The following is a 69,029-nucleotide window of genomic DNA, read 5'->3' on the forward strand; positions in this document are numbered from 1 at the left end:
CACTTGTTCTTTCGATGGAACAGGAAAGTGACAGCCGCAGCGACATTAAACCATCCAACATTTGGGCCGAGATCCACAAAGGGATTTAGGCTCCTAATGTCTACTGAAATCTTTTGTGGCCCTGTGCCTTCATTCCTCAAGAGGTCACAGGGAGAAGTGTTTCCCATGCTCCCTCATGGGATTTCCTATGAGCTGATGACCAATCTCGGAGGGAATCTCCCTGGCCTGCAATCACTCCATTACAGGGAGGGCAGGTGATGAGGGTAATTGTCATCATCATCATCATCCTTAATAACTACGGCTCTTTTCAATACTGTCAGGCCTTCCATTACAGACTTTCAGACCTTTATGAAGACACTTTCCCCACACAGCTTTAAGGCAACGTCTAGACTAGGAGCTAGAGATGGAATTCCCCTGCTCCCATACACATATTGTGGTAGCTCGATGACGCTCGCATGACCATCCTTCTTCCTTAAATGCTGTTCTCAGACAGAGAGGGACCTGTGTCCACATTCAAACCTGTGTTCGGGCCCTGTGCTGCACCCCTGTACTTCCCACAGAGGCACAAACACACAGAGATATTTCCTTACCTTCATACAGGCGGAAGATGCCATCTTCATTCACTGTTTCAGACAACAAATCACAGTAATGGTGGATAGTATTTCCTAGACATACAATGAATACAATGGATCTCATTACTTTTCAAATCCTTCGCTGAAAACTGCTGAAGATGCAGCCATTTCCCCAAGACAGCCCTTCGGAAAATTAAATACATTCCTTACATCTGTTCACAAAGCACATTAGATAAAGCATCAGATGCCCAGCAGGTACTGAGAAGCTGATTTCTAAAGGAGACTGAATTCACATCAAACCAGCATGATGTGAATTCAATCTCCCCTAGGTGCAGCCAAAGAGCTGTTGTGGGCAGGGGAAGTTGGTGCAGTCAATACAGCTAAGTTGCTCCCTTCATCTTGGAATACATGTTAATTCTCTCTCTCTCTCTCACACACACACACCCCCCGTTTTAGGATTCTGGTGCTGTCGGAGGGAACAGAGCAGCTGTCTAGAAAAGGGCTTTGAAGGAAACATTTAAGAAAGCTGAAGTGAATTTGCTCTGCTTACCAATGAACAAGGCTGCAGAGTGTCGTATTGTTGTCTGTGAGCTTTCCAGGTAGTCTAGGGCCTGGAACAGGAATTTGGGGATGTGGCTCTCGTTGTTCTGCATCTGGAAAGAAAGAAGGAAGAAATGCACAATATACAAATGGCATATTCTCCCCACAGCGAATAGTCCAGGAAAGCCAAAGCATATAGCCAGGGCATGGCAACCGCCAATACGAACCCATACACCAGAGCAGCACCTCTCTGAAGTCACTGTTGTGTTCTCCAGAACCTCCGCTTTCATTTGAAAAGACAAAAGTTTGGAGGTCTGACAGTTGTGGAGGAAACTGTCAACAATGGGAACGGATTGTAACTCCTGCAGAAATGAACCAGCAGAGAGCCTGGAACAGAGTCTTGCAACCCGACCGAAGCGGATGGGTCCTCAGGCTGTGGGGTTAGAAAGGTCTCTCTCAAGTCCCCATTCACCCCTCTCAAGGCACAAGGAATTCACCTACCAGGCACTTCCCGACACTCTTCAAGAGCTGTGAGGAGCCATCCCAGGCCATGCTGCGGAACAGCGTCTTCAAATGAGCCCAGCCGAGAAACACTGCGCAGCGGAAGAGCGTCAGTTTACATCGCTGCAAGAGAAGGGGAGACCAAGAGGCTTCTCACTGAGAGAGGGATAGTGTGGGGGACACTGGACCTTCTCCACCCCTTGTGCTGTGTGCTGTGAGGATGGATGAGGCACGAGGCTCCAGCAGGGAGTGAAGCCGGGAGAAGACTCTGCTTGGGCAAGGGGCTCTGGTGATGACTGGAGTGGGGGCCCCAGGGGATTCTGGCTCTTTGCTCTGAAGGAAATAATGTCCGTGGCACTTACCAGTGTCACACTCTCCTCCTGGTCTGCAAGATGCAGCAGCAGCGGGAGCAAGCAGTGGATGATTTCCTGCTGCACGAGGGCTTTGTCCGGGTCCTGCACCCTGCTCACCACGTTGCCAAGCAGTGAAATGGCAGCTGAGCGCACACTGCCCCTCTCCTGGCAATGACACACGGGGGGTGGGGACGCCCGGTTAAAGCCAGGCAGTATCAGAGCAGAACGCGACAGAGTCATAATCCGCCCGCTGCTCCGGTTCCCCCGTGTGAACTGACTTGGGTGGGGGGAGCAGGGCGGACACCAGGCCAGCGCCATAGACATCTTGTGCAGGGCCTGAGACCCTGGGCAGGACAGCGCAGCCCCAGGGTGTCCCAGAGGCAGTTTCTGTCTGGAGAGCCTAGAATCCTAGATAGGGAATTGGTTAAAGGGGAGACTACAACGGGTCGTACTGAAAGGTGAACTGTCAAGTTGGAGGGAGATTACCAGTGGAGTTCCTCAAGGATCAGTTTTGGGACCAATCTTATTTAATCTTTTTATTACTGACCTGGGCACAAAAAGTGGGAGTGTGCTAATAAAGTTTGCAGATGATACAAAGCTGGGAGGTATTGCTAATTTAGAGAAGGACAGGGATACCCTACAGGAGGATCTGGATGACCTTGTAAACTGGAGTAATAGGAATAGGATGAAATTTAATAGTGAGAAGTGTAAGGTCATGCATTTAGGGATTAATAACAAGAATTTTAGTTATAAGCTAGGGACGCATCAACTAGAAGTAACGGAGGAGGAAAAGGACCTTGGAGTATTGGTTGATCATAGGATGACTATGAGCTGCCAATGTGATATGGCTGTGAAAAAAGCTAATGTGGTCTTGGGATGCATCAGGAGAGGTATTTCCAGTAGGGATAAGGAGGTTTTAGTACCGTTATATAAGGCACTGGTGAGACCTCACCTGGAATACTGTGTGCAGTTCTGGTCTCCCATGTTTAAGAAGGATGAATTCAAACTGGAACAGGTACAGAGAAGGGCTACTAGGATGATCCGAGGAATGGAAAACTTGTCTTATGAAAGGAGACTCAGGGAGCTTGGCTTGTTTAGCCTAACTAAAAGAAGGTTGAGGGGAGATATGATTGCTCTCTATAAATATATCAGAGGGATAAATACCAGAGAGGGAGAGGAATTATTTAAACTCAGTACCAATGTGGACACAAGAACAAATGGATATAAACTGGCCACTAGGAAATTTAGATTAGAAATTAGACGAAGGTTTCTAACCATCAGAGGAGTGAAGTTTTGGAATAGCCTTCCGAGGGAAGTAGTGGGGGCAAAAGATCTATCTTGCTTTAAGATTAAACTCGATAAGTTTATGGAGGAGATGGTATGATGGGATAACATGGTTTTGGTAATTAAATATTCATGGTAAATAGGCCCAATGGCCTGTGATGGGTTTTTAGATGGGGTAAGATCCAAGTTACCCGGGAAAGAATTTTCTGTAGTATCTGGCTGATGAATCTTGCCCATATGCTCAGGGTTTAGCTGATCGCCATATTTGGGGTCGGGAAGGAATTTTCCTCCAGGGCAGATTGGAAGGCCCTGGAGGTTTTTCGCCTTCCTCTGTAGCATGGGGCACAGGTCACTTGCTGGAGGATTCTCTGCTCCTTGAGGTCTTCAAACTACAATTTGAGGACTTCAATAGCACAGATATAGGTGTGAGGTCTTTTTTAGGAGTGGTGGGTGAAATTCTGTGGCCTGCATTGTGCAGGAGGTCAGACTAGATGATCAAAATGGTCCCTTCTGACCTAAATATCTATGAATCTATGAATCCCAGAACCCGAGAAGATTTGGGGAGAGGGAGGGAAGTCTGCTGGAGACTGGTCTGGGGAAGGGGAGAAGCCGCTGCTGGAGCCTTGCAGGGATTCGCTGCTACAAAACACAGCATTTCTTTTGCTCTTCGGTGCCCCCGAGAGCTGGGCCATTCCCGACCCACCTCTTTCCTGCTGAGAATCTCCACCTCTTTGGGGGCCTGTGTTCTCCAGACAGCTGGGTATCTGCCCAGGGCCAGGCCCCCTCTCCCCCAGGCCAGGCTGCAGCAGGGGCTGGGAGCATGGCGCTGAGACTGAGCTTTGGCGAGAAGAGCTCTGACAGAGAGGTGGCTAAGCAGGACATTCCCCACCCATGGCGGGGGAGCTCCTTGGAGGCTCCATGGCAGGCCTGAGGGGCGGGAGCCAAGGAGATGGGGAGAGAGAGACAAGGGCATCAGAGACAGCTGGAGGGGGGGAACGGGCTTCTCCTGGGGTTCCAAGCCTTACGTCATCAATGAAGGGGCGAAGGCTGACTGCAATGTCCTGGGAGATGGAGCCAAGCCCCTCCCTCTTGAGGAGGTAGATGATGTCTTGAGCTTTGTGCATGGCCTCCTTGACACACCCTCCATCCCGGTCACAAAACCTGGCAACGGTTCCTGGCAGCTGGGCCTGTAACCATCTCACCTGCAGGAATGAAGAAGGCAACTCATTACTTTCCGGGGTGACAGCCTGGAGCACGTGCTGCACCACTCCCGCCTAGGAGAAACCACGGATGGCAGAGCCCCCCAACGGGGCAGAAAGTCGTTCTCCTGTCACTCTGTGCCAGCTGCTCACTGTAACCTTTGTCGTTGCTCACCCCACCTCCCCCATTGCATCCCATCTGCAATCAGGGCTCCACTCATGGGAGCAGGGAGCACGTCATGCCTTGATTTGCTCAGGAAAGCACCTCCACCATTTGAGGGCTGTGTGTTAAACAACAAGGTTTATGTGGGGATCTGGCTCTCGTTTCCGAGCTATTTGAGAGACATCGGCGTCCTTGGTCCCCTGGGCAATCCACGCCTCTTACCTTTTCTGGCTGGAACACAATACTGCCAAGGCCTCGCAGACTGAGCTTACATATGACGGGATTTGTGTCCTTGGTCCATTCCATGAGCTGCGCCCGGAGCTCTGATTTTGTCAGCACTGTGTCAATGGAAGGACTCTGGAGAAACTGGAAAGAGGCAAATCAACATCAGGTTGAGGAACAGAGGTCTTCCTGTGGGGTCTCTTCCCTGGACAGTCGTCTTTACCAAAGGGCCACTTACTCCCACCCAAAGTCTCTGGTGCGTAGGGAGCCAGTTGCTGCTGTTTCAGTTGGTTCATTCCCAAAAGTTGGACCCATGCACAGCTCACAAATCAGCCCCCAGGGAAAGGGGCATCTCCAGGCCTCATTGAGCGCCATGCAGAGACCCCTGGGACAGAAGAAAAGCAGAACCTCAGGAAAAGGTGAGGAGAGAAGCATGGTCTTGGGGCACTGGAGAAACCTCTCCTCTTGTCCCATAATCCCATCGAGGCACATCCAGCCAGGAGCAATCTCACCCTGTCTCTCCCTCCCTCTCTTTGCCATGCCCCACAACCATCCTTGTGCAGAGAGGAGCTAGCTGGCGGTAAGGCTGCTGAGCTGCTGACAATGTGCCCCAGAGCTTACTGGCCTGAGCTCCTCTCCAGAAAGCCCCCTTGTGCCTATCAACTAATGTATCTCACCTCAATACAGAAAGCCATGGCAATTGTTCTCTGCTTCTCCTCCCTCTCACTCTGGACGATGGTGATTGCCTCTCTGAAAACTGCAGGGAGCTGAGGGTTCTCACACTCGATCATGGCTCTGGAACATGGAACAGAAAGTCCCTTGTGATTTTCAAGGGGGAGAGAGAGTTCCTCTCCAGTTGCTGGGCTGAGCTGGCAGCCTGGAACAGAGAAATATTTCACACGGAAATCCCATTCCCAAGAGAGACCCAGTGAGGAGGAAACTTTGGGCTCCTACCTTGCAATCAGGCCAACACCCTGTGAGTAGTAATATCGGGAGGCTATCGTGTCCCAACCCTGCTGAAACTGGATGATGGCAAATTCCTTCCAGTAGCCGGGCATGGAGAAAAGAGTCTTCACAGCCTCCACTGACGTGCTAAAGAGAAAAACCAGTCTCAGGCAACGAGATCAGCCCCAGGCATGGAAAATCTGCACAAGCCCTGGGAAACACAGCATGGTCAGCAGTAGCTAGCCTCCCCGAGGATAGATCCAGTGTGATATCATGGTGCTTCCCTGCCCAATGGGCCCTGTCTACACTGCAGTTTCGTTGAGTTTCTAACCAATTAGTGACAATGTAGCTTCTTAAGATGATTGGTGTCATCACTCCCTATGGCTGAATACTTGACTCTTTACTGTGACAGGTAACAGGACTCAAGCTGGCATGTGGGGTCGGGTCCTCAGTTGGTGTAAGCGAGCAAAGCGATGTCAGTTTACACCACCTGAGGTGTCTTCCGGCGCTCTGGTTTTCCCGTGTAGATGGAAGCCCCTCACTGTGCCCACAGAACCAGATGAACTGGTCCCTCTTCCTCCTGCCTGCCTGTGAGGCTGAGATCCTGCAGGGTCTGGCCCCATGTGCTGACGGTGTGGCTCTGTCTGCGTTCGGGGACGGAGGCCCCCAGATTTGCTCAGCAGACAGTGATGAAAGCACTGACCCTTTGGCGGGTGGCACAGGTGGATGGATGCACAAACATGGCTGCTGCCTGAGTGTGTGGGGAAAGCAGCTGGCCTGTGGACGGCGTCAGATGAGCGAGTGTGACTCACAAGAACACACGGCTCTCAACCCTTTTCCTCAAGAGAGAGCTGCACCCAACTGAGCCTGGGCCAACGACAGCACCCGAACCACCGATGGCCATGAACGGACCCCAGGTGTTTAGCAGAACAAATCTGTTCTTCCTTTTCCTTTCAGTCATTACCTTAGGAGACTGAGGCAGCTGGATCCCTCCTCGGGGCTGGATGTCTCGCTGGCCATGTAGGTCCCTGGCAAGCGCAGATCCATCACAAACTGCACTTGCCTGACACAGAGGATGAGCAGCTGGGGATACATTTCCAGGATGGCTTCTCGGTATCCCCAAAGGAAAAGGACCTCGTAAATGGTCTTCATGGCCTGGAGGGGGGAAAGAATTTCACTCAACTATCCCAATCTGCCCCCTGCCCCCATTGCCATTTGCGACTGTCCTTTTGTCATGTCTCATTTCCTCTCCAGCATGTTACAAAAGAGGATTGGCTCCTGAGAGGGGAGGAGACATTTGGAAGCTCCTAAACCTTCCCCCATTGCTGGAACGGAAGCAGGATGGAACCCTATGGAAAGATCAGAAGAGTCTGGGTGACGTTATTCCCCGTTATTTCTCTTAATGGTGCAGACCCTGCGCTTTGGCTTTCCAGCCGTGACTGGACGGGCTGAAATCATCCTGAGGAGATGCGTTCTCATAGGCCCAGTGTTTCTGGCCCAGTCAAACGTACTGGACATCTCAAGATCCCATGCTGGGAAGGTTTCTAGCCACAGTTTACAAAGCCAGAAACCTGGATACTTCCAATAGACGCCCAAACTGCACCTGCTCACTAAAGGGCCATCTAAAGCAGAAGACGACGGAGCCAGGGTACCAACAGAGAAACCACTTAAGATCTGTAACTTTTACCTGGGGGAAACTTTATTTACACCTCTTTGGTTTGATTGGAAGTGGCCAGGACACACGAAGGTCTGATCTACACGACAGAGTTAGGTCAACACAAGGCCACTTACCCAGCATCACCCTAACTATGGAATTTCCTTCCCATTGGCAGAACTGCCCCTGGGGGCCAAGTTCATAACTCCACGTCCACAAGGGGCAGAGAGTCCAAGTCAATGCAGTTCGGTCGATGCAGTGTCAGCGTGGACACCGCGTCGTTTATGTCAACTGACCCTCAGGAGCCTTCCCGCAATGCCCCACCCTGACCGAGGAATCGCGACAAGCGCTTCTGGTGAGGACGTGCGCTGCTGGCACCAGGGCTGGCTCCAGCTTTTTGGCGGCCCCAAGCGGAGAAGAGAAAGAAAAGAAAAACCCGATTGAGCTGCCCCCGAAGTGGCGCTGAAGAGGAAGAGAGGGAATGAAGGACCCGCTGCCGAATTACCGCCAAAGACCCGGACGTGCCGCCCCAACTTTCTATTGGCTGCCCCAGGTCCCTGCTTCCTTTGCTGGCACCCGGAGCCGGCCCTGGCTGACACAAGCAGCAAAGTGCAGCCCCACCCAAGGGATGGGCTTGCTGTGGCGGCTGTGAGCCGAGGGAGGTTAGGTCAGCTGAGCTGTGTAGTGGAGCTGTGGCCTGAAGCTCAGAAGGGGCGAAGCTCACACACAGACACACACAGACACACACACACACACAAAGATGCACCATCCTCCCTGCGGTGGTGCGTTCGCAAAGTGACATCTCAAATCTCACTTACAGCCAGGGACACATAGCCGCTCTTCTCCTCCCGGCGTCTCTGCTGGAGCTTGTCCAGCAGCTGCCGCAGCACCTCCCTGGTGAGCTGGGGTTCTTCACCCAAGGCCTTCCACAGCTCAAGGGCACATCTGCAGAGTCCGAAACAGAAGTCAGACCTTCCCTGCCTGGCCACCTCTCGCCCTCCCCAGGGAGAGGCTTGCAATGTAGGCAGGAAAGGCATCTCTCAGTGGAAACACCGATTGGTGTGGGGAGGCTGAGGCTGGGCAAGTCCCTTCAGAGAATGTTGTATTTATTCAACGCTGAGGCTGAGGCTCGGCAAGAAATTCAATTTCTTTCATGCTGCTCTTCAATTTGCTCTCCCATGTGACACAGATTTGTCTCTGGGCAGTGCAGAACAGCATTGCAGAAGATGCCGAGGAAAGCCGGAGTTGTGACCTCTGGCTAGGGTCCAAGTTGGGTTTCACGGCCCCTCGGGACATGGGGATTGTGTTCTCAACACCTCAGATGGATGACTCTGCAAAGTGACCAGCACTAACCAGCAGGACTCAGAGTTTACACCATATTGAGATGAAAAGAGGCACTCACCCCTCTCAGAGCTATTACTGCCGGCTGTCTGCAGACTCAGGCAGGCTGCACTGCATTTACGCTCTGGTCATGTGTGGATGATTTTTTGTCTTTTTTGCAACAATAAGCCCTGGAAATTTCTGTCTTCAGAGATTTACCTCTGCTGCACAGCTCCAGAAGAATGAGTGTATTTTTTGACCTATTCCTCAGCCATGGAATAACTAGGGATCTGACGACAGGTAACAATCCTGCCCTGGTCTGCAGAGGATAGACAGATGGGGCTCATGGGCCATTTCCATCTCTGCCTTCTCTCATGCACTAAGGAGCAGCCAGACTTCATGAGCGAGGGATGTTGAGTGAGCCCCAAAGTCATTTATTGGCCCTGTACTGGATCTGAGAGGAAGTGGGTGACCCATAGAAATCAGGACAATGCTGGAATTCTCCAGAAAACTGGCACGTCTCCATCCCGGGGAGTGCAGGAGGAGGGGTTGGCTCCTCAGCGGCTGGGTTTGGCCATCTCCTCTTTGTAAGCATGGACAGCTCTCTGCACAGCAGGAAACTCGCTCCAACTGTGTGAGCCCCACGGACCCTTCCCGGCCTGTGGCCTGTCAGTGGGAGCAGGAAGAGAAATAACAGACTGAGGTGATAACAGAGCAGCTTCCTACCTGTGCGATGACAGCGTGTGAGCCACACAGGTCAGAACCACGACCTGGGGGTGGGAGCGAGCCAGCAAGGCCGTGGCCCTCAGCGCTGCTTTTCTGGCTCTGGGATCACACACGTTGTCGAGCCAGATTAAGATCCCTCCCACGACGTCTCCAACCTGAAAGAATGCCAGGAAGTTGAGGGATGGATTAATCAAAGAGTGGCCTCCTCCCAGAGAACCCCTCCTGGCAGCCCTGCAAGCTGCCTCTGACCTCAGTTTCCCATCTTGGCTCCTCCCTAATCTGAAGAAAGAGGCTTTGACAAGTCCAGGAACCCCAGTCTTCCGCAGGTCTGGTTTAGCACCTTAAAGCTCAGAAACACACACAAAAGCCTTCCCCAAAACCTAACAGGGGGCACAGCCGAAACTCCCCTGATGTCCCAGGGCCTTCCCTGCCATGGCAAACTGCTCTCAGCCCTGCTCTCAAAGGCTTCCCTGCAGGAGCCTTTCCTCAGTCTCTGCAGCTTCCTGTTGCTCTTTCTAGCACAATCAGTTCCTCCAGACCAGGGGTCTCAACCTAGTTTCCATTGTGGGCCACATCCAATCCTACCTGTTTGGCCCTGAGGATGTCCCATGGGGCGCAGCTCTGTGCTGATTGGGCCGCAGGCTGAGAACCACTGCTCCAGACCCCAGAGCCCATCCTAGAGATGGCAGGCCGGGCTAGTTGGATGGGGCGAGCCAGCTCCAGGCCCCAGCCCTAAGGAGACCCTTTGTGCTGCGGGATTGTAAAACCTGCCGTAACAAATCTTAAAGCCGGCTCTCTACCCTCGGGCTCAGGCTCTGGCACCAAGAACAGCAGTGTAGACGTGGTGACTTGGGCTGGAGCCCAGGCTCTGAAGCTCCCCTCCTCCCTGGGCTTCAGAGATCAAGGTCCAGCCCACACCCAGAAGAGTCTGCATTCCTGTTTTGGTCCCACAGTGCCAGCCCTGGGAGCCCAAGTCCATAGGGCCAGGAGGCTTTCAGGCTCCTGCTGCAGAGTTTGCAGCACAGGCTAGACAGACCCTAAAGGGACAAGGCCCCCCCGAGGGCTCTTCCATGAGGAATTGGTCATGGCTCTTGCCTCTCTCGAACAAGGAGCAGGAGTTACAGCCCTGGGTGGAGGATTCTGGTGACCTGTTCTGCTAGCGGGGTGGGAAACGGGATCAGAGCTTGGGAGAGACAGAGAGAGACGTGCAAAGCCAAATTCTTCCTGATACTTCAGCTGGAAAACAAGGCCCTGCAGCATGTCTGAGGAAACCATGTCTGCTCCTGGAGCCTAATGTGGAGGCTCGTCAGCAGACTAGGTGAGTGCTGCCTTGCCAGGGCTGGGGCTGTCACTCACCTTCAGTGTGGCTGGGCGTCCTCAGGGAAGTGTCAGAGCTCCTTCGGGCAGAGAACACTTCAAAACCTGACGCCGCGGATCCCCGCGGCCAAGCGCTGAATGGCAAGGGGCTGAGCCAACTTTCAAAGCACCATGCCAGTGTGTCCCAGGAACGGTTTCCTAGGAGAGGCGATTCTCCCGTCCCCCACTCTGCCCAGCATCCCCCTGCCCCACTGCAGGCGTCTCTTACTCTCTCCATCTTGTCTCCGTGGAGAGATACGATGGCCCTCAGCTCTTCCTCTGCGGCTCTAAATCTCTGCAGGGTGGGTGTTGTCAGACCCTGCACGGCTGTCATCAGCAGGGCGTGGAGCGGGTCTGAGGAAGGGTGCTCCTCGAGGGTCTGCAATGAACAGGGACAAAGCCTGTGGGGACTGAGTTTTTCCCTCGGGCAGCTGCCCTGGAACAGTCTGTCCCCGGGGGAGGCTGCCAGCGCCGAGGGAGCCTGGAGACTCCGGCTGAGCCCATTTCTTAAAAAGCCTCCCCAGGTGCCAAGGTTTCCTCAGCCTTTCGTCCACACTCTGTCCCCCTCTCCTGAGAAGAGACGGGAGGTTCTCGGGCAGTGCGGGGACCCCAAGGGCCACCCCATTTCCTCCCTCTCTAGCCCCTCCTCCCAGGATGCCCAGCTTTTGCTGAGAAAGCCTCAATGTCCTGCAAAGCCCATTCGAGTTGCTCCTTGAGTGTCGCCGAGGGGTCACTGGAGAACCTGCCCCATGTCCCATCCCACCCCGAGCGCCTGAGGAGATTGGCTCAGCAACTCTGGCAGCCCACAGTGTCTGCGAGGAAAGGAGTGAGAATAGGGCCCAAAGGGAAACGCCCTCTTCCTTCCCCACCCCGCAGCGTGAGGCGCTGCCAGAAAACAGGCAGGAATCGCCGGCAGGAGAGAAAGTAGCTGAGACTGAAGGAGCGAGTCTGCCTGGCTGAGGAGAACCCCAAACCGTGGGCCTCCGGGGCCAGGCTCCTGTGGGTCAGAACTCACTGGGCACAATGTTACTCCTGGGGGCCCGGTTCCAGGGTCACCTCACCCCAGGGCCTGGGGTGCTGGAGGCCTTTGCCTGGGTGTCCCAGGGCAGCCCCTGGGGATTGCTGCGGCTGGCCTGCGTGGCGCTGGATTAGCACCGTCTGTCCTGGATGCCCGCAGCTGAGGACGCAGCAGAGCACACCGGAGTGGCCGACTCGCCTCCACACTCCAGCCCCCCGGCACCTCAGGAGCTCCCAGAATTGCAGACTTTTGTACGCGCTGCAGGGTGCTCTGTCCCTGACAGCAAGAGTCACAAGGGCGTCGAGGTGCCTTTGTGACTCGGACGGAGCCCAGATGTCAGCAGGCGGGGTCGAACCTGGGATCTCAATGCAGGAGCCCCTGCCACAGGAGCTAAAACCCATGCGGCTGTTAGCTCAGGCTGGAGAGCAGACTCATCGGTTCTGTCTCGAAGTGGTCCTGGTGCCACGAGATGGGCCAGAACCCCACAGCCAGGAGATATGCGGGTCACCCCGACAAGGGCAGGGATGGGCCTGGTCTGACTTTCAGCCGTGCCTGTGGGCCATGGGAAGTGCCTCAGAATCAGGCACCTGAGCCAGGCACGTCTGCCAATCCCACGAAGCACCCCTGGGCTTCTTGAGGTGCCTAAACCCCCTTGTCAAACTGGGCCTCCTTCGACAACCCAGAGAAACTCGTAAAGACTGGCTGGAGTTGATCACACTTCAAGAGTGTTCCTTTTCAGCCCCCTGAGCAAGGGGCAGGTCGTTCTCCTGTCAGAGATCCCAGCTCCGGGAGATATGAACACACACAGCAAGGGGTGCTTTCCATGAGCACAGCCACACAGCGTCATTACCATCGTCCTAGGGGAGATGCTCGTTAATGAGGAGACGGGAGCGTGCTCTTCTTCCTGCTCTTCTGGGCTCCCTTTTTCCCACTTCTCCTTCGTCTCCGACGGCTCCTTCTTCGTCCCTGCAGCAGAAAGAAACATTCTTAACGTTAAAAGAAAAGGAGGACTTGTGGCACCTTAGAGACTAACCAATTTATTGGTGCCACAAGTCCTCCTTTTCTTTTTGCGAATAGAGACTAACACGGCTGTTACTCTGAAACCATTCTTAACGTTTTGCTTTTCCATGTCTTCTCCCTGGTTTCCAGAGGGTGGAAGCTGGGCACAGAGCCCTGAAGCGAATTGCCCCGGCTCAGACTGAAGGTTGTTGGCAGAGCTGAGCAGAGAACTCCGATCTCATGCCTCTTAGCCGGGGGCTTTTACCAAACAAGACTTCTTCTTACCTCGGGGCCGGTTTCTTTTCTTTTCTACTCTTCCTCTCCCCTTGCCCACCTTTCCCGTCAGTGACGGGCAACAGGCCTGGTTTTGCATTTAACCCCCCAAGAAGGAATGACTCAGCTCTGGTACAGTTCCCAGCTGTGACCTGCTGAGACCACGGGAGCATTTTCCTGATGAAAGGGACCCGATCCAGTGTTAGGATATAGATATTCAGGCCTGTCTGTGAAGGCCTAGACTCTAAGAATTTAGGTGTATTCTTATCGCTTGGCTAGTTCTAGAGGTATAAAAGAAAGAAATCACTGTCTGCCGGTGTAAGGGCCTTCTCTTACTGTGACAGTTTGTGGCCCTGTGCTTAGGTTCAGGCCTTTGGCTAAGCAGCAGAGGCAGCCATAAGCTGGGAAGCGACCGGTCACATCCTCACATTCCAACCTAGTCACATTGAAATAAGGTGCTATTGGGCTGTTAGGCACTATTAGGACAGGATTGTATTCCTATCACCTCCAGAGAAAGGGAAGTGCCTAGAAAATGTAAAAGGAAACTTAGTTTGATAGCATCCTGTCTGGCAAGAACTCACTTATCAATAGCTGGGATGTGAAATCCTCACTTCTGTATTGTTTTGTCATTATAGTTCCCACTTTGCTATTGTTTGTCTGTATAATCTCTCTGGTTCTGTGATTGTTCCTGTCTGCTGTATAATTAATTTTGCTGGGTGTAAACTAATTAAGGTGGTGGGATATAATTGGTTACATAATCATGTTACAATATGTTAGGATTGGTTAGTTAAATTTCAGGAAAATGATTGGTTAAGGTATAGCGAAGCAGAACTCAAGTTTTACTATATAATCTGTAGTCAATGAGGAAGTGAGTGGGTGTGGGTGGGGGTGGGCATGTGGGTGTGTGAGATGGGAACGGGGAATGGGGGTAAGAAAATTGGAATCATGTTTTGCTAAAGGGGGAGATGGGAAAAGGGAATGGGGGTAAGAAAATTGGAATCATGTTTGGCTAAGGGTAGGAATGGGAACAGGGACACAGGTGTAAGGCTCTGTGGTGTCAGAGTTGGGAAGGAGGATACTAAGGAAGGAAACTGGAATCATGCTTGCTGGAAGTTCACCCCAATAAACATCGAATTGTTTGCACCTTTGGACTTCGGGTATTGTTGCTCTCTGTTCATGTGAGAAGGACCAGGGAAGTAAGTGGGTGAAGGAATAAGCCCCCTATCATCCAGGAGAAAAGAAATGATTTCCTACAACGTCCAGCCTCTCTGTTCCCCTTACAGCCTGGAGTAATGTTAGTACTCCCCACCCCACAGGGCCAGACCCCCAGAGGGGGGTGACGTGACATTGTCAGCTCTCCCCACCTCAGCGATGGACCTCTGCCACCCTCTCCAAGAGGATCCGGCACTAAATGGATTCCAGAGTCTGTGGTACCCATCACTGTCCCATGAGACGGCCCTGATGTGGAAGTGTAAGGGGACTATTGGCCCCTTACTCAAACTCAGTGGGGTTTTTGGTTGGCTAGGTTCCAGTCCCAAAAGGAAGGGGAAGGGTGGATGGGAAACCAGGACTCTGATACTGACAGTCCTCAGGGGCCATGGGGAGAGGCCAACGCTCCAGGTCAGCCTGATTGACAGGGCGGGCAGGCTAATGACGGAGTCAGGGGGTCAGAAAGGTCCCCGTCCTCCGCGTGAGCTGGAATTGCCTGGCTCAGGCAGCGTGGGGCCGAGCTAAGGAGAGAGCAGGGGCCCGAGCTGAGCTGGGGAGCAGAGGCGGGCCAGCCAGCGGGGCAGAGAGACAGCCCAGGGAGAGCAGACCCTGGGCTGGGAGCAGGGCTGCAGCCACAGAGCCAGCGGGGCCGGAGAAGCAGCCCCGGGGGCTGGAGGCAGAGCAGCAGCATCCGTGCTGAGGCAGGGTGGAGCCGGAGCTCGAACAGTGGGGCTGGGGCTGGATCAGTCTGGAGCTGGGTACGAAGAGCAACGGGGGCCAGCCAAGGGGGGACCCTGGCAAAGGGCCCAGCGCAGAGGGACACCCCCAGCCGAGGGTCCTTGCAGGCCAGACTGGGAGGGGGATCTGAACCCGGGGGGAAGGAGGGACCCACTCCCCAAAGCCCGGAGGGGTGTGGTCACCACCAGAGCAAGCGTCCGACCCGCAGCATCCCTGCGGCACAGCCAGGGCCGGAGAAGGGGCCTGGGACTTACAAGGAACCAACTGTGAACGGCCCTGACGTTCCAGAGACATGGTTTGTGACGTTCCCTGCCACAGAGCGGGGTGATGTGTTTTCTTTCATCTTTCCCATTTTTCCTTATTCTTTTTTAAATTAATTGCTGTTTAAATAAACTGTATTTGCTTTAAATCGTATGTAATGATCAGTGGGTCAGGGAAGCGCCCAGTGCAGAGAGAGCACCCCGGAGTCGGGACTCCCGAGCCCCTGTCCTAGGTGGCCACAGCAAGGTTGGGGGTCGAGCCCCCCAGGAATCCTGGGCCCAGCCTTGTTGGGGTTACGAGGACTCTGCCAGACAGGAGAGTGGAAGGGGAGTCCTCCAGGGCAGGGAGGCCTCTGGGGAAAGGAAGTGGGAGCGAGGACTCAGATCCTTCCTCTAGCCCATTTCACCGGAGAAGTGCAGAAGCCAGGAAAGTTCCCCACAATAGCGGGACCGTTCCCCCGCTTCCATAAGGCTTGTAGACTGACTGGTGAGAGTATTCCTCACATGCTCCTTGCTAACCATGTGATTTGTATCCTCACCTGTAAGATCCAGTTCAACTTGGTCTTGCTTCTCCTGCAGCTTCTCCTCCTCTGACGCCACCTGGTTCTTGGCTGCTTTCTTCTTCTTCTTCTTCTTCTTCTTCTTCTTCTTCTCCTTCTTCAGGGAAAAGCACGTCCACCTTCTTGGAGAGGAAACTGTTCTCTCCTCATCGCTATCTGCCATTGAGTTGTCAGACTGGCTACAGACACAGAGTCTTTTCATGCCTGATAGGATCTTCCACGAGCATTTGCTTCTCGTGGGCTTCTCTGGCAAGGCCTGTTCTTGCTGGCTGATGGCAGAGCATGCCTCCATGGCTGCCGGTTGGACGAACACCGTGTGCACATGGCTCTCTCTGTGCTCCCGAGAGGTGAGTCTTTGAAAAAAGGAACGAAGCCTGGAATAGAAAGACGGAGGAAATGGGTTTTTCTGTCCTACTCAAAAGGAAGGGAATTAGTCTGCCCAGGATTCCCAGATCCAAGAGAGTGGTCTTTTGAAGCCATCTGCTCCTCTAATAGTCAGGAGTGGTTCATACAACAAAAGAATATAAACAACAAAAGACTGGCCACACTGGGTCAAACGAAAGGTTCATCTAGCCCTGTAGCCTGTCTTTCGACAGTGGCCAGTGCCAGGTGCCCCAGAGGGAATGAACAGAGAATCATCAAGTGATCCATTCCTGTTGCTCACTCCTGGCTTCTGGCAAACAGAGGCTAGGAACACCATCCCTTCCCATCTTGGCTAACAGCGATTGGTGGACCGATCCTCCATGAATTTATCTAGTTCATTTTTGAATCCTTTGTTTCTTTGAAATTTGCTGCCCCTTATTAACAAAGGCTTCAATGGGGGCACTTCGATTTGAACCAAGGACCACTTAATGTGCAGTCAAACACTCTATCACTGAGCTCTACCCGCATGACTAGACCCAGCCCCAGGTGAAGACACTTGGGACCATGGTGAAAGAGGAATTCTTCTGGGAAAGTTCCAGGGCCCGTGTTATGCAGGAGGTCAGACTTGATGATCAGGCCTGGCCTTAGAGCCGTTGAAACTGAATTTATGAACCTAAAGTTGCCTTTAACGGCTAGGATGAAAATTGCTGCTCCTGTCCAAGAGGAGATGCACTGAGGTTTCCTTGGGGAGAGGCACCAGGATCCCCGTTCCACCTTTGTCACAGCCTTTCTTGGACACAGCACATCACAGCTTCTCCCCTTTTGCTCTATAACAAGAAACCTCCACGCACCAGATCTGTAATCCCGTCCTAGCCCAGTCACTGGCTCCAGTTCCTAGCCTGACTCTCACCCCATGGAGCTCACGCCCCCTCTGCCAATGGACAGACATGGAAACAGCCAAGGTCAATTTCTGTTTTCTTTGCTCATTGCCAGGGCCTAGTTGCAAAAATGCTTCATTATTAACCCCACTCCTTTGCACACAGAATGTTGGGACTCTGGGAACAGACAGGGCCAAGCCGAAAACCAAGACACCTCTGTTCCCAGAGAAGCCAGGAAAAGGAACAAAGGATTGTCACCTAGAAGGCTTGAGGGTCTGGGAGGATGGATTAGCAACTGCAAATATGTTGACTTATTCTCAACTATTCCAAAATCTGGACTGTATTAGCAGGGGGAAAATAACCAGTAAACTTTAAGTGAAGAATTTCCCATACGAATTATAACGTCCAATCAGAACAATAGGCCACCCAAACAATGACAAAGAAATCACAGCGAGACCCATGACAAATTTAGGCTGCAGTTTATTTAAACCCCTTTTCTGGAAAGGGATTGCAGGGGGGATTTAACACGTCTGTTTTATGTAGCCCAATGGGGGAATAGTAGAATTTGTAGAGAGTTTTGAAGTCTCTCTCCATGAGATTATTTCTGAGAGAACTACCAAGATGGCAGCCAGGGGATGGGAGTGGAGCTGGGTCACTTTCAATAGCTTCAGATTTATTTCTTCTGCATATCTGAGCTCATTTATGTGTCTTTCAATCATGTAAATTCTGAGACCGATCTTGTCTCAATACACATACATTAGACAATCATGACATGAGACAGATGGTTTCTATTCACTACTTGAAGGCAAGGAGTGCATTAGGGGCAACTCCGAGGGAAATACTATTGATGGAGCTATCAGTCTAAATTCTACACCAGTTTTTTATCTTCCCTTTAGGTTATAGCCATGGAAATTCACCCATGCTAGTCTGCTGAAAGATAAAAGCATCGATATCTGCCTCCAAAGACCGTGACAGGCTGAAGCAGACGGAGAAGGGAGAGATGCCCACATTCAAATCAAAACGGAACGCTGAGACCTGACTGTTGCAACGCTGGCCCCCACCCGTCCCTGCACCGGGGGGGGGGCCAAGCTGAGCCTGAGAAGAGCCAGAATTGACCAATGAACATTGCCAAAGAGCCCCAGTAACACGCCAGCAGCCCCCCATCCACCACCCCTTCCAGCCCCCTGCACCTCCCGCCCAGCGGCAGCCCCCCCTGTCAGCGCCTCCCCCTCCCTCCCCACTCCTCCCGCCCGCCGCAATCGGCTGTTCTGCAGTGCGCAGGAGGCTCTGGTGGGGAAGGGGCATGAGCGAGGGCATGGCAGGCTCGGGGGAAGGGGCAGGGGACTAGGGGGAAGGGGTGGAGAGGTGGCAGGACCTGGGGCAGAGCAGGGGGTTGAGCAGTGAGCACCCCACAGCGTATTGGAAAGTTGGCATCTGTATCTCCAGCCTCGGAGTCAGCGCTGTGCAAGGAGCCGCGTATTAACCTCTGATGAGCCGCGTGCGGCCCCGGAGCCCCAGGTCGGCCACCCCTGCCCGAGGGGAAGGAGGCACCAACCCATCATGTGCGATCGAAGGAGCAGGAAAAGAATCTGGGAATTACCTTCTGTAAAAACTCATCTTTTGTCGAAAACCTGTGGAAAAAGCTGATGCAAGAAGTTGTTGACAGAGGGATAGTCCGCGTTTCTCAGCAGCTCCTTGGGTCACCAGCCGTTGTCAACCAAGGCAGTTGGCAGACTGAAGGCAGGGCAAGAATGCTGAGGCCAAACAGTCTTTGCTGTTGGCATCCGTGACCTCACAATCAACTTAAGCATCAACACACACAGACCCCCCACCCAGAGAGACACACACACACAGGAGCTGGTAACATTTACAACATGGAGAGATGCACCCAAAATCTCGAGGACTTTTGATTTGGGGGAGGGCATCATCGGCGCTGACTGCATGGGTGTCCCGGGGCTGGAGCACCCATGGGGAAAAATTAGTGGGTGCTTTGCACCCACCGGCAGCCAAGCTCTGCCATCCCCCAGAGCATCTCCCGCTGACCAACTCCTCCCCCACCCTTCCAGGGCCTTCTGCCCACCACAAAACAGCTGTTTGGCTGCATTCAGGATGCTCCCATTTGGTGGGGGAGGAGCAAAGCCATAACTCACCCAGAGATGTGATTTTATTAAATGGTTCGGAGGCTCAGAAACACGTAGAAAATGTTCCAAGGCCCTGAGCTAGTGAAAGTGCCAATCACCCAGAGAGCAGTGGGAGCGGGTCCAAGATGTAGCAAAGAGGGTTTCCTGCAGGGAGAAGGGAAGCAGGGAGATTGCAGCTCTTTGGGACAGAGACTGTCTGTTTGTTCTGTATGTATGCAGCACCTGGCACAATGGGGCCTGATACCTGAGTAGGGCCTGGACACAGTGCTAATAAAGCAAGGGCATTTGTTGAATTACTGAAGTGCCCTGAGTCCCCTGAGTGGAAAGGTGGCAGGTGAAGCGGGGCAAACCCTAGACAGATGGGATCTGCCCAGCCTGGGGCAGCATGTGCGGGAAGGGGGAGGGGAAAGGCCATTGGGAGTGTTTCCACAGAAGCCAAGAAATCAGGGCACCAGCCCTAGCATGGCTGAGTGAGGCTGTTTCCTGGGATAGATCTCCACAGACAGCATTCGTGGGCAGGCTGGGAGGGATGGCCTGGATTCACTTTGGAGTGGATCCAGTGTAAATGAGACTAGACTTGTCCCAGAAGGGCCCAGATACAACAGTGACAGACAGACACTGTGGGTGGAGCCTGTGAATAAATAAATGAGGTGCATTATAAAACAGTAGGAAAATAATCCCCCTGCTCTGTGACCCCAAGTCTGACCTTGTACCTGTCAATGGGGCATCATCACTGAATGGGGGAGCTGTTAATGAGGCCCCACAGGGATTGGCTGTAGCCCCCTCACGTCTCAACTTTTTAGTTAACGATCTGGAAGGAAGTATAAAATCACTGTGGCTAACACAGCTTGGAGGAGTGGTAAATAATGCTGATGATGGGGCCGTTGTATGGAGCAGCCTGGAGAGTTTGGTAAACTGGGATTAGTAAAACAAATGCAGCCAAAAGCAAGGCCCTATAGCTGGGAATGGAGACGGGTGGCCGCACCTAGAGCCTCGGGAACGGTAGCCTGGAAAGCAGTGACTAGGAGAAGGATTTACGTGTCACAGAGGACAAAGAGCTGAAAACCAACTCCCATTGCTAATGTGATCCTGGGACGTAGAAACAGGGGAGCAGCCTTGGCTTCTTTGTGTATGTAATTAAATCACCTCTTCATTTCTTTAAGTAGCTGGTTGCTTGTTTGGGGGCTTTTCTGGGGGCGCGGCTTCTGCTTTGGTTTTGGTTTTGTTTAAATTTCCCGCCGGTGAGGGTGATTGGCTCCTGGTTGTGCAATCGACTCAAAAAAAAAGATTTCAAGGGCTGCTGGCTAGTTCCTCTGCTCAGGAAAGTGCAGCTGGACCATGGCTGCCGGGGACCTAGCTGGGAGCTTGCAGGATGAAGTGACTTGCTCCATCTGCCTGGAGTATTTCACAGACCCGGTGACCATTGAGTGTGGGCAGAACTTCTGCCGGGCCTGCCTCAGCCAGTGCTGGGGGGAGCCGGAGCCAAACTTCTCCTGCCCCCAGTGCAGAGAAAGCGCCCTGCAGAGAGACCTGCGTCCCCACGGGCAGCTGGGGAACCTGGCGGAGCTAGTGAAATGCCTGAGGCTGCAGGCGGGGCCAGAGCCCGAGGGGCAGAGAGTGGGTGACAGGCACCAGGAGGCTCTGAAACTCTCCTGCGAGGAGGATCAAACCCCCCTTTGCTTGGTGTGTGACTGATCCTGGGCGCACCGCACTCGCACGGTGGTTCCCATGGAGGAGGCTGCCCAGGAGCACAGGGTAGGGAACAGTTATCTGCATGGTTGGAGTTACAGGGGCAGCTTCTCTGCAGCTACAGAGCCCCCCCGTGTGTCTGACCAGCCCTGGGTTAGAGCCAGGGAGCTGCGTAATAATGGGATTGTTGTGCAGTGGGAATTTTTCATAATAGTTTGGATGAATATTGTGTGTGCCTCAGTGTCCCCTATGTGGTGCATGTTTAACACCCACAGACCCCCGTTGTCGTCAGCTGGGATCAAAGAGGGGGACCTGTGGAGCTTAATGGACGAGCCTCTACTGCGTGAGCTAAAAGACCTGTTCTCCTGTCCAAGACTGTAGGAGGTTCACACATCTTTAGTTGGTCTAGGTGCTGCTGAAGGGGGACAGAGTGCCACACCAAGCAGGCATGGGTTACACATGGTTAAGGCTATGAGTTTTTCACAGAGGTTGCAGAAGTCACGGAATCCGTGACTTCCAGAGACCTCTGTGACTTCAGCTCGTAGCTCCAAGCGAGCCCCCACAGCTGCCCAGCCACTGTGAGCGGTGTGGGGACCCCGCAGCTGAACTCCCCGTGGACAGGTCACGGGCTTCTGTGAATTTTTCTTTATTGCCCGTGACCTGCCGTGACTTTTACTAAAAATATCCCTGACAAAATCTTAGCCTTACCCATGGTTAAGTAGGTGAGGGGAGGGGGGAAAGGTGTTACTTGTAGAGACCCAGAGATACAGGCATTAGGGACAGCTGGCTGCCTGGGGCCCCATGCCCATGGAGTGTCCCAGAAGACAATGGCCATTCCAATTGTCTGGACATTTGGCACCAAACAATAAATGACCATGGACGGCCCACCCTCCATGGGAAGCCAGCCAAGTGTGCCCAGCTGGAGGACAAAGGACTAGGCTGGGGTTCTAAGTGTGGGCAGCTGGAGGCAGGAGAGGAGCTTGTGGGCTCGGACGACAGAGGGGACAGAGGGCTCTGGGACTGACCCAGATGGACCTTTCCCTTCTCTGTCTTCACTAAGCACTGTCTGCGTTGTGTTCCAGACATGTCAAAAAACAGGGAGAGTCAATTATTTTTTATAAAGGTCCAAATTTCTTGGTCAAGGCATAGTCAAGGTCCAGATTTCAGAGAAAATAATAAAAAATGATAACAATCTTGATCATAATAAAATAATAAAAAGATTTCAGGATCTGCTGGAAAGCAGCTGGTGGTCCAGACTTGGCCCACGGTCTGCCTGTTGACTGCCCCTGTAATAACCCCCCCTGCTTTTACAGTGCAGGTTGAGAGTCACTCCAGGGTAAGGAAGTGGGGGTACATGGCTCCCTGGGGGCCTGCAAGTCTCCCTTGGGTGTCCAACTCAGGTGGACTTGCTGATGTGAAGCAGGGGTGTTGAAGGCTCTGAGATTCAGAGTCAGGAGGCGGTGAAGCCAAGTGACTTTCCTCATTGGAAAAAGTGTGACCTTAAGGGGGTTGCCACACTAAAGAGCTCCTCCCAGGGACTGTTCAAGAGCACCAGACCTATGGCAGGGAAACAGCCTGGAGATGATGGTGCTGGGCCGGAGCGGGCCAGGCCCAGCAGCTCTGCCGGGGAGCTACCTTGGAGCTGAGGTCACTTTTTCAGAGGGTTGGAGAAGGGGGACCTGCTCCCACAGCCTCACTCTGCTCAGTGACGATGTTATCGCTGGGCCCAAACCAGTGACCCCAAACCAGCCCCCAGAGCCATTGTTTGTTTGCAGGAGCAAATCCTGACCCGCCTGCAGCATCTGTGGGAGGAGACAGAAGAGCTCCTGGGCCTGAAATCCGACTGGGACAAGGAGAGGGAGAGGCTCCTGGTAGGTGCCCTGCCCTGCCCGGCCGCTTTGCACAGGGGCGTCAGCAACAGCAGCAGGGGGTCTCTGCGCTGCTTGGGGTCTGGGTCATTCAGAAGGTTAAAGGGTTTCCAGGGTCGCTACAGGGAGACAGGTCAGGGCCATTTTAACCAGTGCAGGGCAGACTCTGCTCTCAGGTACCTGGTGTACACCAGGAGTGAGCCCACCGAAGTCAGTGGGGTCAGGTCAGACTCCTCTGGGACCCTGCTGTTAGTTCCCACTGGGGTCAATGGGTTTACACCAGGGTAGCTGGGAGCAGCCTCTGGCTCTGTCTCTCTAGCACGGGGGAGGCGGAAAGGGGGGGCGGAGGGAGAGGCCAGTAAAACACCGAATAGGCACAGATGTGGCAGGGGTCGGGCGGAGCAGGGGGAGACTTTTGCTGATCCCAGGGTTCGAGTGTCAGACGTCCCAGTGATGCCATTGGGCAGTTTGGGAAGCACCATTTGCCACGGCCTGGTCTGCACTTCACTCTGGTGCTGGGACAGTGGTGGGGACGGGCTGGGGGCTGGTGATTTTGGGTCACGTTTTTATACTAGCAAAAGCTCTCGTGTAGCCACGGTTACTCTGGCAAAGAGATTGAATGAAACGCTCTGGGGAGCCCGGACAAGGCTTTGTACCATTTCCCAAGACACCCGCTCTCCCCGGGTCCCTGCCCTGCCCCTGCGTCTCTCTGTGCACCCCAGAGGCAGACGGAAGTGGAGCGGCCGCTGGTGGTGTCCAAGTGCGAGGGGCTGCACCAGTTGCTGGCCGAACAGGAGCGCCTCCTCCTGGCCCGGCTGGGAGAGCTGGGCGAGGAGATTGGGAGGAGGAGGGAGGACAATGCCACCCACCTGGGTGAGGAGATTTCCCGGCTCAGCGCCCTGATCACGGAGCTGGAGGGGAAGCGTCAGCAGCCGGTGCTGGAATTGCTGCAGGTGAGACAGTGTCGGATGCACCCAGAGCCCAGTGCAGGGAGGGGACGGCCCCTGAGTCACTCGGGCTGACAGGGTAACTCAGTGCAGGGCGCACGGCCCGGGGCGTCTGCAGGGCCAGGGGCCCAGGGCTGCAGAGAGACAGGAGTTTGGGCTGTTGGGGAGGTGGGGGAGGCTGGTGAAAGGCTGTTCCAGCCCTGGGCTCAGCACAGAGGACCCGGCCGTCCCGTCCCTGCGGAACATCTGGTGTGAACGGGGCTCTGCTCCCTCTAGCACAGCCCTTCAGAGTCTCCACCCCACTGGGGGAGCAGCCTGTGGGGCCGGGCTGGGGGAGCAGAGTGACCCGTCTGGGGCAGGGGGCCGGCTGGGCCATGGCCACTGACTCTCTGCTCTGTCTCTCCTTCCCCTCTGGGGTGTCAGAAGTGCTGTGAGCAGATACACCCGGGCTCCGTCTGCCCCCACAGTCAGGGTATGTCTACACTATGGAATTAGGTCGAATTTATAGAAGCGGTGTTTTGGAAATCGGTTTTATATAGTCGAGTGTGTGCGTCCCCACAGAAAATGCTCTAAGGGCATTAAGTGCATTCACTCGGCGGAGTGCTTCCACAGGACCAAGGCAAGCGTCGACTTCCGGAGCGTTGCACTGTGGGTAGCTACCCCACAGTTCCCGCAGTCTCCGCTGCCCATTGGAATTCTGGGTTGAGATCCCAATGCCTGATGGGGCTAAAACATTGTCGCGGGTGGTTCTGGGCACATATCGTCAGGCCTCCGTTCCCTCTCTCCCTCCCTCCGTGAAAGGAAGGGCAGACAATGGTTTTGCGCCTTTTTTCATGAGTTACCTGTGCAGACGCCATACCACGGCAAGCCTGGAGCCGCTCAGCTCACCGTCACCCTATGTCTCCTGGGTGCTGGCAGACGTGGTACTGCATTGCTACACAGCAGCAGCAACCCATTGCCTTGTGGCAGCGGACGGTGCAATAGGACTGGTAGCCGTCATCGTCATGTCCGAGGTGCTCCTGGTGGCCTGTGTGAGGTCGATCAGGAGCGCCTGGGCAGACATGGGCGCAGGGACTAAATTTGGAGTGACTTGATCCGGTCATTCTCTTTAGTCCTGCAGTCAGTCCTATAGAACCATCTTATGGTGAGCAGGCAAGCGATACGGATTGCTAGCAGTCCTATTGCATCATCTTCTGCCGGGCAGGCAAGCGATGAGGATGGCATGCAGTCCTATTGTACCATCTTCTGCCAAACAGCCATGAGAAGTGGATGGCATGCAGTCCTTCTGCACCATCTGCTGTCAGCCAAAGATGTAAAAGATAGATGGAGTGGATCAAAACAAGAAATAAACCAGATTTGTTTTATACTCATTTGCAAACACCCCCCCCCACCCCGTCTAGGGGACTCATTCCTCTAGGTCACACTGCAGTCACTCACAGAGAAGGTGCAGCAAGGTAAATCTAGCCATGTATCAATCAGAGGCCAGACTAACCTCCTTGTTCCAATAAGAACAATAACTTAGGTGCACCATTTCTTATTGGAACCCCCCGTGAAGTCCTGCCTGAAATACTCCTTCATGTAAAGCCACCCCCTTTGTTGATTTTAGCTCCCTGAAGCCAACCCTGTAAGCCGTGTCCTCAGTCGCCCCTCCCTCCGTCAGAGCAACAGCAAACAATCATGCATCTGAGTTGAGAGTGCTGTCCAGAGCAGTCACAATGGAGCACTCTGGGATAGCTCCCGGAGGCCAATACCTCGAATTGTGTCCACAGTACCCCAAATTCAACCCAGCAAGGCTGATTTAAGCGCTAATCCACTTGTCAGGGGTGGAGTAAGGAAATCAATTTTAAGAGCCCTTTAAGTCGAAATAAAGGGCTTCATCGTGTGGACAGGTGCAGGTTTACATCGATTTAAAGCTGCTAAATTCGACCTAAAGTCCTAGTGTTGACCAGGGCTCAGAGCCCAGGAAGCAGACCCAGCATCCCGACCGTGGGACGGTCTCACCCTCTGGATCCAGCCCCCCTCCATCCCCATAGCCCTGGGGCTGCTGCCGCTGTGTCTGTGTGACCCACCCTGGGAAGGGGAGTGCCCCACAGCTCTGGGCTGGAGAACCCTCCCTGGGACCAGGCTGGCTTGGGGGATCATTAATGGGGCTGAGAGCCTGTCACCCCGAGGGCCCAGCTGGGACCTGGCCCCAGCTCTGTCATGGCCCAAAGCCTGTCCCGTGTGAGGGGGGCCCAAGGGCTTGTGGGGAAAGAGCTGAGTGTCCCAGCCCAGGCCCTCGTGGGGCAGTGTCCCGGTCCCAGAACCCCCACCCCACGGGGAGTGACCAGGCCCCTTGGAGGCTGAGAGGAGAAGCTGAGAAGAAGCTGGGCCTGGAGAATGAGCCCCTCTCTCATCCCTGGGAGAAGCCCCTCCAGGCCCTTGTAGGGAACGTGGGGCTGGGCCAGGTGTGAGGGGAGCTGGCCCTGCCTGGGCTGGGTTTTCTCTCTGGATGGAGAGAGGCCCCCAGTCTCCAGGCCGGCCCCGGCAGATCGTGCAGGCAGTAAATTCCCTGGGCAGCAGAGGTCACGGCCCCGTTAGCCCTGCCTGTGGCCCAGCTGCCACCCACTCCCCATCTGGCTCTGGGGGGCAGGAACTTAGAGCAAAGGAGGGGGAGGAATAAACACGCTCATGTCTCTGCAGGGATGAGAAGGTCATGTCTCCGCATCCGGCGCCTGAGTCCCCTGAGCTGGAAAAGAGAATCCGGGATTTCCCTCGAGAGAACAATCTCCAGGAGGCTGTGACGGGATTCCTGGGTAAGGGGCGCTGCTGGGGGTTTCTCTCATTGTATTTGAGCAGGGCAGGGGGAGGGATTTGGCCCAGCAGGTTGGGTTATTATCAGTTCCTGTGTGCCCCTATTACTCGTGGATCAGAGCTTCATTCAGAGCACTGTGACTGCCCAGCCCAGAGGGGCCCAGATCCTGGGAGAGCCCTTGGGGTCCCAGCTTCCCTGGCTGCTCAGAGCAGAGCCCAAAGGGGAAGATTTCAGGAGAGCAGATAATTCATAATCATGAATCTGTGCGCCCAGTGCTGTCTCCTGCTCTCTCCCTGGCTATCTGAGCGCAGGGGCGGGTGCTCTTGGTTAACAGGAGACGTTATCACGGATTCTCAGCCTCCCTGACTGACACCAGCTGAGCCTCAGGGTCCTAGTGTTTAAGCACTTTGGGCCACACTTTCAATGGTATTTAGGTGTCTGGTGGGAACCTCCAAAGCACCTAACTCCTATGGACTTGCCTAACCTGCTTCAGCCCTTTTGAAAATCCCATTCTCCAGGCTGTTTCCCTGCCATAGGTCTGGTGCTCTTGAACAGTCCCTGGGAGGAGCTCTTTAGTGTGGCAACCCCTTAAGGTCACACTTTTTCCAGTTTTCAGAGTAACAGCCGTGTTAGTCTGTATTCGTAAAAAGAAAAGGGGTACTTGTGGCACCTTAGAGACTAACCAATTTATTTGAGGATGAGCTTTCGTGAGCTACAGCTCACTTCATCGGATGCATACCGTGGAAACTGCAGAAGACATTATATACACAGAGATCATGAAACAATACCTCCTCCCACCCCACTGTCCTGCTCGTAATAGCTTATCTAAAGTGATCATCAAGTTGGGCCATTTCCAGCACAAATCCAGGTTCTCTCACCCCCTCCCCCCCCCTCCCAAAAACCACACACACAAACTCACTCTCCTGCTGGTAATAGCTCATCCAAACTGACCACTCTCCAAGTTTAAATCCAAGTTAAACCAGAACATCTGGGGGGGAGGGGGATAGGAAAAAACTAGGGGAAATAGGCTACCTTGCATAATGACTTAGCCACTCCCAGTCTCTATTTAAGCCTAAATTAATAGTATCCAATTTGCAAATGAATTCCAATTCAGCAGTTTATCGCTGGAGTCTGGATTTGAAGTTTTTTTGTTTTAAGATAGCGACCTTCATGTCTGTGATTGCGTGACCAGAGAGATTGAAGTGTTCTCCGACTGGTTTATGAATGTTATAATTCTTGACATCTGATTTGTGTCCATATATTCTTTTATGTAGAGGCTGTCCAGTTTGACCAATGTACATGGCAGAGGGGCCTTGCTGGCACATGATGGCATATATCACATTGGTGGATGTGCAGGTGAACGAGCCTCTGATAGTGTGGCTGATGTGATTAGGCCGTGGGATGGTGTCCCCTGAATAGATATGTGGGCACAGTTGGCAACGGGCTTTGTTGCAAGGATAGGTTCCTGGGTTAGTGGTTCTGTTGTGTGGTATGTGGTTGTTGGTGAGTATTTGCTTCAGGTTGGGGGGCTGTCTGTAGGCAAGGACTGGCCTGTCTCCCAAGATTTGTGAGAGTGTTGGGTCGTCCTTTAGGATAGGTTGTAGATCCTTAATAATGCATTGGAGGGGTTTTAGTTGGGGGCTGAAGGTGACGGCTGGTGGCGTTCTGTTATTTTCTTTGTTCGGCCTGTCCTGTAATAGGTGACTTTTGGGTGCTCTTCTGGCTCTGTCAATCTGTTTCTTCACTTCCGCAGGTGGGTATTGTAGTTGTAAGAAGGCTTGATAGAGATCTTGTTGGTGTTTGTCTCTGTCTGAGGGGTTGGAGCAAATGCGGTTGTATCGCAGAGCTTGGCTGTGGACGATGGATCGTGTGGTGTGGTCAGGGTGAAAGCTGGAGGCATGCAGGTAGGAATAGCGGTCAGTAGGTTTCCAGTATAGGGTGGTGTTTATGTGACCATCGTTTATTAGCACAGTAGTGTCCAGGAAGTGGATCTTAATCGCGTCTCTGCTAAGGCTGCGTCTACACTCCCCCTTGTGTCGGTAGAACGTATGTGGCTCAGGGGTGTGAATAAGCCACCCCCCGAGTGACACAAGTTACACGGACCTAAGCGCCGGTGTGGACAGTGCTATGGTGCTGGGAGAGCTTCTCCTGCCAACATGGCTACGGCTGCTCGTTGAGGGTGGAGAGCTCCCTCCCGTCGGCTTCCAGCCGCTCCAGTAGAGACTGCCACTGGAGGCCACGTCACTCACAGCTGTGAGGGCCGAGCGGTTAAGGCGTTGGACTCGAAATCCATTCAGGTTTCCCTGTGCAGGTTCAAATCCTGCTCACAGCGAGGCCTGTGTTTTAGCCACACTTGCTCACCAGGGCAATACATCTCCACCGGCCCTGAGACGCTCTCCATACACTCCCCACCCCAGGTAAACCCTGTTCTGCTCCTTTCATGGGGATGCCTGGGATGGTGCCTCACGCTGTGTCCCTGCGGTCTCAGCTCCCGAGGCCTCTGCCCCTCACCCAGCGCCTCCCGGCTCAGCCCCACCCCTGGGTGCTGCTCCTCTCCAGAGCGTGGAAGGAGCTGAGCATGGGCAGCCCGTATCAGAGGCCAGGGGAGCCTGAGCCTCCCCCAAAAGGCCGTCCATGCGGGGCGGAAACACTGGGGATGTGGGGCGGGTCTCCCATCCGGAGGCCCGTGGGCCCATGGTCATCTTTCGAGTGCTGGAAGCGAAGCTCCAGAGAAGTGGGGGCCCCGCCTGCACCCCGCTCCCCTCTGCCTCTTAGCCCGATGCCCTGCTCTTGCTCTGCCTCTTCCCATCCCCCCTCCGCCTCCTCCCCCAAAACCTGCACCCCACCCCCCCTCGGCCTTTTCCCCCGCGGCCCCGTCTTCTTGTGCCTCTTCCTGTCCTGCTCCACCTCCTTCCCCAAGGACCCCCCTGCCCCCCGCTCACCAGAGACAGAGAAAAGGGACGGGTGCCTGGCCCCATGGCCCCCCGGTAGCCCCCCTTCGGGGAAAGGGGCAGAGAGGAGCAAGCAGGGGGTGAGTGGAGTCCTGGGGGAAGAGGCGGAGAGGAGCGAGGGGCAGGTAGGGGGACCTCGGGGGCCAGAGGAGTGAACAGTGGGGGGGCGGGGCCTCGGGGGAAGAGGATGACCGGGGGCGGGGCCGCTGTGGCAGGGCCATGCTCTAGGCCCCGGTGGCCCCCCAACTTCTCGGGGTCATCTGAAACCCAGGATGAAGGTGACACAGGGCCTGGTTCCTCTTTGGGCTAAGATTCCATAACACCGCTCCCTTCCTGGCAGTGTGAAGGGGCTGGACAGGGGCATAAAGCCCTCCAGACACGGCCGGAGACAGGGAAAGGGCCGTCAATGCGGAAGAGAATCAGGCCCAGAGTTAGACAAGGGGTGCAGAGAATATTCTGGTTTCTGGTTATTGCACTTTGCCCTTGCTCGAAATGCTTCCTGTATTTTCTCCATTTCACTCCCTGACTCTCGATCTCTGCCCCTTTCCCCGTTTCGTCCTCAGAATTAGCACATTCAGCCAGTTAATCGCAGCAATCCCGCCATAAGACGGCAGCCTGAAATCTCAGCTCTCCCCCGCCCCTCGCACGAGACCTGCTGCCAGCTGAACTGGAGAAAAAATGGGGAACGTCTCTGGCAGAGGGTGTGAAACAGACACCCGGAAAAGGTGAGCTTTCACAGGGACTGCTGGGCACGCATGGACTGTGGCTGGGGAGGGGGCTGCCAGACCTCCCTCAGGTGACCAGACAGCAAGTGTGAAAAATCGGGACGGGGGTGGGAGGTAATCGGAGCCTATATAAGAAAAAGACCCAAAAATCGGGACTGTCCCTCTAAAATCGGGACACCTGGCCACCCTAGACCTCCCCCACAGACTGCCACTGAGTGAGTGGGGGGCAGTTGCACAGACCTGCAGGGACCACACGGATTGTGAGGTTTGCTCCCCTCCTGTCTCCAGTGGGGCTGAGGTTTCTCCCTGAGCCTGCTGAGCCCTGTGGCCCTTCCCAGCCACGCCCGTGGGAGCAGAAAACACCGAGAGACCAGGCCGGGGAGGTCATATGGTTTATTGGACCCGGTTCTGTTGGGGAGAGTGTAGCCAGACAGCCAGCCCCCCCCTGCTCAGACCAGCATTGCTGGAAACACAGGAGGAAGCCGGAACAGGGCACTTAACATATATTCCAGCACAGCCTTTGAAGCTGTGAAAGCACAGGTGTGCTGCTACAATGTGCCTCTGGGAACAGATACAAGGATTAAGCTCACAGTAGGCAGAGGCCCTGTGACAGACATGGCTCTTAGCCCCTACTAAATAGCGTGATGCACTCACACCAACATCCTAGGTGGGATAATATTTACCCTGATAAAAGAAATGTCCAGCAGTCGACACTTATTGTTTCTCTCCCTTGCAAGTGTAAACTACTCTTGCGAAAGCTGGCGTCACCCCGACAGACCAGCCTCAATTTGGCATAAGAAAGGAGAAAGAGAATAAAGGAGTACAGAGGTATAAGTAGGGGACCTACAGCACCCTGATTTTTGAGTGCTTTTCACTATCTATCTGCTGGTCAGATAAGTGACAGCCTCCCAAGGCTTCTGCAGCTAAGAGGGTCCCTACGCCTTGTCCCTTATTCATCTTTCCGCGGAATTGAGTGACCGATCCTGGCTTGGCACCGCTGGAATCGAGAGATGCAAGGAGGGTAAGAAGCACCCACACCTGATCTCCTATCTTTAGTGTACACATATTTTGAAATAGAGCTCTATATTTTGTTTTCTTTCTTTGGGATTGTGGCTTCAGTTTTGTAACTTGTTTGTGTGTGTAACATCTCTACATTTAAATAAGTAGGCACTAGCAATTTTGTAACCACATGAATAGAATCTAGCTTAATAAATTTTGGTAACCATTTATGCATAAGCCTGACTTGTTTTCTCTGGTTTACTGTAAAGCAGCCAACACAATTAAAGAACCTCAGCCGTTTTGGCTCTAAAGCCTGGCCATTAGGTGAGAGTACTAAGAGCCTAGAGTTGAGTTGTGCCGCCTCCACGGGGCAAACTCTTGGGGCACCTGTCAGTCAATCCTGGCTGCGAAGGAGCTCTGAGCTCTAGCAGTTAAAGTCACGGGTGGTTAGGACCTTGGGGCATCCGTCAGCCTAGCCCGGGCTGCCCGCCGCGAAGGGACAGTGCGTCCTAGCGGTTAAAGTCACGGATGGTATAAACGGGCATAGCTGGCACCTCACCAAACATCCTTGGCCGTCGGCTAACAGAGAGAGACAGGGCCTGAGGACGAGATCTGCGGAGCTCGAAGGCTTGTCTCTCCCCAGCAGAAGTTGGAGAATGAAAGAGATCCCCTCCCTGCCTTGTCTCTCTAATCTCCTGGCACCGACCTTGCAAACAGAGAACTCTGAGGCAGTTCAGTGCTTCCCACCGAGCCCCAGGAGCCCGTATGTAACACGGACGTTGCACTCATTCAAACAGTGCCTAGCGCAGCTGGGGGACGGGCTTCAAGCTGCTGCCAGCCGCAGCCCCTTCTGTGCCCCAAACCGGGGGCGACTGCGCCTACCGGCCAGACCCCTCTGTTCCAGAACGGAGGTGCCCTTTGGTCTCTCAGCCCGGCGCTCTCACACAACCACAGCAGCTCCAGTCACCAGGTCCCCTCTTGGCGCAGTGGGAGGGGGCAGCAGGACAGAGCAGGCAGGCCTCCGAGGGGGAACTGTACTCCGGGAAGCCGTGACTCTGTCAAGGATTTAGGTGTCATACCGGGCAAGCCGCTCAACATCCGCTCCCGGTGCGATGCTGTGGGGAACAGGGCCAAAGCCATCGGTGATGACGGGGGGATTTTCTTGGTTTTTCAGTGGTTTGCATGCTGTGTGTGGGACTCAGTTTCCCTGGGTGCTGTTTGTTTAACGAGGTGGCACTGGTGGGAGAGGTAGTTTGTTGTTACAGAGGACCAGCGGTGATCTCTCCTGTCAGTTGGGCCCTCAGGCAAAGGCCTGGAGAACGGATACCCCAGCGACTGGTGAGCGGGAGGCCCAGCTTGGAAGTCACAGCCAGGTCGGGCCAGTAGTAGGACAATGGGCTGAGGAGAGAAGACCCGGTGACTGCTTCCAGCCAGGGGGAAAGAAAAGAGGGAGGAGAGGAGAGGCTGAGATAGAGGAGACCCAGGCAGCCTGTTCACCTGGGACAGAAGACAAAGGACACAGGCTTGTGGGAAGGCGATATCGGACGCTTAGCTGGAAGGAGGGGGCTTCTGGACTGGGGAGAGAAAACAGCCAGAGCCCACACGGGTGCAGGAGAGACCTAGATGGACTGTGCAGAGGGAGGTTAGGCCTGAGGCCCTGAGAGTTTCCTGTGCTGTGTTCAGATGCTCAGTAAACCCCTCTCTTTTACGCTGGCTGAGAGTCACGGCAGTCTCGGGATCGGGGTTGCTTTCTTCCCTCTGGGAGTAGAGGCCCCAGGGGTCCAGAGTGAGGGGACTCCCTGAGGGGGCCCACGGCAGACAGGCATGCTCAAGCCTGAGAGAAGAGGTGTTCCAGGAGGCGGAAGGGCCTACGGCTTAACCCTTGAGAGAGTGGATCTCCAAGAAGGGCTGTCACACTGAAGGGGGTTCCTCCCAAGGACTGTACGAGGCTGAGAGAGAGCACAAGTCCTGTGAGTCCGTGATGCCATCCATGGATAGATAAAGAGAGGATGGAAAGGGAGGTGATTCAGCAGTGGGGAGACTGACACTGGAATACTGCATCCCATTCTGGTGTCCACATTTCAAAAATAACGTTAAAAAAACTGGAGAGGGTGCAGAAAAGAGCCATATTTGAGGGATGGAGAAGACTTATAAGAAGGCATTGAAAAACTCAGTCTGTTTAGTTTTTAAAAAGATGGAGAGGTGAGCTGATGGCAGCCTGCAAGTGCCTTCGCTGAGAGAAAACACCAAGTATTCAAAGGGCTCTTTAGTCTTGCAAAGAAAGGCAGAACAAGAACCAATGGCTGGAAGCAGAAATCAGAAAAATTCTCCTTAGAACAAGGCAGAGATTTGTAAGAGGGAGGGCGACTCATCACTGGAACAAACTGGCAAGAGAAGTGATGGATTCTCCATCTCTTGATGTCTTCCAGTGAAGACTAGATGCCTTTCGGGAAAGTGCTTTCATCAAAAAGCAGCTCTTGTGACACACGGGAGGGCTGGGAGATGCAGGGCAGCATATTAGATGCTCCAATGGTCCCTTCTGGCCTTAAGTCGACTAATTTATGAAAAACTGGTGGTTTATTGTATAGCCGGCTCCATCCCCTGACTCACCAGTCATTGAGTGCGGAGATCCGGGGGCAACAACTCCAAGCTCCAAGAGGCTGGGCAGGGGCAGGACATCAGCTGGGAGGGGAGGGGTGGGGGGGCAGTGACATCACAAAGGCCTTTTGCAGGACCTCAGCCCATTGGGCAAAGGTGGTGGGGAGGGGGTGACCTCACAGAGAGACCCCGACATCAGCGGGGCAGGGCCGAGGGGCAGGGCCAGGGCAGTCGCTGAGACCCCCCCGGCTTTGCTGCCGCACGTCTCCTTCTCCCGGTCTCCCCTCGAGGACGGGGAGAGAATTAGGATTCACGTCGTAGCATGAGGAGGAGCCTCTGTGGAGTTTTCTCCTTTCCGACCCCTGGTTGTGCCAGAAAACGAACGTCCCTTGGACAAGGTCGGAGGCTGCGAGAGGTTTGGAACCTGTTGGGTCTGATGCACCTGCTGCAGGCAGGATTCTCGGCACAGAAAACACTGGCTGAAGGGGGCAGAATGTGATTTCCTACCGAGCGCTTTGACGCTTGGAATCACTGGGGACCTTGGGGCTTATCCTTTTGGGTTTCCCTTTTCCTCTTTCCTCCCTCCTTTCTCCTCTTCTCTTGCTTCTTTTTCCCCTGTTTCCCTCTCTCTCCCAAGGAGGGGTGTCTGTGGAGGGTGGGCAAGGGGGGGTTGCTCTCATCGCGGGAGGTCCTCACAAAGAGGTGGGTCTGGATCTGAGAGCGATCCGCTCTGATGGTGACCTGGCCGTCCTGTGGGACCTCTGGTGAGACCTCTCAGCCGCCCGCCCCTCAGAGTCTCAGGGCTGGTTGGCCGAGCGGGGGGCTATCGACAGCGAGGAGACTCAGGTCCTTTTGGTCTCGTTTCAAATCAGGCAAATAAGTCACAATCAATGCAACGTATGGGATTAATCTTGCTGCTTCAGGGGCGGAAGGAGGCAGGGTCTTGGGGGAAGGGGTGGAGCGGGGCGGGGTCTGGGGAGGAGTGGGGGTTGCCCCGAGCCCGCACCCCCCTCTGGGCAGCCTTGGCAGCAGTATTGGTCCCACCCCGCGGCAGGGCTGGGCTGGAACCAGGTATGGCCGGGGCAGGGCAGGGCAGGGGGTGGGGGAAAGCTGGGCGGGCGGGAGCCGGGGGAGGTACCTCTCTCCAAGCCAGACCTCGTAACCTGAGATCCAGAGAGGCAGGGGGGGCTCAGGACACACCCCTCCATCGGCCTTTCCCGTTGGTTGGCGTCGGTGTGGAGATGTCTCGCACACTGGGTTTTGTGGGTCCTACTTTCAGGCACCTCCTTCTTCCTGTAAGCGGGGGAATAGTCCCGCTCTTGTAGGGAACTGTCCTGGCTTCTGCATGACCCCGGTGAAGTGGGCTAGCGAAAGGATCTGAGTCCTCGCTCCCACTCCCTTTACCCAGTGGCCTCCCTGCCCTGGAGGACTCCCCTTCCACTCTCCTGTCTGGCAGAGTCCTCATAACCCCGAGAAGGCTGGACCCAGGATTCCTAGGGGGCTCGACCCCCAACCCTGCGGTGGTCAGCTCAGACAGGGGCTCGGGTGTCCCCACTCCGGGGTACTCTCTCTGCACTGGGCATTTCTCTGACCCACTGACCATTCCATACAATTTAAAGCAAATGCAAGTTATTTAATCAACAATTAATTTAAAAAAGAATAAGGGAAAATGGGAAAGGTGAAAGGAAACACATCACCCCGCTCTGTGGCAGGGAACATCACAAACAGGGTCTCTGGAACGTCAGGGCAGTTCACAGTCTGCTCCTTGTGAGTCCCAGGCCCCTTCTCCGGCCCTGGCCGTGCTGCGGGGATGCTGCTGGTCGGACACTCGCTCTGGTGGTGGCCACACGCTCTCAGGCTCGAAGTGGCAGGACCCTTCTTCCCAGTGTGGCCCCCGCCCTGTTGGGGTTACGATCCAAGCCTGGCCTGCAGAGCCCCTTGGCTGAGGCGTCTCCCTGTGCGGGGCCCGCTGCCCAGGGTCCCCCTCGCTCTCCCCAGCTGCTCACCGCACCCAGCTCCGGACTGCTCCAGCCCCAGCCCCAGCCCCACCACTCGGTCTCTGCACGGCTGCTGCTCTGCCCCCAGCTCCCTGGGCTGCTTCTCTGGCCCCTCTGGCTCTGGTTGCTCCCACGACAGGTCTGCTCTCTCTGGGCTGCTTTACTGGTCCCTCTGGATCGGCACAGCTCCACTCCCCAGCTCAGCTCGGGCCCCTGCTTTCTCCTTAGCTCGGCCCCACTCTGTCTGTCTGACCCAGGCAAATCCAGCTCTCACAGAGGACGGGACCCCCCTGGCCTCCTGACTCCCTCATTAGCCTTCTTGCCCTGACATTCAGGCTGACCTGGAGCGTTGGCCTCTCCCCATTGTTCCTGGGGACTATCAGTCTCAGGGTCCTGGTTTCCCATCGACCCTTCCCCTTTTAGTACTGGGAGCGAGCCAACCAAAACACCCCCACTGACTGTTAGTAAGGGGGCAACAGTCCCCTTACATTTAGGCTGTAGCTGTGGGGGGGGTTGAGAATCGGCAGCATCTCAGTGTCAGATTTAGGGAGCTAAAGTGAAAGTAGCAGCCAAGCCCAGCTCAGTATTTTTGTGGAGCTAGCCCCTGGTGCCTAACCTGTTTGGAACAGCCCCCTAGGCCCCCATCTGTGTGGTCAGGTGCCCGATCCCAGACCTACATTATTTTAAACAGATGCTTTTGAAAAACGTACCAAAAGTCTAACGGGCTCTAAAAATCAGCTGAATGCATTCCGGGCCTACAAGCGCTAAAATACTTTCATCAAAACAGTGTCTTGTGCTTTGAACGGCATCACGACATGGCAGGGGCTGACAGTCAGTGCTAAATGTGTGAAGACCCATTTTTCATGATTCTTGCTAAAGCCAGTCAGCAAATGTCGTCTAGGAGTAAGTGCTGTAATTATGGGGAAGAAAAATCTGCATTTTTCACACGTAACAGAATGGAATAACTGCATTCAAAAATAAAACGATGGAAAACTTGAAAGGCCACAAGCCCTCTCAGTCCTACTGCTTGTTCAGCCAATCGCTCAGACAAACAGGGGTTTGTTGACATTTGCAGGAGCTAATGTTGCCCACTTCTCGTTGACAGGGTCACCTAAAAGGGAGACCAGGCATTCACAGGGCACTGTTCTGGCTGGCATCGCAGGATATTGACAGGCCAGATGTGCTGAAGAATCATACGTCCCTTCACGTTTCAACCACCGTTCCAGAGCTCATGCGTCCATGTTGAGGACAGATTGAGATGTCACCAGCGGAAGGTTCATTTCCTTGTTCGGTGGTTGGGATCTTGTCGTTTCCACATTGGCGTGTTGCTCTTTTCAGACTTCTGAAACCACGCGCCACGCCTCATCCCGCTCAAATTTTGGAGTCAATTTCAGACTCTTAACTCTTGGGTCAAGTCCTGTGGCTATCTTTAGAAATCTCACATTGGTCCTTCTTCGCCTTTTGTCAGATCTGCAGTGAAAGTGTTCTTAAAACGAACACCACGTGTTGGGTCATCCTCCGAGATGGCTAGGAGATGAAATCTGTGGCAGAGTGCAGGTAAAAGAGAGCAGGAGAAGACAATTCTCCCCCAAGGAGCTGAGTCACCGATTTAATTCACACATTACTTTTTTTTAACGAGTATCATCAGCATGGAAGCATGTCCTCTGGACTGGTGGCAAAAGCATGCAGGGGCATACGAATGTTTAGCATGCCTGGAACATAACTACCATGCAATGCTGGCTGCAAAAGTGCCATGCGAACGCCTCTTCTCAACGTCCGGTGGCCTTGTAGGCGCGAAACGTTGACACTGTTTTCCTTTTGGGTGCAGTTCTGAACAAAACAAAAAATCTACATTTGTAAGTTGCACTTTCACGGCCAAGAGCTTGCACTGCTGCACTTTTATCAGGGGAACTGAAAAATGCTCTTTTGAAAAATGCGGTTCTCCCTGCCCCAGCCCAGAGCCTGCACCCCCACCCTCTTCCCACACCCCCTCTCCTGCACCCAAACTCCCTCCTACACCCCCACCCCTTCCCCCAGCCCAGAGCCTACAACCAAACTCCGTTCCACAGCCTGCAGCCCCTCCCTCCGCAGCCCCTCCCATCCCCAAACTCCCGTCCAGAGCCTGCACCCCTCCACCCATCCTGCACCCCCACCCTGTGCCCCAGCCCGGAGCCTGCACCCAGCACCCAAACTCCATCCCAGAGCCTGCATCCCAGACTCCATCCTAGAGTGGTGAATAGGACAGATTACTAACTCATCACGGTGGGTTTCAGCCCCCTAGGATCACCTGTCAGGATTTTTCCTTCCTTTAAAGAGGGCAGAACCCAAACCCCATTCAGAAGATGCGGGAAATCTTACAGTAAAGTCTTCCCACATAGTCCCCTCTGTAATCCCATCTGTCAGAGCTTGCCTTAGCACACGAAAATAAGGCCACAGAGTGGTAACCACACAAACAAGACTTTATTTACGATGGGGGAAAGGACTAGGACAGGCTAGAGAAGGGGTGGAGTAACAAAACTTTAACTCTGGAAATGCTCCACTCTCACAAACAATTACACCCACGAGGAAATGTTGATGTGCTTTCGACCTTCTCTTGCAGGGAGAGAGCGATGGACAGCTTCTGCTCTCTTGACATTGGACGTCAGGGACAGACTTCGATGATGGACACAGGACCGGGTGAGTAGACCTAACTAAAAACCCTCCCTATCCCTCTTTGCGTCGTCTCTGCCTGGATGTTAGACCCTATCTACGCGGATTCAATCCGTGCGTTGGAGTGTGCTTCCCAACCCAAATGAATATAGCCAATGGCAAAAGGTCACCAGATTCTTTTGCCAAGTCCAAGATGGCCACCTAATAGATAACACAAAACGTACATGCCTTTCTTCCCTTCTTTTACGAAAATTTGGCAGGGGCAAACACCATTTTACACACCCAGAGAATGCATTTGACCAATCAGGGGACGTTGCGGGGCAGGGTGACCCATCCAGAAGGGGGTTGTGTCTCCCCTCTGAGAACTCCTCCCTCTGTCCTCTACAACTGAAGTGGACGTCAGCTCTGTAGGAGCACCCCGAGAGGGGATTTGACCAAATAGGGGAAGTGCCATAGTGGAGTGAGCTGCCCGCAACAGGATCCTGTGGTCCCTAAAAAGTCCTCACACCGCCCTTTACCAATTGGCGAGGGTTTCTCTCCCACCTTAGGCCATCTCAGAAGGTAAACGTGTACCAATCCAGAACAGGTTTAGCCCGCAGGCCTAGGCCACGATTTCTGCAAAAGACATCCTTGGAATGAGACGGGATCTTCCACGCAGTGTTGTGTTGCGACTTCCAGGAGGATGCTGCCAGCCACGCAAACATGGAGCTCCAGAGATCGGCGGCTTCTGGCCTAGACCTTCGGGCACTGCCTATTCTGATCGGTACGTTACCCTTCTGGGATGGCCTATGGGGTGTGTGAAACCCTGACCGATTAGTAGAGGACAGTGGGGGGATTTCATGGAGCGGTGATGGGCCCCTCTTGTGGGCAGGTCACCCCACCACAGCACTTACCTGATTTGGTGAAATCCCCTCTCTGGCTGGTCCTAAGGGGCTGAGGCTCACCCCAACTGGGAAGAGTTCTCGGAGGGGTCACGTGACCCACTTCCGGATGGGTCACTCTGCCCCAGAACTTTCCCCCATTGGTCAAATCCATTCCTGAGGCAGATGGATGGAGATAAAACACCCCCATATTGGTAGAGGAGTGGCAGGAGCTCTTAGAGGGGTCACATGCTACTCCTTGCTTCTACTCATATTTGCATCCTGATCCCGAAAGTCTTATATCATGGTGTGGGTCTTATGGTGACAGATGGGCGATGCCTTAGGGGTGAAGGGGCGAGGTCCCATGGGTGAAACTAAATAACTGTCCTTAGCCTCAGGGTGGTTTGGCCTTATGGCCAGAGCCAAAATGGCAGCCCTCCCACTCAGGGCTGTGTGGCCCAACGCCCAGAGTCCGTGCGGCCGCCCGCTCCGTCGGGGCTGTGTGGCCCAACGACCAGAGTCCGTGCGGCCGCCCGCTCCGTCGGGGCTGTGTGGCCCAACGACCAGAGTCCATGCGGCCGCCCGCTCCGTCGGGGCTGTGTGGCCCAACGACCAGAGTCCGTGCGGCCGCCCGCTCCGTCGGGGCTGTGTGGCCCAACGACCAGAGTCCGTGTGGCCGCCCTCTCCATCTGGGGCTGTGTGGTCCAATGGCCAGAGTCCGTGCGGCTATCCTCTCCATCCAGGGCTGTGTGGCCCAACGACCAGAGTCCGTGCGGCCGTCCTCTCCGTCGGGGCTGTGTGGCCCAACGACCAGAGTCCGTGCGGCCATACTCTCTGTCGGGGCTGTGTGGCCCAACGACCAGAGTCCGTGCGGCTGTCCTCTCCATCCAGGGCTGTGTGGCCCAACGGCCAGAGTCCGTGCGGCCGCCCTCTCCGTCGGGGCTGTGTGGCCCAACGCCCAGAGTCCGTGCGGCTGTCCTCTCCATCCAGGGCTGTGTGGCCCAACGGCCAGAGTCCGTGCGGCCGCCCTCTCCGTCGGGGCTGTGTGGCCCAACGGCCAGAGTCCGTGCGGCCATACTCTCCGTCGGGGCTGTGTGGCCCAACAACCAGAGTCCGTGCGGCCGCCCTCTCCGTCGGGGCTGTGTGGCCCAACGACCAGAGTCCGTGCGGCCGCCCTCTCATCTGGGGCTGTGTGGTCCAATGGCCAGAGTCCGTGCGGCTGTCCTCTCCATCCAGGGCTGTGTGGCCCAACGGCCAGAGTCCATGTGGCCGCCCTCTCCGACCGGGGCTGTGTGGCCCAATGCCCAGAGTCCGTGCGGCCGCCCTCTCCGTTGGGGCTGTGTGGCCCAACGACCAGAGTTCGTGCGGCCGCCCTCTCCGTCGGGGCTGTGTGGCCCAACGACCAGAGTCCGTGTGGCTGTCCTCTCCGTCGGGGCTGTGTGGCCCAACGACCAGAGTCAACGGCTGTGCAGTCTAGTGGCGCAATGGGGACGTGGGCAGCCACCCGAGGATGAATGGCAGCCAGGGCAGGGGGACCCAGACTCTCCTTACTCCCCCTTGCCCTAGCCCAGGGCCTTGTCCGTGGCCAATGTGTTTGCCGTTGAGTCAGTGGGGATCCAACCAGAACATGCTGACGTCACTCAGCATGACAATGGCTCGTTCACCCAGGTTACTTCAGAGGAGAAGTCTCTCGGCCACGGGCTGGGGGTCTCTGGGCTCCCGGCGTGGGAAACTCCCAGACACTCCGATCTCCCTTGCACGTCTGCAGGCACCCGGGGGTGCGGCTGGGTCTCGGCGCCTCGGGGCTTCAGCTGCTTCTGGACTGGAGCCTCCAAGGTGCATCCTCCATTTTCGGTGCTCTGCCTAGCGTGAGCTGAGCTGCTCCCTTTCACACTGGTGCTCCAGTTGTAGCGTGTCCGGCAGGGCTGGGGAGGGGCTTGGCTTCCTCCGCCTAGACTGTGGGGTTACGTGGGGCTGGTACACCCCGGCACACGCTGCTCGGCCTCTTCTGTCTCCTCCTTCCCGTGCAACAGCTGCTTTGCCATCTCACAAGAGATGGGATCAGTGGTGGGCTCAGTTGGCTCCTGTTGGCCTCTAGATGTCTGGAAGAGGGAGAAAGGGCAGGAGCACAAATTAGAAAAACAAAACCTTCAAGCACGGTGGTTTTCCACTGCACAAAACCACCCCACTTTGCTAATGTTCATTTGCAGCTTCCCGGAGAGCTGGCATTTCTTAAAGAGAGCACCCAACCCCCGGCAACCGCCACTACCCTGGGGGCTGGCAATGGTTAAAGGGAGTCTGGGAGAATTTCTCCTCTCTCCGCCTGGCACTGATGAGTGAGGGAACCACATGCGAGAAGCTGTGTGAATGTCGGGCTCTGTGCGGTGGGGTGAGATGTCCTACATGGTGCCCAAAGGTGGGGTTGTGCTGACTCTGCAGTGACTTCATTCCAGGGAGAGAGATGTCAGAGATCAGCTCCAGGGTGCTGCCCTGTAACAGAGGGTGGCAATGGGGCAGAAGTGGGGCAATGGTGCACTCAGGAAAGGAGCAGGGCTAAGGGGGGCCCGAGCTGCAGCCCCTAAAGCCCCTGTGTGCTGCGTTCCAGCCGGGCCGGCTCTGCCTGGCTGGGGTGGGGGCGAGGCGGCTCCGCGCGCTGCTCTTCCTGTCCCCCCACAGCCACGTCGCCGCGATGAGCACTGCACCGGGAACCTCTGTCCCGGGGGCTGCTCTTGCCTGTCGGCTCTGCCCTCCCTCCGCGCGTTCCCCCGCAGCTCCCATGGGCCGGGAATTGTTAATCCGGCCCTGGCCCTACTCCCCAGCCTGTTCCAATCCTGCTCTTGACTCCTGACTCCAGCTCCAACCCTTGGCTCCCCTCGGCTCGACCTCCACCACTCTGAGCACGCGGCCCCAGCGCCCTTGCTCCAACCACTGGGCCCAGCCAGCCGTGCTTTGGCTTCTGAACCCAGCGACATGGAGGAGTCGTTCACCGCACTGCTTTCCATGTGTATGGCCCTGCCCTGATCAGCGCTGGTTTTCATCCACCATGGTGCTGCCCAGTCACATGGCTTGATTAGATCCCTTTGAACTTCTTCAAAGTCTCCTCTAGGCTGATTAATCTGCATAATCTTGTGTCATCTGCCAATATCCACCTCGTTGTTCAGCCCCAGTTCCAAACATAAGAACATGAGAAAGGCCAGACTGGGTCAGAGCAAAGGTCCATCTAGCCCAGTATCCTGTCTTCCGACAGTGGCCACTGCCAGGTGCCCCAGAGGGAGTGAACAGACAGGAATCATCCAGTGCTCTATGCCCTGTCACCCATTCCTAGCTGCTGGCAAACAGAGGCTAGGGACACCAAAAAGTTGATAAGCGTCTGCTGTACGTACCATAGCAGGACAAAGAGCTCTTCTGTGTCGGTCCTGGTTCCCTAGTCAAATGCAGAACCCGACACGAGATTTACAAGCTTCTGCAACCATTTATAATGTCTGTTGAGGATGTACCACGTGGTCCTGTCAGATTTCAAAGGCACTTCCTGAAAAGCTGAAACCAAGAGGAAACGGGTTGAAAAGCCTCTGGTGCTGATGTGCCTGGTGCCTAGGAAATCTCCACTCCCGATGGCCATCGCCCCCTGCTATTAGCTCCCCAAGAGTCTAAGGGCACAAGAACAACAACTCCGCTCCTCCCAAAATAGCCCTGCACAGAGAGGAGACCCCATTCTTGTCACTTCCCCCTCCGCCGGCCTACACCCGTACACACACCCCTACACACAGATGGTTGGGGGCACTTGTTCTTTCGATGGAACAGGAAAGTGACAGCCGCAGCGACATTAAACCATCCAACATTTAGGCCGAGATCCACAAAGGGATTTAGGCTCCTAATGTCTACTGAAATCTTTTGTGGCCCTGTGCCTTCATTCCTCAAGAGGTCACAGGGAGAAGTGTTTCCCATGTGCCCTCATGGGATTTCCTGTGAGCTGATGACCAATCTCGGAGGGAATCTCCCTGGCCTGCAATCACTCCATTACAGGGAGGGCAGGTGATGAGGGTAATTGTCATCATCATCATCATCATCCTTAATAACTACGGCTCTTTTCAATACTGTCAGGCCTTCCATTACAGACTTTCAGACCTTTATGAAGACACTTTCCCCACACAGCTTTAAGGCAACGTCTAGACTAGGAGCTAGAGATGGAATTCCCCTGCTCCCATACACATATTGTGGTAGCTCGATGATGCTCGCATGACCATCCTTCTTCCTTAAACGCTGTTCTCAGACAGAGAGGGACCTGTGTCCACATTCAAACCTGTGTTCGGGCCCTGTGCTGCACCCCTGTACTTCCCACAGAGGCACAAACACACAGAGATATTTCCTTACCTTCATACAGGCGGAAGATGCCATCTTCATTCACTGTTTCAGACAACAAATCACAGTAATGGTGGATAGTATTTCCTAGATATACAATGAATACAATGGATCTCATTACTTTTCAAATCCTTCGCTGAAAACTGCTGAAGATGCAGCCATTTCCCCAAGACAGCCCTTCGGAAAATTAAATACATTCCTTACATCTCTTCACAAAGCACATTAGATAAAGCATCAGATGCCCAGCAGTTACTGAGAAGCTGATTTCTAAAGGAGACTGAATTCACATCAAACCAGCATGATGTGAATTCAATCTCCCCTAGGTGCAGCCAAAGAGCTGCTGTGGGCAGGGGAAGTTGGTGCAGTCGATACAGCTAAGTTGCTCCCTTCATCTTGGAATACATGTTAATTCTCTCTCTCTCTCTCACACACACACACCCCCCGTTTTAGGATTCTGGTGCTGTCGGAGGGAACAGAGGAGCTGTCTAGAAAAGGGCTTTGAAGGAAACATTTAAGAAAGCTGAAGTGAATTTGCTCTGCTTACCAATGAACAAGGCTGCAGAGTGTCGTATTGTTGTCTGTGAGCTTTCCAGGTAGTCTAGGGCCTGGAACAGGAATTTGGGGATGTGGCTCTCGTTGTTCTGCATCTGGAAAGAAAGAAGGAAGAAATGCACAATATACAAATGGCATATTCTCCCCACAGCGAATAGTCCAGGAAGGCCAAAGCATATAGCCAGGCCATGGCAACCGCCAATACGAACCCATACACCAGAGCAGCACCTCTCTGAAGTCACTGTTGTGTTCTCCAGAACCTCCGCTTTCATTTGAAAAGACAAAAGTTTGGAGGTCTGACAGTTGTGGAGGAAACTGTCAACAATGGGAACGGATTGTAACTCCTGCAGAAATGAACCAGCAGAGAGCCTGGAACAGAGTCTTGCAACCCGACCGAAGCGGATGGGTCCTCAGGCTGTGGGGTTAGAAAGGTCTCTCTCAAGTCCCCATTCACCCCTCTCAAGGCACAAGGAATTCACCTACCAGGCACTTCCCGACACTCTTCAAGAGCTGTGAGGAGCCATCCCAGGCCATGCTGCGGAACAGCGTCTTCAAATGAGCCCAGCCGAGAAACACTGCGCAGCGGAAGAGCGTCAGTTTACATCGCTGCAAGAGAAGGGGAGACCAAGAGGGTTCTCACTGAGAGAGGGATAGTGTGGGGGACACTGGACCTTCTCCACCCCTTGTGCTGTGTGCTGTGAGGATGGATGAGGCACGAGGCTCCAGCAGGGAGTGAAGCCGGGAGAAGACTCTGCTTGGGCAAGGGGCTCTGGTGATGACTGGAGTGGGGGCCCCAGGGGATTCTGGCTCTTTGCTCTGAAGGAAATAATGTCCGTGGCACTTACCAGTGTCACACTCTCCTCCTGGTCTGCAAGATGCAGCAGCAGCGGGAGCAAGCAGTGGATGATTTCCTGCTGCACGAGGGCTTTGTCCGGGTCCTGCACCCTGCTCACCACGTTGCCAAGCAGTGAAATGGCAGCTGAGCGCACACTGCCCCTCTCCTGGCAATGACACACGGGGGGTGGGGACGCCCGGTTAAAGCCAGGCAGTATCAGAGCAGAACGCGACAGAGTCATAATCCGCCCGCTGCTCCGGTTCCCCCGTGTGAACTGACTTGGGTGGGGGGAGCAGGGCGGACACCAGGCCAGCGCCATAGACATCTTGTGCAGGGCCTGAGACCCTGGGCAGGACAGCGCAGCCCCAGGGTGTCCCAGAGGCAGTTTCTGTCTGGAGAGCCTAGAATCCTAGATAGGGAATTGGTTAAAGGGGAGACTACAACGGGTCGTACTGAAAGGTGAACTGTCAAGTTGGAGGGAGATTACCAGTGGAGTTCCTCAAGGATCAGTTTTGGGACCAATCTTATTTAATCTTTTTATTACTGACCTGGGCACAAAAAGTGGGAGTGTGCTAATAAAGTTTGCAGATGATACAAAGCTGGGAGGTATTGCTAATTTAGAGAAGGACAGGGATACCCTACAGGAGGATCTGGATGACCTTGTAAACTGGAGTAATAGGAATAGGATGAAATTTAATAGTGAGAAGTGTAAGGTCATGCATTTAGGGATTAATAACAAGAATTTTAGTTATAAGCTAGGGACGCATCAACTAGAAGTAACGGAGGAGGAAAAGGACCTTGGAGTATTGGTTGATCATAGGATGACTATGAGCTGCCAATGTGATATGGCTGTGAAAAAAGCTAATGTGGTCTTGGGATGCATCAGGAGAGGTATTTCCAGTAGGGATAAGGAGGTTTTAGTACCGTTATATAAGGCACTGGTGAGACCTCACCTGGAATACTGTGTGCCGTTCTGGTCTCCCATGTTTAAGAAGGATGAATTCAAACTGGAACAGGTACAGAGAAGGGCTACTAGGATGATCCGAGGAATGGAAAACTTGTCTTATGAAAGGAGACTCAGGGAGCTTGGCTTGTTTAGCCTAACTAAAAGAAGGTTGAGGGGAGATATGATTGCTCTCTATAAATATATCAGAGGGATAAATACCAGAGAGGGAGAGGAATTATTTAAACTCAGTACCAATGTGGACACAAGAACAAATGGATATAAACTGGCCACTAGGAAATTTAGATTAGAAATTAGACGAAGGTTTCTAACCATCAGAGGAGTGAAGTTTTGGAATAGCCTTCCGAGGGAAGTAGTGGGGGCAAAAGATCTATCTTGCTTTAAGATTAAACTCGATAAGTTTATGGAGGAGATGGTATGATGGGATAACATGGTTTTGGTAATTAAATATTCATGGTAAATAGGCCCAATGGCCTGTGATGGGTTTTTAGATGGGGTAAGATCCAAGTTACCCGGGAAAGAATTTTCTGTAGTATCTGGCTGATGAATCTTGCCCATATGCTCAGGGTTTAGCTGATCGCCATATTTGGGGTTGGGAAGGAATTTTCCTCCAGGGCAGATTGGAAGGCCCTGGAGGTTTTTCGCCTTCCTCTGTAGCATGGGGCACGGGTCACTTGCTGGAGGATTCTCTGCTCCTTGAGGTCTTCAAACTACAATTTGAGGACTTCAATAGCACAGATATAGGTGTGAGGTCTTTTTTAGGAGTGGTGGGTGAAATTCTGTGGCCTGCATTGTGCAGGAGGTCAGACTAGATGATCATAATGGTCCCTTCTGACCTAAATATCTATGAATCTATGAATCTATGAATCCCAGAACCCGAGAAGATTTGGGGAGAGGGAGGGAAGTCTGCTGGAGACTGGTCTGGGGAAGGGGAGAAGCCGCTGCTGGAGCCTTGCAGGGATTCGCTGCTACAAAACACAGCATTTCTTTTGCTCTTCGGTGCCCCCGAGAGCCGGGCCATTCCCGACCCACCTCTTTCCTGCTGAGAATCTCCACCTCTTTGGGGGCCTGTGTTCTCCAGACAGCTGGGTATCTGCCCAGGGCCAGGCCCCCTCTCCCCCAGGCCAGGCTGCAGCAGGGGCTGGGAGCATGGCGCTGAGACTGAGCTTTGGCGAGAAGAGCTCTGACAGGGAGGTGGCTAAGCAGGACACTCCCCACCCATGGTGGGGGAGCTCCTTGGAGGCTCCATGGCAGGCCTGAGGGGCGGGAGCCAAGGAGATGGGGAGAGAGAGACAAGGGCATCAGAGACAGGTGGAGGGGGGGGAACGGGCTTCTCCTGGGGTTCCAAGCCTTACGTCATCAATGAAGGGGCGAAGGCTGACTGCAATGTCCTGGGAGATGGAGCCAAGCCCCTCCCTCTTGAGGAGGTAGATGATGTCTTGAGCTTTGTGCATGGCCTCCTTGACACACCCTCCATCCCGGTCACAAAACCTGGCAACGGTTCCTGGCAGCTGGGCCTGTAACCATCTCACCTGCAGGAATGAAGAAGGCAACTCATTACTTTCCGGGGTGACAGCCTGGAGCACGTGCTGCACCACTCCCGCCTAGGAGAAACCACGGATGGCAGAGCCCCCCAACGGGGCAGAAAGTCGTTCTCCTGTCACTCTGTGCCAGCTGCTCACTGTAACCTTTGTCGTTGCTCACCCCACCTCCCCCATTGCATCCCATCTGCAATCAGGGCTCCGCTCATGGGAGCAGGGAGCACGTCATGCCTTGATTTGCTCAGGAAAGCACCTCCACCATTTGAGGGCTGTGTGTTAAACAACAAGGCTTGTGTGGGGATCTGGCTCTCATTTCCGAGCTATTTGAGAGACATCGGCGTCCTTGGTACCCTGGGCAATCCACGCCTCTTACCTTTTCTGGCTGGAACACAATACTGCCAAGGCCTCGCAGACTGAGCTTACATATGACGGGATTTGTGTCCTTGGTCCATTCCATGAGCTGCGCCCGGAGCTCTGATTTTGTCAGCACTGTGTCAATGGAAGGACTCTGGAGAAACTGCAAAGAGGCAAATCAACATCAGGTTGAGGAGCAGAGGTCTTCCTGGGGGGTCTGTTCCCTGGACAGTCGTCTTTACCAAAGGGCCACTTACTCCCACCCAAAGTCTCTGGTGCGTAGGGAGCCAGTTGCTGCTGTTTCAGTTGGTTCATTCCCAAAAGTTGGACCCATGCACAGCTCACAAATCAGCCCCCAGGGAAAGGGGCATCTCCAGGCCTCATTGAGCGCCATGCAGAGACCCCTGGGACAGAAGAAAAGCAGAACCTCAGGATAGGTGAGGAGAGAAGCATGGTCTTGGGGCACTGGAGAAACCTCTCCTCTTGTCCCATAATCCCATCGAGGCACATCCAGCCAGGAGCAATCTCACCCTGTCTCTCCCTCCCTCTCTTTGCCATGCCCCACAACCATCCTTGTGCAGAGAGGAGCTAGCTGGCGGTAAGGCTGCTGAGCTGCTGACAATGTGCCCCAGAGCTTACTGGCCTGAGCTCCTCTCCAGAAAGCCCCCTTGTGCCTATCAACTAATGTATCTCACCTCAATACAGAAAGCCATGGCAATTGTTCTCTGCTCCTCCTCCCTCTCACTCTGGACGATGGTGATTGCCTCTCTGAAAACTGCAGGGAGCTGAGGGTTCTCACACTCGATCATGGCTCTGGAACATGGAACAGAAAGTCCCTTGTGATTTTCAAGGGGGAGAGAGAGTTCCTCTCCAGTTGCTGGGCTGAGCTGGCAGCCTGGAACAGAGAAATATTTCACACGGAAATCCCATTCCCAAGAGAGACCCAGTGAGGAGGAAACTTTGGGCTCCTACCTTGCAATCAGGCCAACACCCTGTGAGTAGTAATATCGGGAGGCTATCGTGTCCCAACCCTGCTGAAACTGGATGATGGCAAATTCCTTCCAGTAGCCGGGCATGGAGAAAAGAGTCTTCACAGCCTCCACTGACGTGCTAAAGAGAAAAACCAGTCTCAGGCAACGAGATCAGCCCCAGGCATGGAAAATCTGCACAAGCCCTGGGAAACACAGCATGGTCAGCAGTAGCTAGCCTCCCCGAGGATAGATCCAGTGTGATATCATGGTGCTTCCCTGCCCAATGGGCCCTGTCTACACTGCAGTTTCGTTGAGTTTCTAACCAATTAGTGACAATGTAGCTTCTTAAGATGATTGGTGTCATCACTCCCTATGGCTGAATACTTGACTCTTTACTGTGACAGGTAACAGGACTCAAGCTGGCATGTGGGGTCGGGTCCTCAGTTGGTGTAAGCGAGCAAAGCGATGTCAGTTTACACCACCTGAGGTGTCTTCCGGCGCTCTGGTTTTCCCGTGTAGATGGAAGCCCCTCACTGTGCCCACAGAACCAGATGAACTGGTCCCTCTTCCTCCTGCCTGCCTGTGAGGCTGAGATCCTGCAGGGTCTGGCCCCATGTGCTGACGGTGTGGCTCTGTCTGCGTTCGGGGACGGAGGCCCCCAGATTTGCTCAGCAGACAGTGATGAAAGCACTGACCCTTTGGCGGGTGGCACAGGTGGATGGATGCACAAACATGGCTGCTGCCTGAGTGTGTGGGGAAAGCAGCTGGCCTGTGGACGGCGTCAGATGAGCGAGTGTGACTCACAAGAACACACGGCTCTCAACCCTTTTTCCTCAAGAGAGAGCTGCACCCAACTGAGCCTGGGCCAACGACAGCACCCGAACCACCGATGGCCATGAACGGACCCCAGGTGTTTAGCAGAACAAATCTGTTCTTCCTTTTCCTTTCAGTCATTACCTTAGGAGACTGAGGCAGCTGGATCCCTCCTCGGGGCTGGATGTCTCGCTGGCCATGTAGGTCCCTGGCAAGTGCAGATCCATCACAAACTGCACTTGCCTGACGCAGAGGATGAGCAGCTGGGGATACATTTCCAGGATGGCTTCTCGGTATCCCCAAAGGAAAAGGACCTCGTAAATGGTCTTCATGGCCTGGAGGGGGGAAAGAATTTCACTCAACTATCCCAATCTGCCCCCTGCCCCCATTGCCATTTGCGACTGTCCTTTTGTCATGTCTCATTTCCTCTCCAGCATGTTACAAAAGAGGATTGGCTCCTGAGAGGGGAGGAGACATTTGGAAGCTCCTAAACCTTCCCCCATTGCTGGAACGGAAGCAGGATGGAACCCTATGGAAAGATCAGAAGAGTCTGGGTGACGTTATTCCCCGTTATTTCTCTTAATGGTGCAGACCCTGCGCTTTGGCTTTCCAGCCGTGACTGGACGGGCTGAAATCATCCTGAGGAGATGCGTTCTCATAGGCCCAGTGTTTCTGGCCCAGTCAAACGTACTGGACATCTCAAGATCCCATGCTGGGAAGGTTTCTAGCCACAGTTTACAAAGCCAGAAACCTGGATACTTCCAATAGACGCCCAAACTGCACCTGCTCACTAAAGGGCCATCTAAAGCAGAAGACGACGGAGCCAGGGTACCAACAGAGAAACCACTTAAGATCTGTAACTTTTACCTGGGGGAAACTTTATTTACACCTCTTTGGTTTGATTGGAAGTGGCCAGGACACACGAAGGTCTGATCTACACGACAGAGTTAGGTCAACACAAGGCCACTTACCCAGCATCACCCTAACTATGGAATTTCCTTCCCATTGGCAGAACTGCCCCTGGGGGCCAAGTTCATAACTCCACGTCCACAAGGGGCAGAGAGTCCAAGTCAATGCAGTTCGGTCGATGCAGTGTCAGCGTGGACACCGCGTCGTTTATGTCAACTGACCCTCAGGAGCCTTCCCGCAATGCCCCACCCTGACCGAGGAATCGCGACAAGCGCTTCTGGTGAGGACGTGCGCTGCTGGCACCAGGGCTGGCTCCAGCTTTTTGGCGGCCCCAAGCGGAGAAGAGAAAGAAAAGAAAAACCCGATTGAGCTGCCCCCGAAGTGGCGCTGAAGAGGAAGAGAGGGAATGAAGGACCCGCTGCCGAATTACCGCCAAAGACCCGGACGTGCCGCCCCAACTTTCTATTGGCTGCCCCAGGTCCCTGCTTCCTTTGCTGGCACCCGGAGCCGGCCCTGGCTGACACAAGCAGCAAAGTGCAGCCCCACCCAAGGGATGGGCTTGCTGTGGCGGCTGTGAGCCGAGGGAGGTTAGGTCAGCTGAGCTGTGTAGTGGAGCTGTGGCCTGAAGCTCAGAAGGGGCGAAGCTCACACACAGACACACACACACACACACACACACAAAGATGCACCATCCTCCCTGCGGTGGTGCGTTCGCAAAGTGACATCTCAAATCTCACTTACAGCCAGGGACACATAGCCGCTCTTCTCCTCCCGGCGTCTCTGCTGGAGCTTGTCCAGCAGCTGCCGCAGCACCTCCCTGGTGAGCTGGGGTTCTTCACCCAAGGCCTTCCACAGCTCAAGGGCACATCTGCAGAGTCCGAAACAGAAGTCAGACCTTCCCTGCCTGGCCACCTCTCGCCCTCCCCAGGGAGAGGCTTGCAATGTAGGCAGGAAAGGCATCTCTCAGTGGAAACACCGATTGGTGTGGGGAGGCTGAGGCTGGGCAAGTCCCTTCAGAGAATGTTGTATTTATTCAACGCTGAGGCTGAGGCTCTGTGACGAAGTGGGACTCTTCTTAATGTTTCCTCTGAATAGTGTGGGGGTGCCTCAGTTTCCCCTAGGCAGTTCTTAAGTATCTAGGTGATGGGGTAAGGGTGTATGATCATTGCAGAGCCCTAGAGGGCCGGTGTGTGCAGGAGTCTGGACACAGAGAATGGCCGACACCCTGTTTCCTGGCAACTGATGGCCTGGGCCCTTCCCCCCCTGCGAGGTGAGAGCTAAAGGGTTGGAGAACAAAGGAATCAGGTGACCACCTGGCCCGGGAAAGGAACAAAGCCCAGAGGAGGAGGGGCTGGAGGGAGTTTCAGTTTGGGGCCTGGCTGGGACATGGAGTGAAGTGCAGACGTGGTCGTCTGGCTCACTGCCCCCCAAAATGGACCCAGCTGAGGGGTCCCGTTCTCTGCACCTGCAAGCTCTGTTTTAGACCTTGTTCCTGTCGTCTAATAAACCTTCTGTTTTACTGGCTGGCTGAGAGTCACGTCTGACTGCGAAGTTGGGGTGCCGGACCCTCTGGCTTCCCCAGGAGCCCCGCCTGAGCGGACTCGCTGGGGGAAGCACAGGGAGGGGCAGAGGATGCTGAATGCTCCGAGGTCAGACCCAGGAAGGTGGAAGCTGTGTGAGCTGTGTGTCCTGCAGACAGGCTGCTCACAGAAAGGCGACTGCCCCAGAGTCCTGACTGGCTTCATGGGGAGCAGTTCCAGAGCATCGCCCAGGGACTCCGTGACAACTGGTGGCAGCGGTGGGATGTACTGCACCCCGTGGATGGCACTTCCTGCAGTAAGTGACTGGGGAGCAGTAACACGAAGGGGGATTGCCGAGGACCAGGCATGCTGAAGGCTCAGAGAGGAGCGGTTTCGGGGGGCGGTTAACCCCTGGGAGTGTGTGACTAGCGAGAAGGACTGTGCAGTAATGGGGTCCCCCTAGGGACTGCGGTGAGCAGTCTCAGGGGCGGAGGAGCCTGCAGCTTGGCCCGGGGAGAGAGAAGGACTTTTGCAGTAACAGGGTTCCCCTGGGGATTGCAGCGAGCAGTCCAAGGGGCGGAGGAGTCTGCAGCTCGACCCTGGCAAAGAGGTGGTGACCTCGAGAAGGGCTGGCACACTAGGGGTTCTCCCTGGAAACCGTGGGGAGCTGAGAACACACGGGCCTGTGAGTCCACAACAACTTGGGAGGAGCGGAGTGATGGTGTGTCACCGTCTCCTTAAGAAGGACATTGTAACCCTGTGCAAAAAGAGAGGGTTGAGCGTTGGAAAGTTCACCAAAGCAGAGTTCATTGTGCAGCTGGAGGAGGATGACCGCTCTAAGGAACAGATTCCTGACCCCCAATGGGGCTATAGCAGGATCTGGGAGCAGCTGGAGTGGTAGCCAGGCATCCCCAAGACTCCTGTCCCCGACCAGACGGGGGTCTTCACGATCGGGTTCCCCACCGGGGGATCGGAGATGGACGGGATTGGAGCTGAGTCCGAGGGAGCAAGAGGACTGTGAGAGACAGCGAGAGCCCGAGAAAGAGCTGCAGAAGCAGCAGCAGCATGAACTGGCGGTGGTGGGGTGGAGAGGCCTAGGGGACCTCCCCGGGGTGAGTGGGGATAGACCCCGGGGGGCCAGTTCCGCAGGGAACCTCGAGACTAAATTGCTGCCCCTGGTTAAGGAGGGGGGGATGTGGATGCCACCTCACTGCCTTTGAGCAGGCTGGCGATTTGAACCAAGGGGACCCTGCGGAAAAGCCCCGGTGTCTAGCTCCCTTGCTGGGTCCCAAGGCCATAGACTCCGTCATCCAGATGGTTGGGGATGTGGACAGGCTCCCACTCCTGGTCCCAACCTATATGTCTGTGTGGAGTTTCCTGGGGCCAGGCCCCTCGGACCCCCAGTGGGAGCAGAAGGTGATGGTCAATGGGGAGACATTCTTGGGGTGGCCAAAGGGCATGGGCTGCATAAACCTTCCCACATGCGGCCTGCGAGTGCTATCGACCACCCCTGACCTAAGGGAGGGCGTGAAACTGGAAGGGCCTGGTGTAACTCCTACCAAGGAAGGCTGGGGCATCCATGGGAACGTTGGTGGCTTCGAACTTCCCCAGGTCACCGGCTAAAGTGACCCCGCTCAGTTCGATCTCGAAGGGGGGAGAGATGTGACGAAGTGGGACTCTTCTTAATGTTTCCTCTGAATAGTGTGGGGGTGCCTCAGTTTCCCCTAGGCAGTTCTTAAGTATCTAGGTGATGGGGTAAGGGTGTATGATCATTGCAGAGCCCTAGAGGGCCGGTGTGTGCAGGAGTCTGGACACAGAGAATGGCCGACACCCTGTTTCCTGGCAACTGATGGCCTGGGCCCTTCCCCCCCTGCGAGGTGAGAGCTAAAGGGTTGGAGAACAAAGGAATCAGGTGACCACCTGGCCCGGGAAAGGAACAAAGCCCAGAGGAGGAGGGGCTGGAGGGAGTTTCAGTTTGGGGCCTGGCTGGGACATGGAGTGAAGTGCAGACGTGGTCGTCTGGCTCACTGCCCCCCAAAATGGACCCAGCTGAGGGGTCCCGTTCTCTGCACCTGCAAGCTCTGTTTTAGACCTTGTTCCTGTCGTCTAATAAACCTTCTGTTTTACTGGCTGGCTGAGAGTCACGTCTGACTGCGAAGTTGGGGTGCCGGACCCTCTGGCTTCCCCAGGAGCCCCGCCTGAGCGGACTCGCTGGGGGAAGCACAGGGAGGGGCAGAGGATGCTGAATGCTCCGAGGTCAGACCCAGGAAGGTGGAAGCTGTGTGAGCTGTGTGTCCTGAAGACAGGCTGCTCACAGAAAGGTGACTGCCCCAGAGTCCTGACTGGCTTCATGGGGAGCAGTTCCAGAGCATCGCCCAGGGACTCCGTGACAGGCTCGGCAAGAAATTCAATTTCTTTCATGCTGCTCTTCAATTTGCTCTCCCATGTGACACAGATTTGTCTCTGGGCAGTGCAGAACAGCATTGCAGAAGATGCCGAGGAAAGCCGGAGTTGTGACCTCTGGCTAGGGTCCAAGTTGGGTTTCACGGCCCCTTGGGACATGGGGATTGTGTTCTCAACACCTCAGATGGATGACTCTGCAAAGTGACCAGCACTAACCAGCAGGACTCAGAGTTTACACCATATTGAGATGAAAAGAGGCACTCACCCCTCTCAGAGCTATTACTGCCGGCTGTCTGCAGACTCAGGCAGGCTGCACTGCATTTACGCTCTGGTCATGTGTGGATGATTTTTTGTCTTTTTTGCAACAATAAGCCCTGGAAATTTCTGTCTTCAGAGATTTACCTCTGCTGCACAGCTCCAGAAGAATGAGTGTATTTTTTGACCTATTCCTCAGCCATGGAATAACTAGGGATCTGACGACAGGTAACAATCCTGCCCTGGTCTGCAGAGGATAGACAGATGGGGCTCATGGGCCATTTCCATCTCTGCCTTCTCTCATGCACTAAGGAGCAGCCAGACTTCATGAGCGAGGGATGTTGAGTGAGCCCCAAAGTCATTTATTGGCCCTGTACTGGATCTGAGAGGAAGTGGGTGACCCATAGAAATCAGGACAATGCTGGAATTCTCCAGAAAACTGGCACGTCTCCATCCCGGGGAGTGCAGGAGGAGGGGTTGGCTCCTCAGCGGCTGGGCCTGGCCATCTCCTCTTTGTAAGCATGGACAGCTCTCCGCACAGCAGGAAACTCCCTCCAACTGTGTGAGCCCCACGGACCCTTCCCGGCCTGTGGCCTGTCAGTGGGAGCAGGAAGAGAAATAACAGACTGAGGTGATAACAGAGCAGCTTCCTACCTGTGCGATGACAGCGTGTGAGCCACACAGGTCAGAACCACGACCTGGGGGTGGGAGCGAGCCAGCAAGGCCGTGGCCCTCAGCGCTGCTTTTCTGGCTCTGGGATCACACACGTTGTCGAGCCAGATTAAGATCCCTCCCACGACGTCTCCAACCTGAAAGAATGCCAGGAAGTTGAGGGATGGATTAATCAAAGAGTGGCCTCCTCCCAGAGAACCCCTCCTGGCAGCCCTGCAAGCCGCCTCTGACCTCAGTTTCCCATCTTGGCTCCTCCCTAATCTGAAGAAAGAGGCTTTGACAAGTCCAGGAACCCCAGTCTTCCGCAGGTCTGGTTTAGCACCTTAAAGCTCAGAAACACACACAAAAGCCTTCCCCAAAACCTAACAGGGGGCACAGCCGAAACTCCCCTGATGTCCCAGGGCCTTCCCTGCCATGGCAAACTGCTCTCAGCCCTGCTCTCAAAGGCTTCCCTGCAGGAGCCTTTCCTCAGTCTCTGCAGCTTCCTGTTGCTCTTTCTAGCACAATCAGTTCCTCCAGACCAGGGGTCTCAACCTAGTTTCCATTGTGGGCCACATCCAATCCTACCTGTTTGGCCCTGAGGATGTCCCATGGGGCGCAGCTCTGTGCTGATTGGGCCGCAGGCTGAGAACCACTGCTCCAGACCCCAGAGCCCATCCTAGAGATGGCAGGCCGGGCTAGTTGGATGGGGCGAGCCAGCTCCAGGCCCCAGCCCTAAGGAGAACCTCTGTGCTGCGGGATTGTAAAACCTGCCGTAACAAATCTTAAAGCCGGCTCTCTACCCTCAGGCTCAGGCTCTGGCACCAAGAACAGCAGTGTAGACGTGGTGACTTGGGCTGGAGCCCAGGCTCTGAAGCTCCCCTCCTCCCTGGGCTTCAGAGATCAAGGTCCAGCCCACGCCCAGAAGAGTCTGCATTCCTGTTTTGGTCCCACAGTGCCAGCCCTGGGAGCCCAAGTCCATAGGGCCAGGAGGCTTTCAGGCTCCTGCTGCAGAGTTTGCAGCACAGGCTAGACAGACCCTAAAGGGACAAGGCCCCCCCGAGGGCTCTTCCATGAGGAATTGGTCATGGCTCTTGCCTCTCTCGAACAAGGAGCAGGAGTTACAGCCCTGGGTGGGGGATTCTGGTGACCTGTTCTGCTAGCGGGGTGGGAAACGGGATCAGAGCTTGGGAGAGACAGAGAGAGACGTGCAAAGCCAAATTCTTCCTGATACTTCAGCTGGAAAACAAGGCCCTGCAGCATGTCTGAGGAAACCATGTCTGCTCCTGGAGCCTAATGTGGAGGCTCGTCAGCAGACTAGGTGAGTGCTGCCTTGCCAGGGCTGGGGCTGTCACTCACCTTCAGTGTGGCTGGGCGTCCTCAGGGAAGTGTCAGAGCTCCTTCGGGCAGAGAACACTTCAAAACCTGACGCCGCGGATCCCCGCGGCCAAGCGCTGAATGGCAAGGGGCTGAGCCAACTTTCAAAGCACCATGCCAGTGTGTCCCAGGAACGGTTTCCTAGGAGAGGCGATTCTCCCGTCCCCCACTCTGCCCAGCATCCCCCTGCCCCACTGCGGGCGTCTCTTACTCTCTCCATCTTGTCTCCGTGGAGAGATACGATGGCCCTCAGCTCTTCCTCTGCGGCTCTAAATCTCTGCAGGGTGGGTGTTGTCAGACCCTGCACGGCTGTCATCAGCAGGGCGTGGAGCAGGTCTGAGGAAGGGTGCTCCTCGAGGGTCTGCAATGAACAGGGACAAAGCCTGTGGGGACTGAGTTTTTCCCTCGGGCAGCTGCCCTGGAACAGTCTGTCCCCGGGGGAGGCTGCCAGCGCCGAGGGAGCCTGGAGACTCCGGCTGAGCCCATTTCTTAAAAAGCCTCCCCAGGTGCCAAGGTTTCCTCAGCCTTTCGTCCACACTCTGTCCCCCTCTCCTGAGAAGAGACGGGAGGTTCTCGGGCAGTGCGGGGACCCCAAGGGCCACCCCATTTCCTCCCTCTCTAGCCCCTCCTCCCAGGATGCCCAGCTTTTGCTGAGAAAGCCTCAATGTCCTGCAAAGCCCATTCGAGTTGCTCCTTGAGTGTCGCCGAGGGGTCACTGGAGAACCTGCCCCATGTCCCATCCCACCCCGAGCGCCTGAGGAGATTGGCTCAGCAACTCTGGCAGCCCACAGTGTCTGCGAGGAAAGGAGTGAGAATAGGGCCCAAAGGGAAACGCCCTCTTCCTTCCCCACCCCGCAGCGTGAGGCGCTGCCAGAAAACAGGCAGGAATCGCCGGCAGGAGAGAAAGTAGCTGAGACTGAAGGAGCGAGTCTGCCTGTCTGAGGAGAACCCCAAACCGTGGGCCTCCGGGGCCAGGCTCCTGTGGGTCAGAACTCACTGGGCACAATGTTACTCCTGGGGGCCTGGTTCCAGGGTCACCTCAACCCAGGGCCTGGGGTGCTGGAGGCCTTTGCCTGGGTGTCCCAGGGCAGCCCCTGGGGATTGCTGCGGCTGGCCTGCGTGGCGCTGGATTAGCACCGTCTGTCCTGGATGCCCGCAGCTGAGGACGCAGCAGAGCACACCGGAGTGGCCGACTCGCCTCCACACTCCAGCCCCCCGGCACCTCAGGAGCTCCCAGAATTGCAGACTTTTGTACGCGCTGCAGGGTGCTCTGTCCCTGACAGCAAGAGTCACAAGGGCGTCGAGGTGCCTTTGTGACTCGGACGGAGCCCAGATGTCAGCAGGCGGGATCGAACCTGGGATCTCAATGCAGGAGCCCCTGCCACAGGAGCTAAAACCCATGCGGCTGTTAGCTCAGGCTGGAGAGCAGACTCATCGGTTCTGTCTCAAAGTGGTCCTGGTGCCACGAGATGGGCCAGAACCCCACAGCCAGGAGATATGCGGGTCACCCCGACAAGGGCAGGGATGGGCCTGGTCTGACTTTCAGCCGTGCCTGTGGGCCATGGGAAGTGCCTCAGAATCAGGCACCTGAGCCAGGCACGTCTGCCAATCCCACGAAGCACCCCTGGGCTTCTTGAGGTGCCTAAACCCCCTTGTCAAACTGGGCCTCCTTCGACAACCAGAGAAACTCGTAAAGACTGGCTGGAGTTGATCACACTTCAAGAGTGTTCCTTTTCAGCCCCCCGAGCAAGGGGCAGGTCGTTCTCCTGTCAGAGATCCCAGCTCCGGGAGATATGAACACACACAGCAAGGGGTGCTTTCCATGAGCACAGCCACACAGCGTCATTACCATCGTCCTAGGGGAGATGCTCGTTAATGAGGAGACGGGAGCGTGCTCTTCTTCCTGCTCTTCTGGGCTCCCTTTTTCCCACTTCTCCTTCGTCTCCGACGGCTCCTTCTTCGTCCCTGCAGCAGAAAGAAACATTCTTAACGTTAAAAGAAAAGGAGGACTTGTGGCACCTTAGAGACTAACCAATTTATTGGTGCCACAAGTCCTCCTTTTCTTTTTGCGAATACAGACTAACACGGCTGTTGCTCTGAAACCATTCTTAACGTTTTGCTTTTCCATGTCTTCTCCCTGGTTTCCAGAGGGTGGAAGCTGGGCACAGAGCCCTGAAGCGAATTGCCCCGGCTCAGACTGAAGGTTGTTGGCAGAGCTGAGCAGAGAACTCCGATCTCATGCCTCTTAGCCGGGGGCTTTTACCAAACAAGACTTCTTCTTACCTCGGGGCCGGTTTCTTTTCTTTTCTACTCTTCCTCTCCCCTTGCCCACCTTTCCCGTCAGTGACGGGCAACAGGCCTGGTTTTGCATTTAACCCCCCAAGAAGGAATGACTCAGCTCTGGTACGGTTCCCAGCTGTGACCTGCTGAGACCACGGGAGCATTTTCCTGATGAAAGGGACCCGATCCAGTGTTAGGATATAGATATTCAGGCCTGTCTGTGAAGGCCTAGACTCTAAGAATTTTGGTGTATTCTTATCGCTTGGCTAGTTCTAGAGGTATAAAAGAAAGAAATCACTGTCTGCCGGTGTAAGGGCCTTCTCTTACTGTGACAGTTTGTGGCCCTGTGCTTAGGTTCAGGCCTTTGGCTAAGCAGCAGAGGCAGCCATAAGCTGGGAAGCGACCGGTCACATCCTCACATTCCAACCTAGTCACATTGAAATAAGGTGCTATTGGGCTGTTAGGCACTATTAGGACAGGATTGTATTCCTATCACCTCCAGAGAAAGGGAAGTGCCTAGAAAATGTAAAAGGAAACTTAGTTTGATAGCATCCTGTCTGGCAAGAACTCACTTATCAATAGCTGGGATGTGAAATCCTCACTTCTGTATTGTTTTGTCATTATAGTTCCCACTTTGCTATTGTTTGTCTGTATAATCTCTCTGGTTCTGTGATTGTTCCTGTCTGCTGTATAATTAATTTTGCTGGGTGTAAACTAATTAAGGTGGTGGGATATAATTGGTTACATAATCATGTTACAATATGTTAGGATTGGTTAGTTAAATTTCAGGAAAATGATTGGTTAAGGTATAGCGAAGCAGAACTCAAGTTTTACTATATAATCTGTAGTCAATGAGGAAGTGAGTGGGTGTGGGTGGGGGTGGGCATGTGGGTGTGTGAGATGGGAACGGGGAATGGGGGTAAGAAAATTGGAATCATGTTTTGCTAAAGGGGGAGATGGGAAAAGGGAATGGGGGTAAGAAAATTGGAATCATGTTTGGCTAAGGGTAGGAATGGGAACAGGGACACAGGTGTAAGGCTCTGTGGTGTCAGAGTTGGGAAGGAGGATACTAAGGAAGGAAACTGGAATCATGCTTGCTGGAAGTTCACCCCAATAAACATCGAATTGTTTGCACCTTTGGACTTCGGGTATTGTTGCTCTCTGTTCATGTGAGAAGGACCAGGGAAGTAAGTGGGTGAAGGAATAAGCCCCCTAACATCCAGGAGAAAAGAAATGATTTCCTACAACGTCCAGCCTCTCTGTTCCCCTTACAGCCTGGAGCAATGTTAGTACTCCCCATCCCACAGAGCCAGAATCCAAGAGGGGGTGACGTGACATTGTCAGCTCTCCCCACCTCAGCGATGGACCTCTGCCACCCTCTCCAAGAGGATCCGGCACTAAATGGATTCCAGAGTCTGAGGTACCCATCACTGTCCCATGAGACGGCCCTGATGTGGAAGTGTAAGGGGACTGTTGGCCCCTTACTCAAACTCAGTGGGGTTTTTGGTTGGCTAGGTCCCAGTCCCAAAAGGAAGGGGAAGGGTGGATGGGAAACCAGGACTCTGATACTGACAGTCCTCAGGGGCCATGGGGAGAGGCCAACGCTCCAGGTCAGCCTGATTGACAGGGCGGGCAGGCTAATGACGGAGTCAGGGGGTCAGAAAGGTCCCCGTCCTCCGCGTGAGCTGGAATTGCCTGGCTCAGGCAGCGTGGGGCCGAGCTAAGGAGAGAGCAGGGGCCCGAGCTGAGCTGGGGAGCAGAGGCGGGCCAGCCAGCGGGGCAGAGAGACAGCCCAGGGAGAGCAGACCCTGGGCTGGGAGCAGGGCTGCAGCCACAGAGCCAGCGGGGCCGGAGAAGCAGCCCCGGGGGCTGGAGGCAGAGCAGCAGCATCCGTGCTGAGGCAGGGTGGAGCCGGAGCTCGAACAGTGGGGCTGGGGCTGGATCAGTCTGGAGCTGGGTACGAAGAGCAACGGGGGCCAGCCAAGGGGGGACCCTGGCAAAGGGCCCAGCGCAGAGGGACACCCCCAGCCGAGGGTCCTTGCAGGCCAGACTGGGAGGGGGATCTGAACCCGGGGGGAAGGAGGGACCCACTCCCCAAAGCCCGGAGGGGTGTGGTCACCACCAGAGCAAGCGTCCGACCCGCAGCATCCCTGCGGCACAGCCAGGGCCGGAGAAGGGGCCTGGGACTTACAAGGAACCAACTGTGAACGGCCCTGACGTTCCAGAGACATGGTTTGTGACGTTCCCTGCCACAGAGCGGGGTGATGTGTTTTCTTTCATCTTTCCCATTTTTCCTTATTCTTTTTTAAATTAATTGCTGTTTAAATAAACTGTATTTGCTTTAAATCGTATGTAATGATCAGTGGGTCAGGGAAGCGCCCAGTGCAGAGAGAGCACCCCGGAGTCGGGACTCCCGAGCCCCTGTCCTAGGTGGCCACAGCAAGGTTGGGGGTCGAGCCCCCCAGGAATCCTGGGCCCAGCCTTGTTGGGGTTACGAGGACTCTGCCAGACAGGAGAGTGGAAGGGGAGTCCTCCAGGGCAGGGAGGCCTCTGGGGAAAGGAAGTGGGAGCGAGGACTCAGATCCTTCCTCTAGCCCATTTCACCGGAGAAGTGCAGAAGCCAGGAAAGTTCCCCACAATAGCGGGACCGTTCCCCCGCTTCCATAAGGCTTGTAGACTGACTGGTGAGAGTATTCCTCACATGCTCCTTGCTAACCATGTGATTTGTATCCTCACCTGTAAGATCCAGTTCAACTTGGTCTTGCTTCTCCTGCAGCTTCTCCTCCTCTGACGCCACCTGGTTCTTGGCTGCTTTCTTCTTCTTCTTCTTCTTCTTCTTCTTCTTCTTCTTCTTCAGGGAAAAGCACGTCCACCTTCTTGGAGAGGAAACTGTTCTCTCCTCATCGCTATCTGCCATTGAGTTGTCAGACTGGCTACAGACACAGAGTCTTTTCATGCCTGATAGGATCTTCCACGAGCATTTGCTTCTCGTGGGCTTCTCTGGCAAGGCCTGTTCTTGCTGGCTGATGGCAGAGCATGCCTCCATGGCTGCCGGTTGGACGAACACCGTGTGCACATGGCTCTCTCTGTGCTCCCGAGAGGTGAGTCTTTGAAAAAAGGAACGAAGCCTGGAATAGAAAGACGGAGGAAATGGGTTTTTCTGTCCTACTCAAAAGGAAGGGAATTAGTCTGCCCAGGATTCCCAGATCCAAGAGAGTGGTCTTTTGAAGCCATCTGCTCCTCTAATAGTCAGGAGTGGTTCATACAACAAAAGAATATAAACAACAAAAGACTGGCCACACTGGGTCAAACGAAAGGTTCATCTAGCCCTGTAGCCTGTCTTTCGACAGTGGCCAGTGCCAGGTGCCCCAGAGGGAATGAACAGAGAATCATCAAGTGATCCATTCCTGTTGCTCACTCCTGGCTTCTGGCAAACAGAGGCTAGGAACACCATCCCTTCCCATCTTGGCTAACAGCGATTGATGGACCGATCCTCCATGAATTTATCTAGTTCATTTTTGAATCCTTTGTTTCTTTGAAATTTGCTGCCCCTTATTAACAAAGGCTTCAATGGGGGCACTTCGATTTGAACCAAGGACCACTTAATGTGCAGTCAAACACTCTATCACTGAGCTCTACCCGCATGACTAGACCCAGCCCCAGGTGAAGACACTTGGGACCATGGTGAAAGAGGAATTCTTCTGGGAAAGTTCCAGGGCTCGTGTTATGCAGGAGGTCAGACTTGATGATCAGGCCTGGCCTTAGAGCCGTTGAAACTGAATTTATGAACCTAAAGTTGCCTTTAACGGCTAGGATGAAAATTGCTGCTCCTGTCCAAGAGGAGATGCACTGAGGTTTCCTTGGGGAGAGGCACCAGGATCCCCGTTCCACCTTTGTCACAGCCTTTCTTGGACACAGCACATCACAGCTTCTCCCCTTTTGCTCTATAACAAGAAACCTCCACGCACCAGATCTGTAATCCCGTCCTAGCCCAGTCACTGGCTCCAGTTCCTAGCCTGACTCTCACCCCATGGAGCTCACGCCCCCTCTGCCAATGGACAGACATGGAAACAGCCAAGGTCAATTTCTGTTTTCTTTGCTCATTGCCAGGGCCTAGTTGCAAAAATGCTTCATTATTAACCCCACTCCTTTGCACACAGAATGTTGGGACTCTGGGAACAGACAGGGCCAAGCCGAAAACCAAGACACCTCTGTTCCCAGAGAAGCCAGGAAAAGGAACAAAGGATTGTCACCTAGAAGGCTTGAGGGTCTGGGAGGATGGATTAGCAACTGCAAATATGTTGACTTATTCTCAACTATTCCAAAATCTGGACTGTATTAGCAGGGGGAAAATAACCAGTAAACTTTAAGTGAAGAATTTCCCATACGAATTATAACGTCCAATCAGAACAATAGGCCACCCAAACAATGACAAAGAAATCACAGCGAGACCCATGACAAATTTAGGCTGCAGTTTATTTAAACCCCTTTTCTGGAAAGGGATTGCAGGGGGGATTTAACACGTCTGTTTTATGTAGCCCAATGGGGGAATAGTAGAATTTGTAGAGAGTTTTGAAGTCTCTCTCCATGAGATTATTTCTGAGAGAACTACCAAGATGGCAGCCAGGGGATGGGAGTGGAGCTGGGTCACTTTCAATAGCTTCAGATTTATTTCTTCTGCATATCTGAGCTCATTTATGTGTCTTTCAATCATGTAAATTCTGAGACCGATCTTGTCTCAATACACATACATTAGACAATCATGACATGAGACAGATGGTTTCTATTCACTACTTGAAGGCAAGGAGTGCATTAGGGGCAACTCCGAGGGAAATACTATTGATGGAGCTATCAGTCTAAATTCTACACCAGTTTTTTATCTTCCCTTTAGGTTATAGCCATGGAAATTCACCCATGCTAGTCTGCTGAAAGATAAAAGCATCGAAATCTGCCTCCAAAGACCGTGACAGGCTGAAGCAGACGGAGAAGGGAGAGATGCCCACATTCAAATCAAAACGGAACGCTGAGACCTGACTGTTGCAACGCTGGCCCCCACCCGTCCCTGCACCGGGGGGGGGCCAAGCTGAGCCTGAGAAGAGCCAGAATTGACCAATGAACATTGCCAAAGAGCCCCAGTAACACGCCAGCAGCCCCCCATCCACCACCCCTTCCAGCCCCCTGCACCTCCCGCCCAGCGGCAGCCCCCCCTGTCAGCGCCTCCCCCTCCCTGCCCACTCCTCCCGCCCGCCGCAATCGGCTGTTCTGCAGTGCGCAGGAGGCTCTGGTGGGGAAGGGGCATGAGCGAGGGCATGGCAGGCTCGGGGGAAGGGGCAGGGGACTAGGGGGAAGGGGTGGAGAGGTGGCAGGACCTGGGGCAGAGCAGGGGGTTGAGCAGTGAGCACCCCACAGCGTATTGGAAAGTTGGCATCTGCAGCTCCAGCCTCGGAGTCCGGGCCTGTGCAAGGAGCCGCGTATTAACCTCTGACGAGCCGCATGCGGCCCCGGAGCCCCAGGTCGGCCACCCCTGCCCGTGGGGAAGGAGGCACCAACCTGTCATGTGGGATCGAAGGAGCAGGAAAAGAATCTGGGAATTACCTTCTGTAAAAACTCATCTTTTGTCGAAAACCTGTGGAAAAAGCTGATGCAAGAAGTTGTTGACAGAGGGATAGTCCGCGTCTCTCAGCAGCTCCTTGGGTCACCAGCCGTTGTCAACCAAGGCAGTTGGCAGACTGAAGGCAGGGCAAGAATGCTGAGGCCAAACAGTCTTTGCTGTTGGCATCCGTGACCTCACAATCAACTTAAGCATCAACACACACAGACCCCCCCACCCAGAGAGACACGCACACACAGGAGCTGGTAACATTTACAACATGAAGAGATGCACCCAAAATCTCGAGGACTTTTGATTTGGGGGAGGGCATCATCGGCGCTGACTGCATGGGTGTCCCGGGGCTGGAGCACCCATGGGGAAAAATTAGTGGGTGCTTTGCACCCACCGGCAGCCAAGCTCTGCCATCCCCCAGAGCATCTCCCGCTGACCAACTCCTCCCCCACCCTTCCAGGGCCTTCTGCCCACCACAAAACAGCTGTTTGGCTGCATTCAGGATGCTCCCATTTGGTGGGGGAGGAGCAAAGCCATAACTCACCCAGAGATGTGATTTTATTAAATGGTTCGGAGGCTCAGAAACACGTAGAAAATGTTCCAAGGCCCTGAGCTAGTGAAAGTGCCAATCACCCAGAGAGCAGTGGGAGCGGGTCCAAGATGTAGCAAAGAGGGTTTCCTGCAGGGAGAAGGGAAGCAGGGAGATTGCAGCTCTTTGGGACAGAGACTGTCTGTTTGTTCTGTATGTATGCAGCACCTGGCACAATGGGGCCTGATACCTGAGTAGGGCCTGGACACAGTGCTAATAAAGCAAGGGCATTTGTTGAATTACTGAAGTGCCCTGAGTCCCCTGAGTGGAAAGGTGGCAGGTGAAGCGGGGCAAACCCTAGACAGATGGGATCTGCCCAGCCTGGGGCAGCATGTGCGGGAAGGGGGAGGGGAAAGGCCATTGGGAGTGTTTCCACAGAAGCCAAGAAATCAGGGCACCAGCCCTAGCATGGCTGAGTGAGGCTGTTTCCTGGGATAGATCTCCACAGACAGCATTCGTGGGCAGGCTGGGAGGGATGGCCTGGATTCACTTTGGAGTGGATCCAGTGTAAATGAGACTAGACTTGTCCCAGAAGGGCCCAGATACAACAGTGACAGACACTGTGGGTGGAGCCTGTGAATAAATAAATGAGGTGCATTATAAAACAGTAGTAAAATAATCCCCCTGCTCTGTGACCCCAAGTCTGACCTTGTACCTGTCAATGGGGCATCATCACTGAATGGGGGAGCTGTTAATGAGGCCCCACAGGGATTGGCTGTAGCCCCCTCACGTCTCAACTTTTTAGTTAACGATCTGGAAGGAAGTATAAAATCACTGTGGCTAACACAGCTTGGAGGAGTGGTAAATAATGCTGATGATGGGGCCGTTGTATGGAGCAGCCTGGAGAGTTTGGTAAACTGGGATTAGTAAAACAAATGCAGCCAAAAGCGAGGCCCTATAGCTGGGAATGGAGACGGGTGGCCGCACCTAGAGCCTCGGGAACGGTAGCCTGGAAAGCAGTGACTAGGAGAAGGATTTACGTGTCACAGAGGACAAAGAGCTGAACACCGATTCCCATTGCTAATGTGATCCTGGGACATAGAAACAGGGGAGCAGCGTTGGCTTCTTTGTGTATGTAATTAAATCACCTCTTCATTTCTTTAAGTAGCTGGTTGCTTGTTTGGGGGCTTTTCTGGGGGCGCGGCTTCTGCTTTGGTTTTGGTTTTGTTTAAATTTCCCGCCGGTGAGGGTGATTGGCTCCTGGTTGTGCAATCGACTCAAAAAAAAAGATTTCAAGGGCTGCTGGCTAGTTCCTCTGCTCAGGAAAGTGCAGCTGGACCATGGCTGCCGGGGACCTAGCTGGGAGCTTGCAGGACGAAGTGACTTGCTCCATCTGCCTGGAGTATTTCACAGACCCGGTGACCATTGAGTGTGGGCAGAACTTCTGCCGGGCCTGCCTCAGCCAGTGCTGGGGGGAGCCGGAGCCAAACTTCTCCTGCCCCCAGTGCAGAGAAAGCGCCCTGCAGAGAGACCTGCGTCCCCACGGGCAGCTGGGGAACCTGGCGGAGCTAGTGAAATGCCTGAGGCTGCAGGCGGGGCCAGAGCCCGAGGGGCAGAGAGTGGGTGACAGGCACCAGGAGGCTCTGAAACTCTCCTGCGAGGAGGATCAAACCCCCCTTTGCTTGGTGTGTGACTGATCCTGGGCGCACCGCACTCGCACGGTGGTTCCCATGGAGGAGGCTGCCCAGGAGCACAGGGTAGGGAACAGTTATCTGCATGGTTGGAGTTACAGGGGCAGCTTCTCTGCAGCTACAGAGCCCCCCCGTGTGTCTGACCAGCCCTGGGTTAGAGCCAGGGAGCTGCGTAATAATGGGATTGTTGTGCAGTGGGAATTTTTCATAATAGTTTGGATGAATATTGTGTGTGCCTCAGTGTCCCCTATGTGGTGCATGTTTAACACCGACAGACCCCCGTTGTCGTCAGCTGGGATCAAAGAGGGGGACCTGTGGAGCTTAATGGACGAGCCTCTACTGCGTGAGCTAAAAGACCTGTTCTCCTCTCCAAGACTGTAGGAGGTTCACACATCTTTAGTTGGTCTAGGTGCTGCTGAAGGGGGACAGAGTGCCACACCAAGCAGGCATGGGTTACACATGGTTAAGGCTATGAGTTTTTCACAGAGGTTGCAGAAGTCACGGAATCCGTGACTTCCAGAGACCTCTGTGACTTCAGCTCGTAGCTCCAAGCGAGCCCCCACAGCTGCCCAGCCACTGTGAGAGGTGTGGGGACCCCGCAGCTGAACTCCCCGTGGACAGGTCACGGGCTTCTGTGAATTTTTCTTTATTGCCCGTGACCTGCCGTGACTTTTACTAAAAATATCCCTGACAAAATCTTAGCCTTACCCATGGTTAAGTAGGTGAGGGGAGGGGGGAAAGGTGTTACTTGTAGAGACCCAGAGATACAGGCATTAGGGACAGCTGGCTGCCTGGGGCCCCATGCCCATGGAGTGTCCCAGAAGACAATGGCCATTCCAATTGTCTGGACATTTGGCACCAAACAATAAATGACCATGGACGGCCCACCCTCCATGGGAAGCCAGCCAAGTGTGCCCAGCTGGAGGACAAAGGACTAGGCTGGGGTTCTAAGTGTGGACAGCTGGAGGCAGGAGAGGAGCTTGTGGGCTCGGACGACAGAGGGGACAGAGGGCTCTGGGACTGACCCAGATGGACCTTTCCCTTCTCTGTCTTCACTAAGCACTGTCTGCGTTGTGTTCCAGACATGTCAAAAAACAGGGAGAGTCAATTATTTTTTATAAAGGTCCAAATTTCTTGGTCAAGGCATAGTCAAGGTCCAGATTTCAGAGAAAATAATAAAAAATGATAACAATCTTGATCATAATAAAATAATAAAAAGATTTCAGGATCTGCTGGAAAGCAGCTGGTGGTCCAGACTTGGCCCACGGTCTGCCTGTTGACTGCCCCTGTAATAACCCCCCCTGCTTTTACAGTGCAGGTTGAGAGTCACTCCAGGGTAAGGAAGTGGGGGTACATGGCTCCCTGGGGGCCTGCAAGTCTCCCTTGGGTGTCCAACTCAGGTGGACTTGCTGATGTGAAGCAGGGGTGTTGAAGGCTCTGAGATTCAGAGTCAGGAGGCGGTGAAGCCAAGTGACTTTCCTCATTGGAAAAAGTGTGACCTTAAGGGGGTTGCCACACTAAAGAGCTCCTCCCAGGGACTGTTCAAGAGCACCAGACCTATGGCAGGGAAACAGCCTGGAGATGATGGTGCTGGGCCGGAGCGGGCCAGGCCCAGCAGCTCTGCCGGGGAGCTACCTTGGAGCTGAGGTCACTTTTTCAGAGGGTTGGAGAAGGGGGACCTGCTCCCACAGCCTCACTCTGCTCAGTGACGATGTTATCGCTGGGCCCAAACCAGTGACCCCAAACCAGCCCCCAGAGCCATTGTTTGTTTGCAGGAGCAAATCCCGACCCGCCTGCAGCATCTGTGGGAGGAGACAGAAGAGCTCCTGGGCCTGAAATCCGACTGGGACAAGGAGAGGGAGAGGTTCCTGGTAGGTGCCCTGCCCTGCCCGGCCGCTTTGCACAGGGGTGTCAGCAACAGCAGCAGGGGGTCTCTGCGCTGCTTGGGGTCTGGGTCATTCAGAAGGTTAAAGGGTTTCCAGGGTCGCTACAGGGAGACAGGTCAGGGCCATTTTAACCAGTGCAGGGCAGACTCTGCTCTCAGGTACCTGGTGTACATCAGGAGTGAGCCC

At 54.5% G+C, this 69,029-nt stretch overlaps 2 protein-coding genes, 2 long non-coding RNA genes and 1 other non-coding gene across 5 annotated transcripts in view; 1 reads left to right on the forward strand and 4 right to left on the reverse strand.

Annotated features, from left to right (window-relative positions):
* The window catches only part of LOC144929142 (uncharacterized), a 2,426-nt gene extending 1,760 nt beyond the window's left edge, over window positions 1-666 (reverse strand). The window contains exon 1 of the long non-coding RNA XR_013634454.1: window positions 591-666. This is a non-coding gene — a long non-coding RNA (uncharacterized LOC144929142). The remainder of the gene's footprint in view (window positions 1-590) is intronic.
* A 4,827-nt stretch (window positions 667-5,493) lies between these two features.
* LOC144930942 (maestro heat-like repeat family member 5) lies at window positions 5,494-6,874 on the reverse strand. The gene is made up of 3 exons (XM_078854721.1): window positions 6,744-6,874; window positions 5,789-5,926; window positions 5,494-5,629 (listed from the first exon to the last, which is right to left on the reverse strand). Exons 1-3 carry the CDS (start codon window positions 6,872-6,874, stop codon window positions 5,494-5,496), a joined length of 405 nt encoding a protein of 134 aa, XP_078710847.1.
* Window positions 6,875-28,822: 21,948 nt separating this feature from the next.
* On the forward strand, window positions 28,823-28,904 carry TRNAS-CGA (transfer RNA serine (anticodon CGA)). The gene has a single exon. It is a non-coding gene; the product is annotated as a tRNA-Ser (tRNA).
* Window positions 28,905-36,332: 7,428 nt separating this feature from the next.
* LOC144930943 (maestro heat-like repeat family member 5) lies at window positions 36,333-47,864 on the reverse strand. Its single transcript, XM_078854722.1, has 5 exons — window positions 47,856-47,864; window positions 45,108-45,263; window positions 44,746-44,868; window positions 44,255-44,357; window positions 36,333-36,343 (listed from the first exon to the last, which is right to left on the reverse strand). The coding sequence occupies exons 1-5, from the start codon at window positions 47,862-47,864 to the stop codon at window positions 36,333-36,335; spliced, it is 402 nt and encodes a 133-aa protein (XP_078710848.1).
* Window positions 47,865-48,690: 826 nt separating this feature from the next.
* Window positions 48,691-49,922, reverse strand: LOC144929139 (uncharacterized). Its single transcript, XR_013634451.1, has 3 exons — window positions 49,885-49,922; window positions 48,929-49,066; window positions 48,691-48,769 (listed from the first exon to the last, which is right to left on the reverse strand). It is a non-coding gene; the product is annotated as an uncharacterized LOC144929139 (long non-coding RNA).
* Window positions 49,923-69,029: the final 19,107 nt, after the last annotated feature.

Source organism: Lepidochelys kempii, chromosome 11 (assembly GCF_965140285.1).
Source record: "Lepidochelys kempii isolate rLepKem1 chromosome 11, rLepKem1.hap1, whole genome shotgun sequence".
NCBI lineage: Eukaryota > Metazoa > Chordata > Testudines > Cheloniidae > Lepidochelys > Lepidochelys kempii.

What these genes read in the sequence shown, in the direction of transcription:
- LOC144930942 (XM_078854721.1), bottom strand. Translation starts at nt 6,874, where the DNA reads ATGTATCCCCAGCTGCTCATCCTCTGTGTCAGGCAAGTGCAGTTTGTG. An exon ending in AGCTGCCTCAGTCTCCTAAG is followed by an intron (nt 5,927 to 6,743) that starts GTAATGACTGAA and finishes TTTTCTCTTTAG; the next exon opens with CACGTCAGTGGAGGCTGTGA. An exon ending in GGTGTTGGCCTGATTGCAAG is followed by an intron (nt 5,630 to 5,788) that starts GTAGGAGCCCAA and finishes TCCATGTTCCAG; the next exon opens with AGCCATGATCGAGTGTGAGA.
- LOC144930943 (XM_078854722.1), bottom strand. An exon ending in AGGAGGAGAGTGTGACACTG is followed by an intron (nt 44,869 to 45,107) that starts GTAAGTGCCACG and finishes CTTCTCTTGCAG; the next exon opens with CGATGTAAACTGACGCTCTT. An exon ending in AGAGTGTCGGGAAGTGCCTG is followed by an intron (nt 44,358 to 44,745) that starts GTAGGTGAATTC and finishes CTTTCTTTCCAG; the next exon opens with ATGCAGAACAACGAGAGCCA.